At 35.6% G+C, this 66,515-nt stretch overlaps 3 protein-coding genes, 1 long non-coding RNA gene and 1 pseudogene across 7 annotated transcripts; 1 reads left to right on the forward strand and 4 right to left on the reverse strand.

Annotated features, from left to right (window-relative positions):
- Positions 1 to 9,268: 9,268 nt before the first annotated feature.
- LOC120187968 (RNA-binding protein 24-A-like) lies at positions 9,269 to 14,361 on the reverse strand. 2 transcript variants are annotated; one of them, XM_039191546.1, is made up of 8 exons: positions 13,331 to 14,361; positions 12,971 to 13,115; positions 12,227 to 12,356; positions 11,034 to 11,070; positions 10,705 to 10,942; positions 10,215 to 10,319; positions 10,021 to 10,119; positions 9,269 to 9,773 (listed from the first exon to the last, which is right to left on the reverse strand). In XM_039191546.1, the coding sequence occupies exons 1-6, from the start codon at positions 13,559 to 13,561 to the stop codon at positions 10,228 to 10,230; spliced, it is 873 nt and encodes a 290-aa protein (XP_039047477.1). In that variant the 5' UTR covers positions 13,562 to 14,361; the 3' UTR covers positions 9,269 to 9,773; positions 10,021 to 10,119; positions 10,215 to 10,227. The 2 variants fall into 2 exon arrangements, with proteins under 2 accessions (XP_039047477.1, XP_039047478.1); XM_039191547.1 differs by having other exon boundaries at positions 12,992 to 13,115; positions 13,331 to 14,360.
- A 2,042-nt stretch (positions 14,362 to 16,403) lies between these two features.
- On the reverse strand, positions 16,404 to 24,865 carry LOC120187940 (AT-rich interactive domain-containing protein 5-like). Its single transcript, XM_039191524.1, has 11 exons — positions 24,833 to 24,865; positions 22,930 to 22,982; positions 22,693 to 22,738; positions 19,597 to 19,686; positions 19,304 to 19,405; positions 19,158 to 19,227; positions 18,959 to 19,016; positions 18,280 to 18,346; positions 18,090 to 18,140; positions 16,874 to 16,966; positions 16,404 to 16,669 (listed from the first exon to the last, which is right to left on the reverse strand). The coding sequence occupies exons 1-11, from the start codon at positions 24,863 to 24,865 to the stop codon at positions 16,550 to 16,552; spliced, it is 783 nt and encodes a 260-aa protein (XP_039047455.1). The 3' UTR covers positions 16,404 to 16,549.
- Positions 24,839 to 50,111, reverse strand: LOC120187938 (uncharacterized protein At1g76660-like). Of its 3 annotated transcripts, XM_039191522.1 has the most exons (6): positions 50,057 to 50,111; positions 49,973 to 49,981; positions 30,765 to 30,781; positions 28,112 to 28,187; positions 25,774 to 26,953; positions 24,839 to 25,335 (listed from the first exon to the last, which is right to left on the reverse strand). In XM_039191522.1, exons 4-6 carry the CDS (start codon positions 28,148 to 28,150, stop codon positions 25,121 to 25,123), a joined length of 1,434 nt encoding a protein of 477 aa, XP_039047453.1. In that variant the 5' UTR covers positions 28,151 to 28,187; positions 30,765 to 30,781; positions 49,973 to 49,981; positions 50,057 to 50,111; the 3' UTR covers positions 24,839 to 25,120. The 3 variants fall into 3 exon arrangements, with proteins under 3 accessions (XP_039047453.1, XP_039047451.1, XP_039047452.1); XM_039191520.1 differs by lacking the exons at positions 49,973 to 49,981; positions 50,057 to 50,111 and having other exon boundaries at positions 25,774 to 26,956; XM_039191521.1 differs by lacking the exons at positions 30,765 to 30,781; positions 49,973 to 49,981; positions 50,057 to 50,111 and having other exon boundaries at positions 28,112 to 28,366.
- LOC120187952 lies at positions 48,834 to 50,058 on the reverse strand (annotated as a pseudogene).
- Positions 50,112 to 54,272: 4,161 nt separating the features above from the next.
- LOC120187939 lies at positions 54,273 to 55,968 on the forward strand. Its single transcript, XR_005522368.1, has 4 exons — positions 54,273 to 54,427; positions 54,757 to 54,861; positions 55,392 to 55,566; positions 55,631 to 55,968. It is a non-coding gene; the product is annotated as an uncharacterized LOC120187939 (long non-coding RNA).
- Positions 55,969 to 66,515: the final 10,547 nt, after the last annotated feature.

The following is a 66,515-nucleotide window of genomic DNA, read 5'->3' on the forward strand; positions in this document are numbered from 1 at the left end:
TTTAAAGAGTTTTTAAGTAATTATACTGTACATACCAAACAAAAAGGCAAATTAGTCTATGCCTCTTAGAATTACGTTGCAAGATATGAGTTAAATTAATAATGAGCACCAAAAAGACTTGAACTTTAAAGGAAAACAAACAACTATTGAATCATATTTTAATAGAGTGTAATATATTTTTTTCAGTTTCTATGAATTATTAATTTATGATTTTCTTGGGACCAAAAATTATAAAGGGATCTCACGAAAAATTTATTATCTTATTATTTTATCGAGTTTTTCAATTTTTTTACATTGGCCCAAGTCGGGACCGGACAAATTTATTATTTTAGAGAGTTTATTAATTTACCAAATATTTTGATATAATTACATATTTGGTCCCTATTTTTTTATATATTCTATCAATTTAGTTATACTTTTAATAATTTAAAATAAATTTAATCATCCTATCGAATAATGTCACGTGTCACCATTGAGATTATGTACAGATGATTTGTCTACTCTTATTTTCATGTACATATTTTCGTTACAAATTTAATTTCGTAAATTAGTTCTCAGATAAAGGTGATCGAAATTTGTTATGTACTCTTTTACTATTTGGCGTAAAAATTTTAAAAAAAAGTTTCATTATTACTCTAATATAATGTTAATTATATTTTAGAATATGTTCAAAGAATTGTAACCGGTTTAGACCAACAATACGATGAAAGAGTTTACATTTTCTATTATTTTCTAAATTTTTTAAATTTTAAATTTTAAATATTTATATTTATTATTTATCCTTTTATAACTTTTATTTTTATTTATTTTTAATTTGGTTTTTAATATTTTAATTTATACCTTTAATATTTTTAACTTTGTAATAATTTCTTAATTTATTTTTTAAAATATTATATAAAGTGTGAAACTTTAATTAAAATTAGTTGTCTTTAAATATGATAAAATCAATATACTTTCGAAGTAGATTAAAATATCAATTTAACTATTTTGTTACGTCATTATTGTAACACCCTAATTTAGGGGCTAAATTTAAGAAATTATAAAGTGGTGAATTTAATTGGAATTTTGGAAGAAATTAAGAATTAAATTGAATAATTTCAAAGTTGATAGACTGTTTTAATAAGTGAAGGAAGTTTAGTGACAAAACTCATAGTTTACTCATTTTTTATTTTGGGAGAATTATAACTCCATTTTCCCGTATGTTCTGCAGATTAATTTCTCAGTTTCCCTCTCCATTCAACCTACCTTTCAACTCTGATCTACTTGCCGTCCGACCTCCGATCGACGAGCCGAAACTACCATCGTGTTCGTTGTCAACCAAGAAACAAAACCCCTCAAACCTTTCGTCGTGAATCGTCGTCGTTCGTCGTTAATTTTAGTCGGAAGTATCGTCGATAATAACTCGTTTTCAATTGGTTTTTCGTCGATTCACGACGATCCGATGATCCGTTTATGACACCTCCCGCACCATCGTGTTCCTTGCATCGTTCCGAGACTGCCGGTGTCATCCTTGGTCTCCGTCGATGGCGGCGCGTGAGGAGGTGAAGCGGTCAAAGTTTCTGATTCGTTGAAATCGAGCTCTCCGCCGTTCAAAATTGTAAACCAAGCTTTGTAAGTATCTCGAAATCGCTTAAAATAATTTTTAGGAATTTTTCCGAGAATTTTTCGATATCAGGGCACTGTTCACGCACCGCCACTGCGCGTGGGGAAGGAAAAAGTGACTGGTTTGACCGGTCACAACCCGACCCGACCAGTTGACCTTTGACCAGTGTTGACCACTGTTGATCAAAACTTTGACTGGCTTTGACCGGACATTAAACGACCTTTGACTTTGACAGAGTATACATATCCTGACATTTTTCGACGTTCCAAATCATATTCTGCACTCTGTTTTTCGAAATTCGAACCCGAAAGTTTCGAAATTGCCGGTCAAACCCGTTGACATTGATTTTGACCGAAAATTCTAAATTTCCGAAAAGTCATATTTTATGATTTCGACGTTCTGAATCCGAATCCGAAGTCCGTTTCGCCAAATTCAAACCAGGTAAGCTATTTTTCACTGATTTATCACCCGATTTGATCCATTTATCGCAATTAAGCTCCGTTTCTGATATAGTTTATGTTAATATGTATCTGAGGAATTATTGGAAGTTGAATTGAAGATCAAATGTGTTCGAATGGAATTTTTATGGTCGATCAGTATTGCACAAAAATCGATGTAATACTTTACTATCTCTTTATGCTTTATGGAACATGTGAATATTGGTAAATGCATGATTAAGATAATGTTGGTCTCTTTTGTGTAGTTAATTAGTTTCTACACTCAATCTGAATACGGTAAAAGGGTTCAGTAATTGATTATGGTTCAGATGATTTTTATAAGAAATTGAGGGATTGTTAGAATTAAATTACAAGTTTTGTGCTTAGTGATAAAGAAATCAACATGGATTTGTAACTTATAGTTTATTTCATCAAAGGTTAAATGTTAAAGGTACTTGGATGGGAAATTATGATAATACTCTGGTAGGGTAAAATTACGAAAATACCCTTAAGTTGTAAGATGTCAAGAATTGTCCCTGGAAGTTGATTAATAACTCTGAAAGGATATATTGATATGATAAAACTACATATGTGCTTAAGAAATGCTAGATTTTGCTTACGAAATACAGATAACCGATTTTTAACCCCTAGAGGGTTTGTGCAATATATTAGAATTCTATTAAGGAATCATTTCAAGATAAGAGAATGTTCGGGAAAGCAATTGATCATAGGATCTCTAAATTATAATTAATTTCGTTAAGAGCCAATATTGAAATTATCTGGTTAAGAAATTACAGAAATTCCTTTGAGAGGTAAAATAGTCCTAGTTACTGAATGAGAAAATACTTTGAGGATTCGTACTTAACTCGATTAAGTACATATTTGATTGTTAAGATCCTGACTTAGTTCAGGAAAATTCCTTATTTTTCGTTTGTAAAATCTGATAAGACACTTGACCCAAAAATATCTGAGTTATGAGTAAATACCTGAAGAATAATTTATCGGGGTGTTCTGTTGTCATAATTGTTCGAAATAACTTAAATAAATGATAAGATTGAATTTATTAGTAAGATCGGACGGAAGGAAATGATTTAAATACGTTGAATCTATAAAATGACCAAAATACCCCTGTAATGGAAATAATCCAAGAATATCACCAAGCTCAGGAATGATTGGATATCCTTGAGCTCTTAAGTGAATGGAATAAAACTGAATACCAAAAATTACCAAAATAACCTTATGGCCTAAACTAAGTAAATGTTTTGGATTAATTAAGGAATCCAAATAAGCATATGTACTATACTACCTTTAAGAGTAATGGAAAACAACTTAAGTGAGTAGATCAACCCTAAAGCTATGTCAATACCTGAACGGCATAGATATTACTGGAATGCGTGTTTGTCTTTTCAAGTTTGGCTCGATGATAATTTTGGAAGTAATCAGCTCAACTCAACTCTAGATCACATTCAGTACTAAGAATTGGATATTTGTTCGACAAATCAACCACGAATACTAAACTGAACAAAAGTACAATATGTATCCGAAATTCAGAAAATGTCCGCTTTACTCTGGAAAAACTCATAAGTAACCGGGATAGACTTGACTGTTAAATGAAACAAGTAACCTCAATGACTGATGTTTAAATAAGTGATTTGGATGAGTCTGGAATCGTTAACGAACATACATAATGAAATGGTTTTTTATGGGTCATGAACTATAAATCAAGCACGTCAGCATTTCATGATATTGTGGAAGCGTGAAAATGAAATAAAGAGCATTGGAATATCTATGGATAAGAATGTTAGGTATAAAAAAATAAATACCCTGGAAGGACAAAGAATTGACCAGTCGATAAGCATTAGTTATGGGAATTATTCATATCGAGTAACTCATTAATCCGATCAATCGACAAAGATTGTAAAATTTTTGAATCATTGTTCTCCCTTATCAACTCAAATTAGTTAGGTTATATCTGAAAATATAAGTAGCTCAGATGTAAAAGATTCTGAATACCCTTTTGATTATGTAGAGCTTCCGAAAAATGTATGAATAAGATATGATCTTGATAAGTCTCAATCTGAATAACTTATGATTCCGTCAGTTATTGAACTCTTCCAATAGTGATTATAAATCCCAACATTCTATCGGTATACTGAAGATCCGTGTTTCTCTGCCTGATAAGACTATTATGTACTTATGAATAATATCTGTAAACTCTGGTGTGTTCCCTACCCACATGAATATTTTATCTGATTTCCAATTTCAATTATGTTCTGACATTTGATCTGAAATCTATTGTGGTTTCTGACCTGGATTCTGTTCTGATATATGATCTGAATTATGTTTTGTTTTCGGATATCTCCATTTATTGATGATAAATTGTTATTTGGGGGTATTGTTGGAGGTTACTATATATGCAGGTTCCTCGGTTTTATGCTCGGGGCCTTACTTGGTGTGTTGGTGGGTGTGTGGTTTTGGGGAACCTACACATTATGGTGTGTTTGGTTGGAGGGATTACTATGGTTTTTGATAAATGTTTTATGGGAGGGTGTCGTTGGAGGAAGTTATCGTTACCATTACTGCAGGCTCCTCTGCTTTGTGCTCAGGGCCTTACTTGGTGTGTTGGTGGTGTATGGTTCTGGGCAACCTACACATTATGGTGTGTTTGGTTGGATGGATTAATATGGTTTTTGAATAAAAATATGTTTTGAACTGCCACTGTTTTAAAATAAAAGATATGTATCTTTTCACTGGTTTTGTGGGAACACACTAGATAACCTATTCTGATCTCCTGAATTTAGTCATCCGAAATATTTCTCTGAACTGAAAGCTCATTGTTCGTTACTACCTGAAATATCAGTAGGATCTCTGCTCAACATGAAAATCTGTAAATGTTCGGAAACAATAAGGATATATATATATTTATCTATATCTGCATGTTTTTCAGCATCATCTGGTAGTTCTGTATTACTGAGCTTTCCGAAGCTCACTCTATTACTCAACATTGTAGGTTAAAAGAATCGTACCAGTGCATCTATCGACTTCAGTAAGGGAGTTATTCCGGCGTTGTTGCAGAGTATGGTACATGTGATTAGGGGGCATGTAATTGTATTTTGTTTTATATACGAGTCTGGAAATCTGTTTTATTTTTAAATATAGACAAATGATTTTATAAGTTTACATGTTCTGATAAAAAGTTTCAATTTTTTCGCTATTTTTACAGTGGGTCGCTCTGGTGGCCCTAATGTGACACTCCAGATCGGATCGGGTTACCCGTATCGGTCTGGGGGGTTACAATTATTCACACGTAGGGAAGATAATTTAATTTAAAATTTTAAGATTTTAACTCAATCCAACTCGATAGGGTCTATTTTAAAATATATTCAAATTTGAGGGGTCGGATCAAATTTTATATAGTGTGAGGTCGGTCTGATTCTAGTTCGGATGGAGGGTGAAAATCTCTTATCCAACTCGATTAGGGATAGTAGTGTACTTTTTATATAAATTTATACATAATTACTATAATACCCCAATGTAGTTCTTTTAATTAGATCATTTTTTTACGTGAGGTCAAGGGAAAATTTTAGAGCGCACATCGTACAACGAAACACACCATTAATGTGACACACCGATGCACACCATTAATTAAAAATGTTAATTACATGACTAATCACTTATGTTTATATTTTGTTCACTTTTCTTCACTGATTTCAAAACACATAATGTATGGCCATTTTTCGTTTTTATTTAATTAAGATGGGGTCACCAAGATTTAACCGTTGTTAAATATTTTAGTATAATCACACATTTAGTTCATATTTTGGTATAATCACCACGTTTCGTGCCACGTGTCACCGTTCGGTTGGATGACTAAATTTATTTTAACTTAATATATTATTATTAACTTAATTTAAATATATTTATTTTTATTTAATTTAAAATTATATATTTTATGTTAAAATATTTTGAAGCTAGTCCTCCAATCGAATGGTGACACGTGACATCATTCGATAGGATGATTAAATTTATTTTAAAATATTAAGAGTATGACTAAATTGATAGAATATGTAAAAAAGGACCAAATATGTAATTATACCAAAAAAGAGACCAAATATGGGCGAAGTAAATCGATTGCGGAGCAATTGGTTCTCAAGTACAACGGTCGCCCTTTAAAGTAAGTGAATTGAATTGATCAAAATTGTTCACCTAATCTTTGAGTTTACAATTTACTGTCATAGGATGAACTATCGGTTGAAATGTATGTGGAATTTACTTGAATGACATGATGTACTCTAGTATTTTGGATGATCTAGATTAATTGTTACTCAAGTTTGCTATTGCTTGTGCATTTTCTTCGCTGTTTAATGCTACGATGAGAAATGAGTTGCATGGAAAACAGATTGGTTGCGCGAATAGCGTCCACGTCAGGAGGGATGAATAACAAAGAATCAATCACCGACGAAAGATGATACTGACGGCGGCGACGATGGTGACGACAACAGCAACAAAGACGACAGTGACGACGAGAGCTTTAAAGCTTTAAATAAAATTAGGGTTTTTAATTTAGGGGTTAATATTTAATCTAATTATAATTAAAAAATAAGACTATAAAAATAATATAATTAATATTATATTTTAAATAAATTACATTTAGATTTTCAACTAATTTATAATTATACGTTGAATACTTTATAGTTTTAACGTTTTATAAATTAATTTAATTGTTCTCATCGTTAGTGGTACTCATCGGTGCTCGTCGAGCGTGACAGACTCATCCCTATAATTATAAATTTTAAATTTAATATATTTAAGCTCCTTAAATTTTTTAACTCTTAATATTTTTACCCTTGATATAATCATTAAATTTTGAGGAAAAAATCAAGATGATTATGGACTAATATATTAAATATTTAAAATAAGAGCCCTTAACTTTTTTACAGTTATATTGAACCATGCCCTGAATAATCCATACTCTGGCACTACAAGTTGCTGAAAAAAATTACTTTTTCCAGCTATATTTATATACATATAGGAATGAATCCAGCAATGGACATTAAGGGAGAGTCGTAACTGGTGAAGTGTAAAAGATTTGAGTGCTTGTCTGGTGCGTTTTTCTAAGCCTGCTTATTTGGCTCGTTTTCTCTATTATTATGATTTGAGTATGTGTGAAATTATTTGTTTAAATTTTTAGGGCAAAGTATAGTAATGGTCACTGAATATTTCTAAAGCTTGCATTTAGGTCTCCCAACTTTTAAAACTTGCAATACAGTCCCCCAACATTTATTCTGTTTGCAATATGGTCCTCCAACTTAAACCACAGTTAGAAAATTAGGGTAAACTATATAAACGGTCATTGAACTTTTCAGGCACTTGAATTTAGGTCTCCCAACTTTTAAAACAGTACTCAATTTCATTCTAAACCCCAATTTCCAAAGTAATTCAATTTCATTCTAAACCATTGATTCTACTAAATCATAAATGATCATTGTATGAGCAAATTCATGTGAATCATAAATGATCACACTGTAAAGCACTGAAGGGTTAGGTACTCAAATCTGATAAAAAAAATAGCATGCAAGAACATAGTGGTACTTAAATCATAATGCTCCAAATGAGTGTTCCGAATTTCATATAGTCAAAAGTTGAAGAAATGAGCAGAATTTATGGGAAGTTGAAATACCGAATAGAGTGCTTCCATTTTGCTATTCGGGATGTTTAATCAATGTATATTGTTATTCAAAATTGATATAAATAGTTAACAACCCTCAAATTTATATTGAAATAAATATTGTCAAATAGTAAATTCATGTTCAAAATTTCAAAACACCTTAATTTCATTCTAAACCCTAAATTCCAAAATAATTCAATTACATTCTAAACCTTAAATTGAAGTATTTTAGAATTTGGGGTTTAAATTTTAATTGAATTATTTTGGAATTTAGGGTTTAGAATAAAATTGAATTACATTGGAAATTGGGGTTTAGAATGAAATTGAGGACTGTTTTGCAAGTTTTAAAAGTTGGGAGACCTAAATTCAAGTGCCTGAAAAGTTCAATGACCGTTTATATAATTTACCCTAATTTTCTAACGGTGGTTTAAGTTGGGGACCATATTGCAAACGGAATAAATATTGGGGGACTGTATTGCAAGTTTTAAAAGTTGGGGACCTAAATGTAAGCTTCAGAAATGTTCAGTGACCATTACTATACTTTACCCAAAATTTTATTATTTTGTCTAAAATTATTTATTTAATATGTTAAAAAAATTTAATTTGACAAAAAAGATAGAAGGATTTTTTTTCAAGTTAAGTCGTTAGAAAAACATTGAAGTAATTGTGTATAGATTTTATTTGAAGTATTTTACGATTTATTGTTATGTTAATTTTGTAATATTTATAGTTGTATTTTACCTTTACAGATTTATTGTTGTTATTATGATTATAATATTTTTATATTATATAAAATCATTTTACGATTTATGATCATATTATAATTGTTTATGTACCTGTTTTTTTAGCGTATTAAATAAATAATTTCACGTAAAATAACATATTAAATATCATTCTATCTCTTTTGTCGTCTGTAAAAAAATTAACATATTAAATAAATAATTTCAGATAAAATAAGAAAAATTTAAACAAATAATTTTAAACTTACTCAAATCAGAATAACAGAGTAAGTGCATCAAATAAGTAGCAGGGAAAAACGCACCAGATGAACACTCAAATCTTTTACACTTCACCGATTGTTGCTCTCTTCTTAATGTTCATTTCCGGATTCATTACTATATATATATATATATTTGGAAAAATAATTTTTTTCAACTTGTAGTATTGGACATGGTTCGATATCTAATGAGCAGGACATGGTGAGTAGCTACAACTGTGCATGAAAAATGCATTGAAAACCAAATTTGTATTTGAAATGCAAATTCACTCAAATCTTTTTTGTCTCGCATGGTGATCACGCAAAATTTCAATATATTTCATGTGTCGCATGGTGATCCATGCAAAGAGGGTTTCGCATGGAAGCGACATAGGTGGATGTCGCATCATTCGAGCCATATTTCCCCTCTTCTCTGACCATTATCCTAAATATTTTGCCATCAATAGTATGATGCAAAATATAAATTTCAAATATTTTGTAAATATAACCGGAAATATACATTTTAAATATATTTGAAGGTATTACTTATTTAAGTAATCGATAAAGAAATAAATAAATAGAAGAAGAAGAAGAATACTTCTTTGTACACAAATCTTTTTTTTTTCTGGTCATTTCAGTTGAAGGAAAATGCATCAGAGAGCTTCATCCATGTTGTGAAGTGAAGCTCTCGTAACCATTCATAAAATGCAGCATGCCTACTACTACTAATATGCACAACCCCTAGGATAATCCACCAGAGACAAGACTATCTATACATACACCTCAAATGCTGTGGACTATGAAAAAGAATCATATGTTGATTCTAAACATGAATCCTTTTTTTACACCTTTTTTTTTATTCCCCTATGTGGATGGTTGCTAGAATCCCTTTCCAGCATCCATCAATCCCTTCACTCCTGGCCTCCCAACCAGCAGCTGTATACTAACGTTCTTTATAAATACAAAAGGTTAAACGACAACACCGCCACCATCGAGGAAGACTTCCCGGCTTCCTCCATATTGCTTCTCCACCATCTGGAGCGACTCGGACAACATACGACTTCTCTGGTGAGCATGACTACGTACGACCTGCACAAAGATCAAACACCATAAGGCCAATACCCTAACAATATTAAGATACACTGTTCACTGTATGCATTCAGCCTCGAGTGCATGTTTCCTTATCACATATTCGTTAAACAATCATTACGATACTTCTCATTTCTTCAAATTATGAACTGAATACTAAAACCACACCAGAACTGATCCCTACAACACTACTGCAGGAAAGAAAATTACTCTATGTATAACAGTGCAAAGAGAAAAGGTATAGTACCTGTAGAATGCAAAATAAATAATTTGCAAGGCTAGATCCGAAGCCCGCCACTCATGTAGCAGTTCCGCTGCTCTTAGTCCTGCTGCAATCTAAGGATACCTGAATTGATTGAAAAAAGACACCGGCCACAGTTAATCCACAGCAAGAGGCCCAGGCAACCTAAGAACTTCATGTACCAAGACGTGGCTACTTACCTTGATCAACTCCTCACCCGGTTGTTTGGTCAGAACCACTACCTTGCATAAACTGAGGAGTAGTAACAATAAATTGTGGCTGTGCTGGAACAGATGCTGCTATACCTAATAAACAAGCACACTTGGGTGATATGTTGTTCTATGCATTTACAAACTCAAAAAAATTGGGGCCTGCTATAAGGTTCTCAGAGCTACCTTCCAAGATTGATCAAAAAATAAAATGAAGTTCATTCATGTGCACCACAATTCTCTAAGCTTAACCAAAGAGCCCATTCTCTATATAATATCTAGTTCACATATAAACTCAGCAACGGATATTTTCTTAGATCACAGAGCAAAAATAAATTTGATCAATGAAATATAAAAGCTAAGATGTACTGGTCTCTAGATATGAAGAGGAAATAAATGGTTGACAGACAGAATTATGGGGAAACGCAGAGCCAATAGCATAAACAATGGCAAAAGGAAAATTTTAATTATTGATATTAACCTCCAGGATATGGTGTTTGGATTGTGGCCATTGGAGAAGTTGTTATTGCATTAGCAACGGCTCCACCAAACTGCACTATTTGATGACTTGGCATTGCATATCCCTGTAAAGCTGTATAACCACGTCCGCTAGGAACATTTTGACCTACTTGCCCATATGGATAAATAGCTGCGTTAACTGCTCCAGGTACTCCATATATCTGAAGGTACTGCTGAGCCATATAAGGGTTGTAAGCACCCTGTCCAGAGAAACAAGAATAAATCAGCATTGGGGCACAAACATTACTTGCTCCGTTTTTTCACAAAATTGCACTTTGTAACGCCATTAACCTGAGAATAGACATATTCAGGTCCATATGTTGCATACCTGCACAGATAAACATATATCAAAGATGTCAAAAAGTTCGGGCATTAATTAGGAGCAAGGCAATAAATTTTATACCATAAATGAAGTTATAGAAAGGACAGAAACAATATTATTTATCACATCAGAACAACCAAGTCTTCCAAGTGATATACCGGAACACTACTATCAATGAGCCATACCAAGGCCCAACAACTTCATGTGTAACATTATAAAGCCTAACTACTCAGCCCATGAGAACAACCACATCCCCCCTTCTCCCAACATTTCTTTCCTTTAGATCCTTATCAAATCACAATCATGATCTTGCCTGTTCAATAAACATTGAGCTCGGGCACATATCCTCTGCAACTACCAATTTTGCATTCCTGCAATTACCAATCACACCATGTCATATGACTGTACTTTGGACTAATTAATCCTGAATTCTAAGCTAAAGACTAAAAACTCCTCGGCCATTTTGCATACTGTGATCGGTTTGAACTTCCATGAGACAAGGAGAATAATTAAAAGACGAGAAAGTAGCTGCAAAAGGAGATGTACCCAATTGAACTCTGATTAGCGAGCTTTCCATAATGACCCAACCACATTGCAGGTTGACGAGGCATATAGAGCACAAACAACCATATTTATGCCAAGGCTACAACCTATTCCCCGTTAACCATTAAATAAGATAGGTTTCTGCACCTACTGTTGGCTACAACCTATTCCTCGTTAACCATTAAATAAGATAGGTTTCTGCACCTACTGTTTGTGCTTGTGCAGAAACACACGATCAACACATGATAAAATTTCTAATGACAAACAAGCTTTACACAAAGTAGCCTAGAGACCTGCATTACAATTTACCAAGAGGGCAAAGCAAAAAAAAATTTAATGTGCCCATTCTTTCAATCCCAAGGAGAAAATCCCAGGAAATTATCACATAAGAGACACATAAAAAGTGTCTGACATGCACTTGTATCAAATTCAATTGTAGACAAAATCCCCCCAAAGAAACCTAAATAAGATCTCTTTGGCACTTAAAAGAACAAAACCTTCTAAACTACAAGCATAAATCATAAAAACTAGAAAAATGCTCAATCAAGACAAGCTCAATTGAATCACAATTAGAACAACCAATTTAGTTAGAAACCTTGACTCAGAAAGCATAACTCACCCATAAGAAGGGTACATTAATCCTTGTTGGTAGTTGTAAGGAAGTGGGGGCTGATAGCCAAAACTTCCAACATAAGCCCCTCGTGTAGCTTGCACACCTCCAACATATGGAGAAGCTGGTCTCAAACGTCCTATACGAAGATAACAAGGAAAAATTCTAAGCCTGATCGTAAAGGCTGATATAAATGTCCAAATGGAAAACCAACTGAAAGTCTGAACAATTTCAAAATTAGTTCAACTATAAGTATGCTGCCATCAGCTTTAGAGTTTAATGGAAGCCAAATAAAACCACCCTGCAAATTTGGGCAGGATAAACAATGTAACACTTTTGTCATATGATGACAATTTTAAATGGAAGGACAATTTCGACCACTGTTGTAAGAATGTAAATGGAAACTAAATTTAAAACAGAAAGGACAAAACTGGAAAATGAAGGGAAATGAATAATGAATATCGGTGCAATTGAGAGTTATGCATACGGAGTGGTCTCAAAAATGAATACTGATGGGATACACCACTTGGTCTTAGGAATGTTTACACTATGTAAACAAGAGGAAGTACAAGGCATGTAAACCGGGCAGGGAATATAATAGCTGCCCTACATTGTAATGATCTTCCTTTTGAAAATCAAAACCTTGTACTTCAAAAATGCTATTAGTTTGCTGCATTGTTGATAAAGCTTGTCCTTTATCCTCGAGAAGAATTGGAAATAGCATGAAGGAATCAGCTTAAAGATCAGACTAACCGGGCAAATTTGAGATGATACCGTAAGGAACAGGAGGTCGAGGACGGCCAAGAGAAGCCAAATTACAATTAGCGCGCCTGCCATCGATAATTGGGGTCGGATCAGCACAGGCTCTCCTAGCAGCCTCTGGATCCCGGAAAGTCACCTATACCCTCCATGCAAAGCCAAGAAGAAACCAATTCACTTTAAAGTCAATGCTTCACTTAAAACACATTGCTTTATCATGAAAGGGCATGCAGCAACCATTGAATTAATTCCAATTCGTCATTATTTGCATAACAATAACAACGATGACCAAATGCATAAGTAGCATATTATCTTTGAAAAGCAATAAAAGGGGGGAAAACAATTAACACTCACAAAACCGTATCCTTTTGAACGGCCGGTGTTCTTATCAGTGATGACAACGGCCTCCAAAATTTCACCGAACTGCTCGAAATAGCGGCGCATCGTTTCACTTTGGGTTTCCCAAGCAAGACCCCCAACAAAGACCTTGGTGTACGTTGTATCTCCAAATGGGGAATTCATGTATTGAAACCCAGAACTCGAACTCGACACCGAGCCCGGACCCGGAATTTGCTGATACGCCATGACCACAGATGACCCGGTTCAAATCCAAGGATAACAAATCAATTGATAAAGAGGTTAACCCCAAAATTCAGAGAGAATAAAACCACAGTATTTTTTCTTTACAAAGAATTATAAAACCCTAGAAAAACCCTAGATTTGGCAACAAAGATAGATACCCAGAATCGTTTGGGATTTAAGGGAATCAAACGACAGTGATGAAGGATGATGATTGGATTTTGACAGCAAATAAAGGATTACAAAGCGGAGGCGCAGACATAACAATAATCCTAAAGAATCATATGATCATAATAAAACCAGGGATACGAAAAAGGGGTGAATAAAGAAAGGAGGGGGAGGAGGAAAGGAAAACCCTAGACGGGCTAATAAGAGGGATGAAGTGGGTAGTTTTGGGGTAGGGTTTGGGGCTCTATACACAGTTTGGGAAGATTGGTGGGTAGAAAACAGAGTGAAAAGTCAAGCTTTAATAATACCAGAACACGAAGATCAAAGGAAAAACACTAGTAACTATGGTAAAGGGAAATTAATAAGAAATCTAACTCAGTTCATTGTAGATGAGAGATGGAGGATGGAATATGGGGAGAATTAGAAGATGAGTAATCATGATGATGAAGGAAGAAGGAGAAAAAGGGGGGGAAAGAAGAAGAAGAAGAAAAAGGAGGAAAAAAATAAAGGAGGAAAGAGAGGAGGGGAGAGGCTTTTAGTGCCGGAGAGTTCTGAAACAAGTAATGGCAATCAACAAAGACAGCTTGGTAGGGGTGGGGACTTTGGGCTCTTGAGGGGGACCTACAACCCTTACTTCAATGGCTAATCCAATTGGTTTATTTTACTTCTCTTACTCTAATCTCTATCTGTCTGCTAATGCTACCTGCCTGTTTCTGCTATAATTTAAACAACAAACTCCTGAACAAGCAGCACTCATTTTGTCTGCCTTCAATTTCTCTCCTTTTCAATCACAAGAAGGTTTTTTTTTTTGTTGGAAGTGAGATGTCTGATTAAACTCGAATTTCATTTGGATCGAATCTAATTAAAAATAATTTTATATTATTTCTTCATCATAAGGTTTGAATTTAATATCGATTTTTTAGACTTAAATATAAAATAAGTGTATAAAATATACATATTTTCACAAATATGTACCTACAGTATTTTTTCGGCCATCAAAGTGCCTAACGCTATAAACGTTATCTATTTAAGTGTCCGGACCGTTAATGACGCTAAATTCTTTCGTTAAGGGACATGTGCTACAATTAGGTGATTTGAATTTTTTATAAATATATTGAATTTTTTTTTAATATTAAAAGTATTAATTTTTTCTTAAATTATAAAATAGCATTCAAATCTCCAAAATCTTCAAATCATATCCTTAATCTTTCACCGCCGCCTTTTTCGACTACAACCACCGCAGTCGGCATGATCCTTGGCATCCTTCTAGTCATATGCCGCAGTATTTGCTATCGATTGGCAGTAGGAATTACATGGGATCGCGATTTTTAACACAGGGTTCGAGGGGTATAAAACATAGATTCGTTGTCAATCGATCGTCGATCAATCACGATTTCATAGGGGTTTTGATCGTCAGGGGGAGGTGAGGTCGGGTAGAGCTACGTCGACGGGAAAGGGTGGTGGTCGGTGTGGGTTTAGGGGTTGAAATGAAGATTTTCAAAGTTTTGGGTTTATTTTGAAATTTTTGTGTTTTATTTTTTTAAAAAAATATATAATTTTATTTTTCTTAAATTTTATACAAAAAAATTTAAAACTATCAGATTGCGACACGTATCGGTTAAATGGAGAAATTAACTTCGTTGACGGCCCATACACCTAAATGGATAACGTTTGTAACGTTAGGCACCTGGATGAGCCGAAAAATATTGTAGTCTCCTATTCGTGAAAATATGTATAGTTTGGACACTTATTTTACACTTAAGCCCCTTTTTTTCACTCGAATAAATATTGACAATAAAAGCTAATTAAAACTCTTAAACATAAGGTAATAGGCTTAGGTTTTTGGTTGCTAATCCTAAATTAGTGGTGGGATAATTTGGTTTAAAAAAAACGTATCAATTGTAATGCAATGAACGTATTATTAAAGAGTTGGGGAGGATTGGATAAAGCTGAAGGAGCTGTCCAAGTAAAAGTCAGGAAATCGAAAGGGACCCTCAAAAAAACAAAAGGATGATGTTGCTTGCGACAATCATGCATTATTGTTGTTCTTTCATTGAACCGGTTGGTATATTATATTTTTGCAATAAAAAAATGGATCTCAAACATTGTACCCCATCTTCAGCTCCAAGACCTGCAAAAACAGATTGGGTTGAAGCAAGAAGAGTCCAAATAAACCCACAGGTCCAAGTGTTCGATCCTTGAAATTACATGGTCTAATAATCATGCCGAAACAGAAGAGTGAAAACCAACAATGAGCAAAATCATCGGCATGAAAAATAAAAAAAACACGGTACTAATAACAATGATGTGTGGTGGTGGGGACGAAGAGGGCATTAACATGTGCTGCCTTGAACAAAATCATATCTGTCAGTTGCTATTCTTTATTCTTTGACAACTTTCTTGAGCAGGAAAACCTCTCCCTGCTTTCCTTTTTATCTTTTGGGTTTGTTATTGTTGATGGGGGTATCTTGCAATGGAGAATGGCCTACTTGCTTCTCTAAATTCTGCAATTTTTGCATCTTTTAACTGGTACATACACGGCAGAATAGTGTAAGCACTACATGCATGATGAATTGATGATGATGATGATACATGTGCTAGTGCTTTAATTCACAAATTAACGCTTGAAATTATTCTTGTTTTCTGACTTTGCATTCTAAATCTCCACTGCACTTCGCCATTTGATTTTTGATGAGATTTATTTTCAGCCGATTCCAACATTCTTAAATATAGAAAACCACAGGGAAAATTACAACTAATTCAACAGTACCAAGTTTACTTCTAGTTACATTTCTCCTAAAATGAGTCTGGCCAAAGCCACCTAATCTAAACATGATGAGGCTCACATTGATCCCTGCTAGAAGGGACACGCACAAAGAGTCGACCATGCAAGCTAACAACAGCGGATGTCTGAAGCGGATCGATTCTCGCCGGTAAGGTCATTACTTGTACAAACCACACCAAATTAAGATCAGCTGAACGAGTCTTCCTAACGTTTTCGTCTGAAATACGATGATAAAACTATAAAGAAACTAAACACAAGAATTTCAGCGCCATCAAAGATGGGATTAATTCCTCCTATTTTGTGTATTCTCACTATGTTATCAAGCATGTGATTGAGGACTTGAGGACAGTCTATAGATGCTACACCTTCTTAAAGGGGGTGATACCCCAAGGATTGTCAACATGCTCTGGTTCACCCGTTATAACCAAACGTCCAGCAGGATCTGATTGAACTCGTACCTATATCCACAGGAAAGCAAGTCCACTCTTACATCCAGTGAAACTTCATAGAGACTAAAGCAATATGAAAATCATAGGTTTCCACGAATATGAAAAATCATAGTAACAGACTCTAAAAGGACCAAAAACTTTCCACGAATTTGAAAGCAGAAAAGCAGCTAAAAAATTGTTGAGTAGGGAATAAACCCCCTGATACAACTATTTAATTCTTAGGCAAAACTTTCGAGATAATGTTATCGAATAAATTAATTCACGAGATAATGCATTCCCCATATTAATTGCTCAAATAGGGTGAAATCCACAGTGTTGGCCGTAGGTCGCCATGCATCCGGGCGACCTACTAGGTCGCCATTTCTTCCCGGCGAGCTACGAGATATTTTGCATGTGTCATGCACGTCCCAACACGCTGGGCATCCGAGGCCATCCGACCGCATCCGACCAAGGCCATCCGAGGGGTAGGTCGCCATGCACGCTGGGCTAAGTAACAAATATTACCTACATCGGTAATTAGGCTTTCATGCGATTACCTAAATTTCCCTAAGTAACAACGATTACCTACATCGGTAATTAGGCTTTTTAACTATACTGAAATGGAGGTCGCCATGTATGCCGGGCGACCTTATAGGTCGCCATGTATGCCGGGCGACCTTATAGGTCGCCATGTGATCCCGGCGACCAAACTGACGAGATGCCTAATTACCGATATAGATAATGAAGCAGCTCACCACAGCTTGCAGGGACGGCATGACAACCTCTTTGGTCGCCAGGAGCGCCTGGCGACATATGTTCGACATCAAATAATTTCAATTAGACCTTATTTCAACAAATAATTTTTTTCAAAACTCTACAGAGAACATGGAAATCCAAAATGTTTTAAGATATCATTTTACTAACCTAACAAATCTTGTGAACTAATAAGACGAATTACTAGATAATGTATTGCTACCGGCATTGACAAATTACTGAAAATAACAACAGACACGTGAGCTTTTTTGCATACTTATCTATGTAATCATCCACAAATACTAAAGTATAGGTTGCAATGCCAACTGTCGAAGATCATACCAAATGTTTACTAATTTACATCACATCATGTAAAAACGATTTCAGGACAAGTGCATACCTCCTCACGCAGGAGTCCAGGGACCAGAGCATATACCTCAAAGCAATCCTTCTGTCCATTTTAAGGCCAGGGAAACAGCTCTGAACTCAAAACCCCAACACAAGAGAATCCAAAACCGATTGTAACTGAAACCAGTTTTGTAATAGTTTTTTTATGTGTGTACACTGGGTAGGGAACAAGGGAAACTTACAGTTTCACGCACATTGATGTTCACCCAATCAGCAGGAGTTCCAGCATCAACAACCTCAGTGACCAATCTACATCAAGAAAAATCGCATTTGATCAGGAAGTAGAATAAAACAACAATCAGGTTAGTTTGAGCAAGTTTAATATTTGTGGACTTCTTCATGGGTCCGACATCCCTCCACTTTCCCTTTTCTACAGAGGCATCAAAGGATTATCACCATCCCAGACCGGTGATGGAATAGGGCTAATGCTAACTGTGGCCCTCTTAAGTGAAACATCAATAGCAAATTATATGGGCCCACAATAAAAGGGTTCTTAAGCCTTCCACAGATTAGTAAGAAACAGATTGGTGCTTAAATTCTCTTTGTAAATTTAAATTAGGAGCATTCTTTGTAAACAGGCTTTGCACTGGCTCAATTTTTCAAGGTGTTCCTAGCAGCAAAGGGTGCAATAAGACATATCAAGAATATGATTCTTTGAATTAAATCAATTATGCAGCCGTAAATCATTCATCTATATCTTCTTTCGATGGAAAACCCTTTCTTAATTACTAATTAATCGAATGAAAAATTGTCTCCATCTTCAACTTAAACTTTCAATTATGCAGAATGTAAATAGAGACGGGCAAAAGAAAACCCTAAATAAACATAACATATAGCTAAGTGATTAGCAGATATATTAACTGCTTATCTGATTCATGTCCAGATTCCATGTTTATTGGCGTCTTCTGCTTCTGCAAACCTGGAAAAGAACCCAAAAACAATATGAAAATTCATGGCAACAAAGGTACAAGTGTATTTTTGCAACATTACTATTAATGATATTCTTTAATTCTTTTTTCTTTTAAATATAATAGAAAGATCTGAAGATATAGCAGCATACCAATGTTTTTGAGATGTCTTTCACGCTTCGGAGTAGGACTTGAGATCTTACCCTGTATAGAGGAATTCTTGTTACCACTTAGACTTTTGCATTATAACAAATGATCCAAAAACAGGAATACAACAATATAGAAAATTAGAGATGATAACCTCTCCATATCCAACAGAACGTTGAGCATGCCAACCCTGCATGGCACGAGCTGCAGCATCCCTGAGTGCCCTGCCCGACCCAGGAAGGAAGCCACTTGACTGCATGGGAAACTCGGAAAACATTAGAAAAAGTATGCCTTACCAAAAATGGAGAGAGGAAAAATGTACGTCATTAGTTTACTTGTATGAAATTCAGCTTCATGTCAGTATATCGAATGGAAGATGGGAAGCTCAAAAATATATCATCAGACTGTTGTCCAATATGAATAAATAAACTCCTACAGTCCTACCACCTTTTCACCACTTGCATGAGGTAGTGGGGAAGCAGGAAGTTGAATCTCACCATTCTCCCTCTTATACTTTTCATATTCTAATAGTGCCTGCTTATTGGAAAACTAATTTCAATGGTGTATTTACACAGGAAAAGGATGATCTATCATATCAACAAGTACACCAATTTATAAGAGATACAATGCTCATCAGCTTTCCTCTAACTGCCTAACAACTCCAGCTAACCACTTAACAGACTAACTGCTTAATACATGTGCATATTTCTTTAACAGCAATACACGTGCATGTTCTTTAACAGTCTAACATTCTTCCTACTTTCTAAACCTTCTTGATGAAAAGATGAATAATTGAATCGAAAGTGCGGATGCTTCCTTCCGTTCACTTTGAATCGAAAGTGCCGATGCTTCCTTTCGTTCTTCTTGAATCGAAAGTGCGGATGCTTCATTCCATTCACTTTGAATCGAAAGTGCCGATGCTTCCTTTCGTTCTTCTTGAATCGAAAGTGCCGATGCTTCCTTTCGTTCACTTTGAATCGAAAGTGCTGATGCTTCCTTTCGTTCTTCTTATTCACCTTCATTTATTTCTTCTTCATCCTCTTATACAAGGATCCTTGACAGACTAAAACTACTTGATATGAAGAATTTGAACAACTGACGAATACATTTTTTGTCCTCCTGTTTGAGCTAACAAAGCCCACATTTTTCCTTCTTTCATCTGGAATTCCTTCAGGAATCAAAACCTTTTTATTTTAGCGTACTCGTTCATATGAAGTTGCCGCACTTGAATCCGGTGTGGCACCAGTCCACAAACTGAATGGTGGACTGGTGCGCTTGGTCTTGATGGTGGCAATGACAACGTTGATGTCTTTGGGCATGAAATCACCATGGTACATCAAACAACAAGCTATGTACTTGCCATGACGAGGGTTGCACTTGACCATCATAGAAGAGGGTTCAAAAGCACTGTTGGTAATTTCAACAGCTGATAGTTGCTCATGGTAAGCCTTCTCGGCAGAGATGACTGGAGCATAAGACGAAAGCATGAAGTGGATTCTTGGGTAGGGGACCAAGTTGGTCTGGAACTCGATTACATCGACGTTCAATGCACCATTGAACTTTAGTGAAGTAGTCAAAGAGGAGATCACCTGAGAGACAAGACGATTAACATTGGTGTAAGTGGGTTGCTCGACGTCGAGAGAGCACCTGCAAGTGTCGTAGATGGCCTCATTGTAAAGAAGAACAGATACATCGGTGTGCTCCAAAAGAGAGTGAGCCGAGAGAACACTGTTGTAGGGCTCAACAACAGAAGTAAAGACTTGAGGAGTTGGGTAGACAGCGAAACCTAGCTTGGATTTCTTGCTGTAATCAACGGACAGACGCACCCGAAGGAGAGAACCAAGACCAGAACCAGTGCAGTTATCAGCGAGCTTTCTGATACGGTCTAAGCACAAGTTGGCGATCTCCTTGCTAATTGAATAGTGGCCACAAGCAAAGTTTCTGGCAGCATCTTTCTTGCCGCTAATGAGTTGCTCGAGAAGAGCGAGGCCGATTGAATAAGAACACCAACAAAGCGGAAGAGAAATGGTCGCAGTATCATAGTTGAATGATTTCATCCGTTCTACTGAAACAAATCAGACACCAGCAACATCATTGAAACATTTGGTCGAACAGATTGGAAGCATGCACACCGAACAGGAACAGAGATAGAAGATGAATTGAGAAGATTCCCAGTAACTATGATGACGACAACGATAAACCACATGTACCGTAGCAGATAAAGCAATCAAGAACAGCGGTTGAGAAGATCAATCACCGACGAGAAAATGTTACCAGGATCACCGAGGAGAATGGAAGCAACTAGGAGCAGAAGCAACAAAACAGCGAAAACAAAACTGAAGATCGGAAAAAAAAATCTACAAACTATGCCGTAGTAACGGCAGGAGAGTAAAGGAATTCAATCGGCGCAACGGCGGAAGCGACAATGACGCCAGGATCTTTTAGCGAATGATACCATATTGGAAAACTAATTTCAATGGTGTATTTACACAGGAAAAGGATGATCTATCATATCAACAAGTACACCAATTTATAAGAGATACAATGCTCATCAGCTTTCCTCTAACTGCCTAACAACTCCAGCTAACCACTTAACAGACTAACTGCTTAATACATGTGCATATTTCTTTAACAGCAATACACGTGCATGTTCTTTAACAGTCTAACACTGCTCAATCATAAAATAATCAGACAATAGGAAATACAGCCTCAAATACAACGATTGTTACAAAAAATGTGTAAATCAATGAACTTTCCTCTTTACCCAATCAAGCAGTCAAATAGATTATGAGAAATATTGGCAGTGCTATAAGTTTACCACGTTTATTACTTAGTTTGGTTTGGATAAGCATGTCTTTGAAAATTTGCACTATGATTCTGATTATACCAAGAAAAAACTACACTAGTTTCATTTAGCGGTTCAAAGATATGACAGATCACAAGAAATATTGGTACTGCAATCAGTTTGCCACATTTTTATTATTTAGTTTGGTTTGGATAAGCATGTCTTCGAAAACTTTTACTATGATTCTGATTATACCAAGAAAAAAACTGCTAGTTTCATTTAATGGTTCGAAGATATGCTGGGGAGGGGCAGGCAAAACATATACTCCACAACTTAGATACAAGTAGAGTCTTTCTCATATACACATTAGTCTAAAATGCATGCCGTATAACTTTCACAAAGAACATGCTCAAAATAATCCCCAAATTCATTTCCAGCACAGGAAGAATGTTATCCATGATACCTATCATTTATGTTTAATGCAACCCAAAAAATGAAACCAAAAGAAAGGGCATATGCATTGCTATTTCTTTTCTTTTCTTTCTTCCTTTTCACTTGAATGTTTAAATTTAATTAAATGTGTCAATTGATGAGTGTCTTGGCAGAACAACAAGACTGGTCCATTATGATCTAGAGGTCACATTTCCAAGGCATGGAAACAACCTCATCTCACAGCAAGGGTAAAGTTACATGTATTGTACCCACAGTCCTTACAATAAGGCAGCTTGTTAACTGTCCCAGCCAAAAAAACATTCCTTCTCGTAGAAAATGCGGAATGTCCAAGAGACAGTTGTGCAGGTCCTGGGAGAAGGAAAGAGTTAGTTACCAAAGTCAATCAAGAGAATAATGTAAACTTCCACAAAGAGCGTGTCATATAAAGTACTTTGTGTTAACATCAAATGCAACCCCGAAACCATTGGGATTGAAAAATAACTATGCATAAAAATGTGCATAGTAAAAAAAAAGAATAAAAAAACCATCTTTCTTCTTACTTTGGGGGGTCGAAAGACTCTCCCACTTGCCGCCATAACTTTGATGCAGTCACCTATCAATATTGATCGTGAAAAAATCAATTTATATATATTGATGATGTAAAAGAAGAGAAAAAATAAATTTATAAATAAGTGTTGTATGCAACAATAAGACACGTTATATTCTTAAAAAATATTCAAATATAAATATTAAAGAAAATATTGTTGAAAAGAATCTCAAACTTCGAACATAGATCATAAAATAAACATAAATTTTATATAATAATGTATATATATTTTAAATATGCAAGAAATAAAAATACAAAAGTTTTATTTTTTAAATTTTCTCTTTATTCTTTCTATTCCTTTCTCTTTTCCATGTCTTTTTTTTTCTCTCCAATTTTTCTCACTTTGTACGCACTCACGCCCCCTCCCCCTCCCAAAAAAGAGAGAATACATTCACAGTGACCAATATTTCTTACTTTAAGGCATTATAGATTGACTAAATCTTTAGTCAGCATATTTACAGCTTAATATATTACACCTACTGTGTTAAACTGGGTCTTCGACCAGGTAAGACACAATTGAATACGATATTTGATAAAGAGAATTAAATAAAGGGTAAAGTACACAATGATTCTCTGATTATAGGATGTTGTTTTGTTGAGTCATCTGACTATTAAATGTTACAAAATGGTCCCTTGATTATAGGATGTTGCTTTGTTGAGTCTCTCAACTATTAAAAGTTGCAAAATAATCACCCGACTATTCATTATGTTTCAAACTTGTCATTTTCCGTTAAAAAATTAACAGTCGTATGAGTTGGACGTTAATATGCTAACTGAGGTATGATAGTCATTTGAGATTCTGAGATTATTATTTTATCATAACCCAGTTAGTCGATTAACGTCCAACTCAGGCTACCGTCAAATTTTTAACGAAAAATGACGAGTTTTGAATATAATGAATAGTTAGGTGACCATTTCGTAATTTTTAATAGTCGAGGGACTCAATAAAGCAACATACTATAGTCGGAGGATCATTATGCACTTCACCCTTAAATAAAAATTCAAATTTAAAATGTTTATGACAATTTATATAAAACCAAAATGTCTTAAACAATACACAAGGGATAGAATTAAGATAATACAGATAAGGTTGATACATACTACATGATTCAATCATGTTTTAAATTAAATATGAATAATTTTAAATATGATTAGATACTATGAATAAGATTATTTTGTGACAATATAAAGAAATGTCTTAAGATAATATGTCTTGATCGAAAATTTTGTTAAATATAATGTATTACATATTATTAAAAACTAAATAATTTCTTTGCGTACTTTGAATGTTATAGTGCTTTTTTGTATTCTTTTAAGGCTGTTTTGTTGGGACAACTTTGGTCCATTAGAAACGAGGTCGTGATTCATAGCAAGCTTTTTCCAGCTCACATGGTGCGAAAAGTTTGCATGGTGAATTTAGAATGCGTAATTTGAGGCATGTTGATGCATCGATACGTACACGGATAGATCGAGGAGTTGACGAGAGCAATTATCTCTCTTAAAAATTTCAAATTCTTATATATTTTAGATATTTTATTGATAATTTATTTTATCTTTCGTAAAATTTTATAAGTTAGCGCACCTAACATAAAATCTATCCGTCTTGCATGTCAAGATCTTGACACAACAGGGCATTGGTGATGTGCTAAATTGTGATGGAATGGTTGTGCACATCGACTAGAGGACCAATTGAACCCCAAGTATGGTGGAAACCCAAGCAATCATTTGTTGTGTGCTTCCACTTGCTATGAGCGTCCTTAATCATCAAATACAATAATCGAACCGATAATTTTTATGGTCATAATCGACTTAACCGAACCGACTTAATACAAGCACCACACACAAAATACATGTACCACAGAGAATGTAAACTGAGCTGTAAATTGCATTTTACAAAAGTATAATATAGATATAATTACATGCATTACAAAACATGTAAATCATAGTGAAGCAGTAAGCTAGGGTTAATGTAACAGAATTACACTCGTAATCAGAGACATCAGGTCGCACACCTGATCCGGAGATGGACAACGAAAGAAATGAAAGAACGAACCATTAACACAAGCTATAACTAAAGAAAACTGTAGTTTTACTACTTCTGGAAGCAGCTGATAACTTGCTTGTTTCTCGAAGTTGGTTGGTTCTTAGTCATGGAATTCAAAATCTCCTTTACGTTCCCTTAAGCTTCTTCCTCTCCTATAGTCGATCTCTGCATCAGAGCATGACAAGCCCAGTTGATATTTCCTGCTCCTCGATGAACTCTTCTTCAAAAGTACAACACCCTCTTCATCGGTCAAGGGATGGTTGATAGGCATACTCGATCCAGAGACATCAACCACCTGCCTCCTTGATTTATGATCTGCACCACATTAGGAGAGAACGTTATTGATTTTCAACAGGGCACAATATCTTTAAGGTCTGAGGCTCCTATTACAGAGCAGAAAGCAGTCCAGGTGCTAGGGAACTTAAACATTCTCGAGTAGTAATTTGTTTGATTCATCACTTTTTTTATTCATCACGACCTCCAATTCTAACACAATGCTGTGCATGTCTATTGTCTTTTGCATATGATAAAGTAGGAACACCAATGCCACAAACTATCACTCAGAATTTGAAAATATACAATTATGCCTTATTTACTATTAGAAATTATGAAATAGATTATATCTAAAATGCTTAGAAGGTTAAATGTGAAGATGCCAAGGATGTTCAGTAAAATTGTGGTCCCATTATTTCTTGACAAGCAATAACAGCCAGAGTAATAAATGAACTTTAGATCAACTAAAGGACACTTTACCTTCATATTCATTGCATGACACTTGCACATCATGGTGTCCAGCCCAATTGACAAGATCAGGTTTTGGTTTTCGTTTCATATCACCCAGAGAGTTTTCCTGTAACCTCTCTGCCTTCGATCCTCTGGCAACAGATGCAAGTTCCGTACTTTCTTCAAAAGCAGGTTTATCTATGGGAAAGGGTGTCATTGTAAACGAATCATCCGTAACATCAGTAATCTCCACATATTGAGTAGTAGTGATTATTTCATCTGCACTAAATCCAAAGGAAGCTCTATAAGCTTCCAGTTCTTCTACATCTTGCTTAGGACTTTTACTATGCTTATTTTGATGTGCACTGCTACTGGTAGGGTAAACATCTGAATCCTTCGAAACACTTAATCTACCAACAGCATGAGGAAGTGGGTTCTGATCCAGATAGAATCGTGCAAATGTATCAGGACAAAAGAAATTAGTATCTTGAGACCCTATGGAGGAACCGGTTACATCATGCACAAATAGTCTGCCAGAACCACTCCTAGAATGTTTGCCATTCTGAGCAGAAGTTGAAGGATCCCATTGTGGAGGAAACTCCCTGTCAGGGAAGGATGACGACAAACAGTCAGCTGAAGTACTAGAGATTGGTGATCTGAGGCTACTGGCAGGACTGCCTGGATAAAGTGAATATGTAGATTGAAGATCATTTGCACCAATATAATGATTCTTATTGGCATTTTCAAGATCCGCAGAAGAGGTCAAGAACCGAGCAAAAGGGACATCAGGTGAAGAGGGGGTTGTCAGGTGGGCCAACTCAGGCGGAGGAGTGAGAGGAGCAGTGGAAGGCTCAGTTGTGAAGGTTGAGAAAACAGGAGGAGAAACTAGTTGTGTCTCATGGGCATATGGTCCAGTGGCAAACATATTGGAAGATGGCCCTCCAGGTGAGTTAGCTGATAATGACAAGAAGCAACTAGGTGATTGAGCAGTTGAAGGGAGGGCAGAATTAGAAAACGACGCTGGTGAAGAAGGCGGTGCTAGAAGTGATGGAACTAATGTAGTAGCTTGATTGGTCAACCCAGCAACAGCTTGAGAACCATTTGGCTGGGCAGCTGATGCATTGCCCTCGGGCATACGAGGTACAATACGCTTTCCACCTTTCTGTGAACTGAAACAGGAAAATGCCCCCCAACATCCTCCCCATCTCTTCTGCTAGCAACAAGATTAAACATAGAAAGATTATATCAGATAATAGAAAATAAAATATCGAAATTAAACAATTTACAACCATTAGCGCTCATAATTTTCTCAAAAGCCAGAAAAATTCAGCAACGGATAAACAAGCACTACAAATATTTCTACATCTACGCAACATTGAAAGACAATTCATATAACAAAATACCCAGATTTTTCAAGAATTCATGTATAAGAAATCGAGAAGTGAAAATATGCTTGGGAAATAATATTTTTCTAAAAATGAACAAGAGAGCACTATCCAATCATAGTAATTCATGTTATACTTAAATACAAACAGAAAACATATGGATTTTTTTTTCTAAAAATGCACAAGAGAGAACTATTCAATATAATAATCCAAACCCAGGTGTTTCTAACTAATAACCCAGAACAGAAAACTTACGTTCCGTGAAGGAGAACAAGAACCTTAAGTAAAAGAAAAAGAGAACATGGCTAAAAGAATGCAGCCTTAAAGCCTAACCTTAAGCATGGTTAAGTAAATTTCCAACGTCGTATTTGCAACTTTGAGCTTTCGTTAGAGTTAGATTTCCAATCAGAGATGAAGTGCAGTTAAATGTTTGGGATTTTAGGTTTTCGTTTGCCAGGAAACGAAAAAGGCAGCTAAGGTAAATTACTTGTAGACTCAAGAGAAGGGATCCATGTACCTTAAACAGTTCACTATCATTAACAACAAAAAAAAAAACTATTCAGTACACAGATTTTGAACTGAAGAAGTGGTGAAGTAGTTGGATCAATAGACGAACAAAGAGTGCAAAAGGCCAAGTACATGAATATGTACGGTTCAAGAAAAAAACAATAAAAATTCTGATGACTAATGGCAAATCAATAAAAACAAAGCACAAAGCCAAAATTAATCACACCAAGGAATCCAGCATTTCATCTATGTAGGTATCAACCAAATGGGCACATCTCAAATAAATTTTTCTCCTTCTTCAATTGATCTTCACTATTAAAAAAAAGAACAAAAATAAACAAGAACACCATGTTACAACTAGCAAGCAAATCTGAGCACAACAGAGTAACAATAAGCAACATGGAATCAGATCTGAGAAAAAATTGGAAACAAAATGTACGGATCTAAACAAGGCACGGGAAAAAAATAAAAGGTACCCGTTCTTGCTGGGGGAATCTGTTCTGCTCGGAACCCATTGTGGGTGGGGTTTCTTTCTTTTTGTTCTCTTTTGCTCTGAATTGACAACTTTTTTGTTTGTTTATATAGTAGTTGCAGTACTAGCAGAAGAATACATGTGAAATGATTGCGAGAAAGTTAAATTAACAGGAGGAAGTTGATGAACCCAGAAATTTTTTTATCTTTTCCTTCTTTATTTGTTTCATAACATTTGGAAAAGATTGAGCAGGCAGATGAGGGAAGACAAACACTCCCTTCCTCCTTTGCTCCTTTACACTGCTCTAGGCCTGGCCTGCCCAGCTACTTGCTTACCTTTTTTCCCCTTTTTTTTCTTTTTCTAATTTATTATTATTAAATTGCCATTGGATAAAAAGAAGAGAAAATCGTCTCAGTGACTAAAAATGCCTTATAATATACGATTTTAACCAATTTTTTTTGGATTTGCCAAAATGACCAACAAAATCGCAACGCGAAATAAAAATCGCAACGCGATCCCCAGAATCGCAAACCAGTTTCCAAAATCGCAACGCGATTCTTGACAATCGCAATGCGATAGTACAAATTCGCATTGCGATTTTCAAGAATCGCAACGCGAATATGAAAATCGCAACGCGAACACATAAATCGCAACGCGTATCCGTAAATCGCAACGTGTATCCGTAAATCGCAACGCGTATCCGTAAATCGCAATGCGTATCCGTATATCGCAACGCGTATCCGTAAATCGCAACGATAATCAGTAAATCGCAACGAGTATCCGTAAATCGCAACGCGATTTTTAAAGCGCCATTATAATCGCTACGCGTATTTTATTTTCAAATTACAAAAACGAATATTAAGACAAAATCCCGTAATCGCAACTCATAACCTAAAACCTAAAACCTAAAATCACAACTCAGTCCCATCTCCATCTCTCACTCTCTACGGCGAAATCCGTCCCCATCTCCGAAGATTTCCGTCCCCATCTCCGGCGAAATCCCTCACAACCATTCACGGTCAGAAATCCTTCACAATATTCAGAAATGGAAAATCAACCTCCGAGGGTTAGTTTTTTTAATTATTTTTATTTTGAAATTTTTGCATTATTGTAGGTTTTTTATATTGAAACTGATGATATGTTTACTGGTCATTTCAATAATAGATTAACCATTTCACTTAGATTTCATTTCGCATTACGATTCTCTCGTTGCGATTTTCATTTCGCGTTGCTATTCTCTCGTTGCGATTTTCAAGTTAGTATTTGTCTTTGTCTTTGTTCTGTCTTTTGGTTGAAGTAATGCAATCCATTCAAGTTTCAATTTGCAGAAGAGTCGCAACGAGATAAATGAAAATCGCAACGTGAAAATGACTATCGCAACGAGAAAAATGAAAATCGCAACGAGAGAATCGCAACGCGAAATGAAAATCGCAACGAGAGAATCGCAACGCGAAACCAAAATCGCATTGCGATTTTCATTTCGCGTTGCGATTCTCTCGTTGCGATTTTCATTTCTCTCGTTGCGACAGTCATTCTCTCGTTGCGATTTTCATTTCAACCAAAAGACAAAACAGTGTTGCAAATTTTAGTTTCAAGAATAAACTACTACTTTTTATGTTTATTGTTTTTGGTATATCTTCACAGTGTAGTTTTTGGTATATCTAACTTGGTATGTTTATTGTTTTTGTAGAAATTTTTTTCGGCTTCATTGACATTAAGGAATAAAGTTAGCCTAGCCACTACAATTGCTTCGAAGCTTTCACCTGCACAAAGACAATTGTTTGAGGAAACCTGCTTCGGGCCATGGCTGAGAGTACAGCATCCGGGTGGAGATGCTAATTTGAACCATTTGTGGCTTCAGACCATGACATCAAATCTACCCGACAGTATACAACGTGGTGAGGAAGAGATATGGTTTCATTTTCCACTAGCGTATACTTGTTTTGGGCGGAAGGAGTTCTGTTTAATCACTGGTCTACGATTCGGACACGATGATGTAGGCCGGTACACTCGTCATATCGCCCGCCCATCATGGTTATCCCGGGTGTTTCCGGATGAGTCAATGGAGAAGCCGAACCTACACGTCGACGACCTGAAGAAATTGTTTAATAAGAAAGCTGGTTTCACTCGGATGGATGACGTCGATGTTGTCCGAGTATGCCTTCTACTACTTGTGTATGCCGGCTTTTTAGGCAGAGAGGCCAGACAACCTATTCCTCGGGAGCTAATAATATTGGTAGAGGACCTGAATGCATGGAATCTGTTTCCGTGGGGTTCGTATATATGGAAAGCTACCTGGACTAAGTTGTCTACTGCCTTTGATGACCGCAAAAGTTTGCGTGGCGATGGGTCGAAATACACTTTGTCAGGCTTTGTTTGGGCCTTTAAGGTAAGAATTTCTATATAATGTTTATAAAATTATAATTAATTATTTAACAAATACACATTTCGCAATCTTTTATTCTCTTTGCAATCATACGCCACGTACAGTTTTTGTCAATCATACACCTTGTTTCGAAACGATCTTTGCTTGATTTGTTAACTTTTAGTTGATAGCCATCTTCCACACATTTCGTATACAAAGCTATCTTCAAGTCTTCCTTTGTATCAAAACAATCATCTTTCTTGATACGAATAACTTTTGTGTAACAATCAACTGCTTTCTTTACCAACTCTTCTTCCGGTATCTGAAGTAATTCTGGCATATTCCAGTTATACGCCCGTGGCATTTTCTTTTCTTCGGGGACTTTTTCTTCTTCTTTTTCTTCTTCAGGATTATATGAATTACAGAATGGATGTTCAACATGTTCATTCACAGTCGTAACTTCCTCCTCATTATCATCAACAATACATTCTTCGACAACGGCTGTTTCATCATCAAAATTCGGGTATTGACCAATATCAAAATCATTACATGCAGGGTCTGTTTCTTCTTCTGAAACATCATCAAAATCCGTGTATTGACCAATATCAAAGTCCGGATATTGACCGAGACCAAATTTCGAATACTGACTAGTACTCACAATTTTTTCTGTTGGCTCATCATCGTCTAACTGGTCAATACGAAAACTGGAATTTGGTGCTGAAAGTTGATTGGGATTTGGATTAGAGAAAGGTTGTGGGTTTTGAGAAAAACTTAGTTGATTACTACCCGCTACTGACCCAACAATACTACTTCTAGGTTCAACAACATACAATGTAACATCATCTTGTGAAACACTAATGTAAGAAATGAATCGTTCAACATCTTCATTGTCGGTTAACAAATAAACTTTACCATTTCTCTGATAAGATAGCCTAAATCCACTTAGGGGCTCTAAATTCAATTTATTTGAAACACGTAGCATTAGAGTTTCATAAGTTAACTTTTGTAAAGACAATTTTAGTTGAAGATTCATGGGTAAAGACATATTGTAAAACACCATGAACATTATCCCATGACCCTCCAAAACACAAATCTATCCAAACATGATCAACATTAGATGATTTCATGGTTGTAAATTAATTTACTAAACAGACGAGCTGCGAAACTAAAACCTGTTGCCGGATTGGGAAGGATGTCGTTGGATATAGGAATGGATGTCGCCGGAGAGAGTGATAGATGGAGATGGAATGAGTTGCGATTTAGGGATTTAGTTTATGATTTGCTGCTGTTGCGTAGTTATATACCCAAAATTTCAGTGTTGTGATTTACATATTCTCGTTGCGATTTACGGATTATCGTTGCGATTTACAGATTCTCGTTGTGATTTACTGATTATCGTTGCGATTTACGGATACGCGTTGCGATATACGGATACGCATTGCGATTTACGGATACGCGTTGCGATTTACGGATACACGTTGCGATTTACGGATACGCGTTGCGATTTATGTGTTCGCGTTGCGATTTTCATATTCGCGTTGCGATTCTGTAAAATCGCAATGCGAATTTGTACTATCGCATTGCGATTGTCAAGAATCGCGTTGCGATTTTGGAAACTGGTTTGCGATTCTGGGGATCGCGTTGCGATTTTTATTTCGCGTTGCGATTTTGTTGGTCATTTTGGCAAATCCAAAAAAAGTTGGTTAAAATTGTATATTATAAGGCATTTTTGGTCACTGAGGCGATTTTCTCTAAAAAGAATAAGGAAATATACATTTTTTTTTGAAGGAAAATATACATTAGATTATATGATATTGTTACCTTTAAAATGTGGATAAATAAAAATATACGTTTATAGAAAATAATGAATGGTAAGAAATCTATTTGTGAACTTATAAATTTCATGTTTGAATCTCATAGTTTAACAATTTCATTTAAAAATAATATGCAAAGAATGAAAAAGTAAAGGGTAAATTACACGGTTCCTCGCTAAACTTTACTCTCTCCTATTTTCCTCACCTAACTTTCAATTTGATCAATTTGCTAACTGAACTTTACAGATTGAATAATTTTGCTCACTATGTCATTAACTATTTAATGACGTTATGACGTGGCACAGACATCAAAACGACGTCGTTTCAAAAAACTCAAATATACTCCAACATGACGTCGTTTCGATGAGTAAAATAGGAAAGAGAGTAAAATCCAGTGACTCGTGGTGTAATTTACCCTTTTTTCTTCTCTTCTTCATTTTCACTTCGTCGGCCACCATGTCATTTTCATTCATGGCTTGGTTCGTCTCGACCCTCTAAGTTTGAATTTGGTGATTGTTTCACCGGAAAATATCTAAAAACCCGTGAATTTGTGTAACCCCCTCAGACTGATGTGGATAGCTCGATCCGATCTGGAGTGTCACATTAGGGCCACTGGAGCGACTCACTGTAAAAATAGCGAAAAAATTAAAACTTTTCTTAAAACATGTAAACTCATAAAATCATTTATAAATACAAAATAAAATTTATCAGTATTCGAAATAAAACAGATTTTCAGAATCTTATATAAAACAAAATACAATTACATGCCCCCTAATCACATGTACCATACTCTGCAAGCAATGCTGGAAGAACTCCCTTATTGATATCGATAGCTGCATTGGTACAATTCTTTTAACCAGCAATGGTGAGTAATAGAGTAAACTTCGGAAAGCTCAATAATACAGAACTACCAGATGATGCTGAAAAATGTGCAGATACAGATAAACATATATTTCCTTATTGAATCAGACATATACAAATTTTTGGGATAATCTGGGGTGCCACTGGTAGTTCATCGAGTAGAAGCCATGAATCTCAGTTCATAAGAACATTTCATACTATCACTTTTTCATGAGGTCGAATAGGATGTCTAGTGTGTTCCAATCAAAACCAGTGAAAATATATAAATCTTTTAAAACCATAGCGGAACCCTTCAACCAAACTCCATTATGCAGTTCCCCAGAATTGCTTCCGTAGGGCTTACCCTAAGCACACAGCAAAGGGGCCAACCTAAGATATGCCTTGGGACCTATGGGTCTACCCAATGGTATTATTAGGTCTATAAGGTCTTACCAGCTAGATCAGGCCTCCATACTCCAGAATCATATCTATATAAAAATCCTATATAAATCAGTTTTAGCCATAAATCGTAATACCTGGACCATTATCCAGTAATATGTCATAATCGTAATAATGAAATAAACCATATAACTGATTTCCACCTATACTCCATAAATAGTCTCATGATTAACCTAAGAGAATGCCTTGGGGCCTATAGCCTACCCAAGGATCATCTTAGGTCCGTAAGGATTTACCAGCTTGATCAGAGTTGTACCTCCATACTCCAGTCTACCCATATAATATCCCAATAAAATGATTTCAGTAGTAATCAGTATATTTCATGATCCATAAATCAATAACAATCATATTTTCCAATGAAAACAGGGAAACCCGAAAACACATTTCAGGTAACCATAATTCATTAACCAATAAATTCCATGGTTCCATAATTCAGAAAAAATCATATTTTTCGATGAAAACCAAAAATCAGATATCACATACCATGTTGTCATGGTTCATAAATCAGTAAATCAATACTTTCTTTAAAACTCATTTCAAAACATATAAAACCGGCATATAGTACATATGGAACACACTAGAGGATCCAATTATTTATCAAAAACACAGGGTAATTATCAGAATGGATAACATGAATCTGATGTAATTTGATCGGATTCCAGGAACGAGGTCCTAATGAAAATGATCGATTACTAAAGGATCTAATCGTACATTTAGAGTTGATACTTTAGAATCTCAATATGTTTTCATGTGCATCAGGAAAACGTTTAGGAATGTCCGGAATGATTTGAGCTAATAAAGGAGAAACGAAGATTCAAGACAATTACAATCCATGTTGATCGATCGGTTTATCAAACAATTCGAACTGAACAACTCTCAGAACTAATGCATGTCAACCCGTCGATTTGTTGCCTTTCCAGGGTATTCACTCTTTAATACTAACAATTCTTCTCCATAGATCATCTTTAGAATTATCACTGAATATACCTTAAGGAATCGAACATGTATCCCCATAATCTTTACTTCCTTTCTACATTACAACAATATCAAGAATTGATGACGTATTTGACTCTTGGTTCATAATCCATAGGTACCGTACATCATAAAAATTCATTGTTATTCCCAGACTCATTCAATAACTTACTAAATTCTCCATCATTAAGTTTACTTAATTCATTTAATAGTCAAGTCTATTTCAGTTACTCTAGAGTTTTCCAGAGTAATTAGTACATTTCTGAATTTCGGATACATGCTATACTTTTGTTCAGTTCAATTTGGTATTCGTAGTTGATTTGTCTAACGAATAGCCACTTCTTAGTACCGAATGCGATCTAGAGTTGAGCTGAGCTGAGTACTTCCAGAATTATCATCGATCCAAACTTGAGAAGACGAAACAAGATTCGAGTGGTAAATATGCTATTCAGGTACTGACATAAAATTAGCGTTGGTCAACTCACTTAAGTTGAGTTCCATAACTTTTAAGGGTAGTACAACTCCCATGTTTGTTTGGATTCCTTAATTAATCCAAAACATTTACTTAGTCTATACTATAAGGGCATTTTAGTCATTTTAGTGCTCAATGTTTTTCCATCCATTTCAAAGCTTGAAGATATTAATTCATTCCTGGGCTTGGCGATACTCTTGAGTCATTTTCATTATATGGGTATTGGTCATTTTACTAATCCAGCGTATTTCAACCCTTTTCTCCCATCTGATCTTATTATTTAATTCAAACGTATTATCTTTTCCAGACCTTTCGAAATATTCTAACAAAAGAGCACCCTCGATAATTTATTCTTAACTCGGAGATTTTTAGGTCAATTGTCTTCTCAGAAGTTATCAACAGGTTACAAAGAATTTTTTGTACAAAGACAGGATCTTAACAATTAAATCCTTAATTTATCGATTTAATTACGAATCCTCAAAGTACTTTCTCATTCAGGGTCAAATCGGTCTATTTTTACCTTTCAAGGGCATTTTCATAATTTTGTAATTTCACCTAACCGAAATATTCTCATAATTTATTATCCAAGTACCTTTGGCATTTAATCTTTAATGATATAATTTATAATTTACAAAATTAGACTGATTAATTTATCACTTAATCACAAAACTTGTAGTTAAATTCCAACTGTCCTCCAATTTCTTATATTAATCATCTGAACCATATTCAGTTACTGAATTTTTACCGTATTCGAATCGAGTGTAGAAATTGTAGAAATTAATTAACTACACAAATGAGACCAAATATTATCTTATTCATGCATTTACCAATATCAGCATGTTCCATAAAGCATAAAGAGGTAGTAAAGTATTACCTCGATTTTTCGTGCCCTACTGATCGACCATTTAAATTTCATTCGAACGCCCTCGATCTTTCATTCAACTTCCAATATTTTCCTCTCGATCCAGACCATCAAAATTACTAACTCGCATCCAAATAATTTTCCTCTCCATAAAGATAGCTTATTAGAATTGAAATAATAATTTGGAAACCCAATTAGTATAATAAAATACTTGTGGGATTACTATAATAATTAATCACTAAAATTAGGGACTGAACCAAATTAATTTGCATTATTTAGCCATAAACTAAAACTAAAGGAAACTATAAGACAAGACCAAATTCTTACCAAGCCTTGAGGACTCATGATGATTTTCCACTTATTTTATTAACCACCCACGTGATTTTCCTTTTGGGAATCATAACCCCATTTTCCCTTTCCTTGCTAAAAGTTCCTACTATTGCTCCCATTTTTAGTGAAAAAAAATTCATGTGAAGCAAAGTTTATGCCTCCACCGACCGTATCTCTTGTTGAATATGTTGGACCAAAAGTACCTCCCTTTGTTTGCCCACGATAGAGCCTACCATCATCCCCATGATACCCGTAATTGTTTACTTCCCACCCCGATTGCCTGCGCATCTTGAAGCCTTCAATGGTGAATCAAATAGAAATTTGACCATTGACTCCAGCGTTCTTCATATAAATCTCGAAGTAATAAACTAGACGCTTTACAAGAACCAATTATTGGCTTGAACCACTCTGATATCATGGCCATTGAGGGTTACGGCAGTATACTTCACCGACAACTTATCAGGCGCCACCACCAAGAACCCTGCCGAGCTATTAATTGTCAGTACCACCTTCTCATCATTTTCCATCTCTACCGGAGCCTTAGAAGAGCCGATCCGAGCCAGCTCCAAGAAGTATAAATCGGGATCTTGGCTTAAGCTATCAAAACTGTTGTTGTTTCACTGACTGGAGTTCATCATTTTTTTTAAGTTTCAGTCTTTCCTGGAAAAATGATTTTCCCTACAATTATTGAAATAGATAATACAAAATATGGCGTGGCACAAACATCAAAACGACGTCGTTTCAAAAAACTCAAATATATTCCAACACGACGTCGTTTCGATGAGTAAAATAGGAAAGAGAGTAAAATCCAATGACTCATGGTGTAATTTACCCTTTTTTCTTCTCTTCTTCATTTTCACTTCGTCGGCCACCATGTCATTTTCATTCATGGCTTGGTTCGTCTCGATCCTCTAAGTCTGAATTTGGTGATTGCTTCACCGGAAAATATCTAAAAACTTGTGAATTTATGTAACCCCCTCAGAGCGATGCGGATAGTCCGATCCGATCTGGAGTGTCACATTAGGGCCACTGGAGCGACCCACTGTAAAAATAGCGAAAAAATTAAAACTTTTCTTAAAACATGTAAACTCATAAAATCATTTATGAATACAAAATAAAATTTATCAGTATTCGAAATAAAACAGATTTTCAGACTCTTATATAAAACAAAATACAATTACATGCCCCCTAATCACATGTACCATACTCTGCAAGCAATGCTGGAAGAACTCCCTTATTGATATTGATAGCTGCACTGGTACAATTCTTTTAACCAGCAATGGTGAGTAATAAAGTAAGCTTCGGAAAGCTCAATAATACAGAACTACCAGATGATGCTGAAAAATGTGCAGATACAGATAAACATATATTTCCTTATTGAATCATACATATACAAATTTTCGGGATAATCTGGGGTGCCACTGGTAGTTCATCGAGTAGAAGTCATGAATCTCAGTTCATAAGAACATTTCATACTATCACTTTTTCATGAGGTCGAATAGGATGTCTAGTGTGTTCCAATCAAAACCAATGAAAAGATATAAATCTTTTAAAACCATAGCGGAACCCTCCAACCAAACTCCATTATGCAATTCCCCAGAACTGCTTCCGTAGGGCTTACCCTAAGCACACAGCAAAGGGGGCCAACCTAAGATATGCCTTGGGACCTATGGGTCTATCCAAGGGTATTATTAGGTCTATAAGGTCTTACCAGCTAGATCAGGGTTGTGCCTCTATACTCCAGAATCATATCTATATAAAAATCCTATATAAATTAGTTTTAGCCATAAATCGTAATACCTGGACCGTTATCCAGTAATATGTCATAATCGTAATAATGAAATAAACCATATAACTGATTTCCACCTATACTCCATAAATAGTCTCATGATTAACCTAAGAGAATGCCTTTGGGCCTATGGCCTACCCAAGGATCGTCTTAGGTCCGTAAGGATTTACCAGCTTGATCAGAGTTGTACCTCCATACTCCAGTCTACCCATATAATATCCCAATAAAATGATTTCAGTAGTAATCAGTATATTTCATGATCCATAAATCAATAACAATCATATTTTCCAATGAAAACAGGGAAACCCGAAAACACATTTCAGGTAACCATAATTCATTAACCAATAAATTCCATGGTTCCATAATTCAGAAAAAATCATATTTTTCGATGAAAACCAAAAACCAAAAACCAGATATCACATACCTTGTTGTCATAGTTCATAAATCAGTAAATCAATACTTTCTTTAAAACTCATTTCAAAACATATAAAATCGTCATATAGTACATATGGAACACACTAGAGGATCCAATTATTTATCAGAAACACAGGGTAGTTATCAGAATGGATAACATGAATCTGATGTAATTTGATCGGATTCCAGGAAAGAGGTCCTAATGAAAATGATCGATTACTAAAGGATCTAATCGGATATTTAGAGTTGATACTTTAGAATCTCAATATGTTTTCATGTGCATCAGGAAAACGTTCAGGAATGTCCGGAATAATTTGAGCTAATAAAGGAGAAACGAAGATTCAAGACAATTACAATCCATGTTGATCGATCGGTTTATCAAACAATTCGAACTGAACAACTCTCAGAACTAATGCATGTCAACCCGTCGATTTTTTGCCTTTCCAGGGTATTAACTCTTTAATACTAACAATTCTTGTCCATATATCATCTTTAGAATTATCATTGAATATACCTTAAGGAATCGAACGTGTATCCCCATAATCTTTACTTCCTTTCTACATTACAACAATATAAAGAATTGATGACGTATTTGATTCTTGGTTCATAATCCATAGGGACCGTACATCATACAAATTCATTGTTATTCCCAGACTCATCCAATAACTTACTAAATTCTCCATCATTAAGTTTACTTAATTCATTTAATAGTTAAGTCTATTCCGGTTACTCTAGAGTTTTCCATAGTAATTAGTACGTTTCTGAATTTTGGATACATGCTATACTTTTGTTCAGTTCAATTTGGTATTCGTAGTTGATTTGTCTAACGAATAGCCACTTCTTAGTACCGAATGCGATCTAGAGTTGAGCTGAGCTGAGTACTTCCAAAATTAACATCGATCCAAACTTGAGAAGACGAACCAGGATTCGAGTAGTAAATATGCTATTCAGGTACTGACATAACATTAGCGTTAGTCAACTCACTTAAGTTGAGTTCCATAACTTTTAAGGGTAGTACAACACCCATTTTTGTTTGGATTCCTTAAGTAATCCAAAACATTTACTTAGTCTATACTATAAGGGCATTTTAGTCATTTTAGTGCTCAATGTTTTTCCATCCATTTCAAAGCTTGAAGATATTCATTCATTCCTGGGCTTGGCGATACTCTTGAGTCATTTTCATTATAGGGGTATTGGTCATTTTACTAATCCAGCGTATTTCAACCCTTTTCTCCCATCTAATCTTATTATTTAATTCAAACGTATCATCTTTTCTAGACCTTTCGAAATATTCTAACAAAAGAGCACCCTCGATAATTTATTCTTAACTCGGAGATTTTCAGGTCAATTGTCTTCTCAAAAGTTATCAACTGGTTACCAAGAATTTTTTGTACAAAGACAGGATCTTAACAATTAAATCCGTAATTTATCGATTTAATTACGAATCCTCAAAGTACTTTCTCATTCAGGGTCAAATCAGTCTATTTTTACCTTTCAAGGGCATTTTCATAATTTTGTAATTTCACCTAACCGAAATATTCTCATAATTTATTATCCAAGTACCTTTGGCATTTAATCTTTAATGATATAATTTATAATTTACAAAATCAGATTGATTAATATATCACTTAATTACAAAACTTGTAGTTAAATTCCAACTGTCCTCCAATTTCTTATATTAATTGTCTGAACCATATTCAGTTACTGAATTTTTACCGTATTCGAATCGAGTGTAGAAATTAATTAACTACGCAAATGAGACCAAATATTATCTTATTCATGCATTTACCAATATCAGCATGTTCCATAAAGCATAAAGAGGTAGTAAAGTATTACCTCGATTTTCCGTGCCCTACTGATCGACCATTTAAATTTCATTCGAACGCCCTCGATCTTTCATTCAACTTCCAATATTTTCCTCTCGATCAAGACCATCAAAATTACTAACTCGCATCCAAATAATTTTCCTCACCATAAAGATAGCTTATTAGAATTGAAATAATAATTTGGAAACTCAATTAGTATAATAAAATACTTGTGGGGTTACTATAATAATTAATCACTAAAATTAGGGACTGAACTAAATTAATTTACACTATTTAGCCATAAACTAAAACTAAAGGAAACTGTAAGACAAGATCAAGTTCTTACCAAGCCTTGAGGACTCATGATGATTTTCCACTTATTTTATTAACCACCCACGTGATTTTCCTTTTGGGAATCATAACCCCATTTTCCTTTTCTGCTAAAAGTTCCTACTATTGCTCCCATTTTTAGTGAAAAAAAAATTCATGTGAAGAAAAGTTTATGCCTCCACCAACCGTATCTCTTGTTGAATATGTTGGACCAAAAGTATCTCCCTTTGTTTGCCCACGATAGAGCCTACCATCATCCCCATGATACCCGTAATTATTTACTTCCCACCCCGATTGCCTGCGTATCTTGAAGCCTTCAATGGTGAATCAAATAGAAATTTGACCCTTGACTCTAGCTTCATATAAATCTCGAAGTAATAAACTAGACGCTTTACAGGAACCGATTATTGGCTTGAACCACTCTGATATCATGGCCATGGAGGGTTACGGCAGTATACTTCACCGACAACTTATCAGGCGCCACCACCAAGAACCCTGCCGAGCTATTAACCGTGTTGAGCTCAGTCGATACCACCTTCTCATCCTTTTCCATCTCTACCGAAGCCTTAAAAGAGCCGATCCGAGCCAGCTCCAAGAAGTATAAACCGGGATCTTGGCTTAAGCTATCAAAACTGTTGTTGTTTTCATTGTTTCACTGACTGGAGTTCATCATTTTTTTTAAGTTTCAGTCTTTCCTGGAAAAATGATTTTCCCTACAATTATTGAAATAGATAATACAAAATATGGTTGGTGGAGGTTGAGCTGCAGACTGGGGTGGGGTGGTCTCGTGTACACTTTTGATTGGTGGGTAAACAAAAGATCCAACATATTTTAGTTTAAATTTCTCTATCCTGATTTCAGGTGTTTTTTCTGAAAAATCACCGGTGATCGGTATATTTACTGATCTAACACCGATCAGATTATATTTCCTGATCTAACACCCGTAGCAGTAAAGCGCGCCCCATGAACCGCGCTATATGCTGATTTGACGTCACGTGGGTATAGCGCGCTCCTTGCCCCGCGATATACGATGATTTGGCGCCACGTTGGTATAGTGCACCCCCTGATTTGCGTTATACCTAGGTATCTGACACGTGGGGTATAGCGTGATGCGGGGGAGCGCTATACCCCTAAATACCCGTTCCACACCTCAATCCTCCCTATAAATACCCTCATCCTCAATCACTTTTATCACACAAAATTCTCTCAAATTCTCTAAATTTCTCTCAAATACTCTCCCTTTTTAAGGTATATTTTATAATATTTTTACTATTATGTATATAATTTATTTAAGTATTTTACTTTATTTAATATTTTCCTAATATAATTCTTTTACAGATATATAATGGAAGGCAATCTACTTCGCTCGGATGGAAATCATATATCTCTACACTTTGCTGATACGGTAACATTTTAACGTTTTAATTTAATTTAAATTATTAGTAATATTTAGTTGATTTATTTAATGCATGATTATTAGATTAAGAATTAAATATCTCGACACTTTGTTGATACGGTAACATTTTAACGTTTTAATTTAATTTAAATTATTAGTAATAATTAGTTGATTTATTTAATACATGATTATTAGATTAAGAATTAATTTTTGTAATTATTTATTTTTAGGAGAAGGACCGTGTATTAGATCATTTTATTAGGAATCTTAAGTTAGTGATACCCAGCCATGTCTTGCCGTATTTAGTAGAGGCTGGATTCGGTTATATAGGTAGATATCAGGGTCACTGTAAGATAAAGCCAGACCTGATTTCTGCCTTAGTAGAGCGGTGGAGGCCGGAGACCCACACATTCCATCTTCCGTGCGGAGAGTGCACGATCACGCTTGAGGATGTTTCTATGCACCTGGGGCTTCCGGTGGATGGAGATGTGATATCGGGGATAGCTTCCGATTCTTGGACTACTTTGTGTCGGGATAGTCTAGGACGTGTCCCGGAAAATTTTATCGGAGGTAGGATACCGTTAAATTGGTTAGATGCCAATTTTTGGGAGTTGAGCACAGACGCCTCTAAGGATGAGGTTAAGATGTATGCACGAGCATGCATACTCCAGCTGATAGGAGGGTTGCTGATGCCGGACAAATCACGCAACCTAGTTCACTGCATGTGGTTGCGACATCTTAGCGACTTTCGTCTCGCCGGATCATTCAGTTGGGGCTCGGCAGTTTTGGCTTTGCTGTACAGGGAGATGTGTGGAGCCACTAACTACAGGCGTAATGCTATCGGCGGATGTCTCCTGCTGCTGCAGTCTTGGACATGGTATCGATTGCCCTTTTTATGTCTCGTTGTGAAGAACCCATTCGTATTTCCACTACTTCTGAGGTAATTATAAAACTGATTTTGTATATTAATAATTTTATATAGTGTATAACAAATTTTTTTTCTTGAATAGGTGGTCTACTGATAGGAAAAATCATCAGGAGCTACCTGATGATTTAGAAAAAATTAAGGTGCTAATCGATCAGAAGGCTGGCACACAGGTATGCATTTTAATGTTTAAAAATCGATTTTAGATTATAGTTATATAATTAGATTATTATTTTGATAAAAAATATATATTATTTGTTTTAGTTTGAATGGGTGCCATATTCTACTGATGATGTGAGGGCGTTGATCCCACCTGAGTTGAGGGGTCCATCAGATGTTTGGATGGCGATGGTCCCTCTGATCTGTTATGCGACCGTCGAGTGGTACTCCACTGATCGCGTGCTCCGGTAGTTTGGTTGTTTTCAACCAATTCCGGAAGCACATCGCAATATGGACGAGTTGCATAGCTTAAATTGACGCGGCAAGACAGATACAGATTGGTTGGTGAGGCATCATGGGTGGGTCGTGTTGTGGGAGGATCGACATCGGCGCCTTCCCCGTAGAGAGCCCATTTTTTATGACCTCTTGATGTATGCTGAGGATTATTATGAGTTGGTTCAACAGTACGGGGAAACCGTTTCTACTTCCCGAGGATGCACGAGGGCAGACCTTTCCACGACGTCGACAGAGACGTTCACCGACACAGCACCATCGTCCCCTGACTCGTGGACGGAGAACAGGTGCTTCCGGTTCATCCTCAGCTGCACCAACAGGATCTTCCCAGCAGCCACCGCAACCATATATTATGTCGCAACCATATATGATGCCGCCATCGCCTTTCCATTACCAGATGTCACCGCCGCCGCCTTCACCTGGTTTTATGACCCCGCCACCGCCACCATCACAGATGACCTCTCCTGGAGGCTATTATGGGTCTATGTTTGCAGATCCGACTTAGGGTTCATATGCTGGATATTTGGCGGGTTTAGCCTCATCACCCATGGCTGCAGCACAGACACCTCCTGTACAGTTTTCACACTCAGCGATGTCTGGGTTTTCCCAGTTCTCGCAGGCCGATGGGATAGTCAGTCATACACCTCCAGGGTCCTTATTCTATGGAGGTGTTTCATCGTCATCAGCTCCTCATCAACCTAATGTACTTGCTCAGGACAACGATGACGACGACGACGACAACGAGGAGTCAGAACCAGTGATACGAAGAAATCCTCCTCGATACCGATAGCCACCGCCCTGCGGAACACATTCGCGACGCATACATTGATAGATTTTTTTATTATATTTGTATTTACTTTATTTTGTTTAATTGTAATTTTTTATTATTTCTCATTTAATACTTACTTTAATTTGTTAAATTTGTTGGATTTTTTTAATATATTTCAGTTAATTTTGTTTATTACCATTTAATTTTGTTAAATTGTTATTAATTTGATAAAATTTAATGATTGTGTTCGTTTTTTTAATCTTTATCAGCGATTATCGAATGACATTAACTTGAAGTAAATGCAAATTAAAATACAAGAATTATTATTTGATAAACAAATACAATATTTCCTCATCAATTGTTACTTGATGATAATAGAAGTGGACATGTTTTTCTAGTGTATCCTGGGTTTCTACAATGGCCACATCTTGTCTTGTCTAGATCTTTCTCGAATATCCATATCGCAATGAATTCAATTGGATTTTGGACGACCACGCTCCCTCAATAAACTCAGATTTGGTACAATCGGAAGCCAATCTTGAACCTCATCAGGGTCTTTGTCATTACCTATGGGGGGAAACTCAAATTCGTATACCTTAAAAACTTCAGATAGTAGGTATACGGGATCCACAAAATGGTTATAGTCTTGACGTGTATACGAGCAAGCTGCTATCACATGAGAGCATGGATACTTCAGAGCTTGAAAAAACTCGCAGTCGCACGTTCTGTCCCTTAGATTTACTCTTAACGACACAGCTTCAATCCCTTGAAGAGGTCGCGGCAAATCTGTGACACGAAACATTTCATCCCTTCTAGAGAAGCTTGTTACATACATTCCATTCGATGCAACAATTTTTTTTTGTATATCTGCCACTAATCTAGGGTGATAGACATGACCGCCTTGCATCCAGGTTTAAGCTTGTCCCCCGAGCTTCGCAAAAAGTGCCCCCAAACAAAAATATATAGTTTTTACTAAAGCCGCTACAGGTAAGTGACGTGCACCCTTTAAGGTGGAATTGATTGCCTCAGCCAAGTTGGTCGTCATGTGTCCATATCGATATCCACCATCATATACGTTCGTCCACATTTCTTTATCGATGAGGCTGATGTAATCGTATCCTTCCTCGTTCTTCGCTCGCAAATCTTGAAACATTGATTCCAACGTTCGAGGAAGTAGTTCACAACCTGATCAAAAAATGTATAACTTACAAACTTGTTTTCTTTGCAAAATTAAAATGATCAAAAAATGTATAACTTACTAAATTGCTCTCACTTACCCATGCGCACAATTAATTGACGCTCATCATTCTTCTTATACCTTCCATGATAGTTCGCAACAATGTGTCGGAGACAATACCTATGTTGGACAAAGGGTGGTTGCCACATTGGACCCAAAGACTCCATTTCTGTTTTGATCCCAGCTCCGCGATATGAAATGACACAAAATTTTCCCTCGTGATAGTATGTGCACGTAAATTTCGGAGGAAAAAAGCCCAAGAATTTGTATCTTCTCCTTCGACAATAGCAAAAGCAACTGGAAGAATGTTGCGATTGCCATCTTGGACAACTGCCAATAATAAAACTTGCTTGTATTTTCCATACAAGAAAGTCACGTCGATCTGGATCACATGCTTGCAGTATTTGGCAGCATTAACGCGCTGTGGGTAACTCCAAAAAACTCGGTAGAATTGGCATCGATCGCGAAGAACTCGATCATTATGGTATGCATAGGAGGTTTCGAAGTCCACAATTGTCCCATGATTTAACGTCCGCACCAGCCTAAACCAACCTGGAAGTTCGTTGTAAGATGCATCTCATTCGCCATGAAGTTTGACAATGGCATTTTATTTTGCCAACCAAGCTTTTTTATAGGAGACAGTGTACCCATACTGCGATTGTATAGCTGAAATCAACACTGCAACAACTATATGAGAGCTTGCTTTTACCATGGGCATGATGGCTTGGCATATCACTTCAGAGTCCAAGTTGGGATGATCTTGGTTGACCCCTCCAACACAACATGTGTGAGGACCGTTATATACTGCTAGTTTCTATATGTTGTTTTTCCTCTTCATTTTCGATACGCGAACCATCTAATTGCATCCATTTTCGCGTCGGGCACAATAGCATACATATTTTTCGGTCGTCGATCGGTTGAATCTAGACTGAACATAATTACGGATATTATAATTTTTGATAGCCATCATCGCTTCTTCTTTGCTTGAAAACTCCATACCTAAAGATAACTCACCATTATTTATTGATGAGTAATATTCATAGTCACCGAGATGAGGCATATCCGCAAATTCTGGCCCGTACATTGCACCATAATCAGCTTCATACATGTGTGCAGGAGGGTCAGTTTGTGCCACATTTCCTGGAACTTCATCATCATCGGAGTTGAATTGCGGTGATTCTGGGTGAATGAATAGTCCAGTCTCAGCACCATCTGCACCAGGCTCACGAAGCGGTTCTTCTAGTGGAGATGATGGTTCCTCCATGCTCTCCACATTTAGGTCGAAGAACCTACTGCTTGCACACCTTCCCATTGAACTGTAAGGCATATCGACATTCAGATCGAAAAAGCTCGCAGTTGAATGCCTCCCCCTGGAGCTTGAAGCCATTATGTCAAATGGAAACTGCACAGATGGTTGGGTCGATGGAATCTCCATATGGTCAAAGAAATTTGCAGATGAATGCCTTCCCCTTCAACTGGACGTGGTGTTGCCATACGGATTGTTCGTGGACCCACCTCGGTACATATCGTAAGGAGTTGCGGATGAATGTCTCCCCATTATGGCATTAAAATCATTACATATTACTGTAGTCGGGCTGTCAACTTGATCAACTTGTTCAGCTAGCCCATAGTGTGAGCTTAAAGATTGACCTCGAACAGCACACACTTGAACAAAATGTGCATACATCTCAATAACGGCGTCTGAATAATTACTTTGAGCTTCAACCATCATTTGAACATCATCATTGTTCGAAAATTCGAACGTTGTATAAGTTAATGGCAATAATGATGTTGGAAATCTGTACTGCAACGACGACATTCTTCTACTACTTCCAACATGAATCTTCCTCGAAATCTTCGTTATCAGTTCCTCAAGAGTTATGTTTCTCTTGAATGATATTTTAACACGCTCATTTGATACGAAAACAACGTCGGTTTCATCTTCTCGAATTTCACCATCATAATAAACAATAGCTGAAAGTCGCGCCATTCTTTGGATTTAAAAGTGCGACAATATTATATCTGCAAAAAAGATAACTGAAACAAACCTGATTAAATAAATTATATATAAACGAAAATATAACACAAAATTTTTTTTACACATCAACGTAAATAATTTAAATAATATAATTTTATATTATTACATGCACCGTAAAACTATTTCGACGTATGCTCCCGCTTTTTAATTTTACAAACATAAAAATTAATTGAAAATAATTAGTATAATATTTTTTTTCAAATAATGATAATAAATAATAAGTATAATTAAAAAATTATAACGAAATTATCTTATAACGAAAAATCGCACGAACTTCTAAATCAAATATGAGAAGATTGCCAGAATTATTACTCGTTGACGGAATTGTTGTATTAATTTATAAGAGAGGAGAGATGCGAGGAGATGTGAGAACCGGAGGAGTGTTTTTATAAACATATAAGGTGCGGTACCTGCAACGTGTTATATGTAATTATTATATAGCGCGGACCAGAGACCGCGTTAAATATAATTTTGGTTCGGCGTATAGCGCCCCCTGATCCGCACTATACCCCTACATGGCGTATAGCGCGGTGCAGGGGGCGCGCTATACCCCACGTGTAACCTAGTCAGCGTATAGCGCGGTACAGGAGGCGCGCTATACTCCACGTGACGCCAAATCAACATATAGCACGGTTCAGGGGGTGCGCTTACTGCTACAGGTGTTAGATCGAAAAATATAATCTGACCGATATTAGATCGATAAATATACCGATCACCGATGATTTTTCGGGAAAAATACCCTGATTTCAGCCTTGATCAATTATTGAGACACATGTCTGGTTTAAAGCCTGTACATTAATCCCAAGGGTTATTATTATTTCTTCCTTAAAAATATTACGTCTCACCCTTAACTACTTGGTAACAGCTACAGATGCGTTGAATGTTATCACAAGTGGTAATTTTGATTACAAAAATACATGTTGAAGAAAGGTCCTTCAACTACACGAGCTTGTTTAAACAAACTCTTACATTGTTTTTTATATTTAATTAAGCTTTTTAGCCTTTTATTTTTATACAAGAAAACCTTTCATTTTAATCCAAAGAGGGGTAAATTTACACATAAAGTCCCTTAATTCCACTCAACATTTCTAGTTAATCCAACTTTACGATTTTACAATTTAATCCTCAATTTCTTCCAAAATGTCACTTTAAATTTAATATTTTAAAATTCCTAAAATTTAGCCCCTAAATTAGGGTGTTACAATTTGGACTGAAACGTTTCAGTTTTCTCACTTTCAATCTCAAATTTGTGGACTTTGGATCAAGTTTCGAGAAAATGGAGGTCGGATTCAAACTCAAAGTATCAAGGTAAAGCGACCCATCCCATTTTAGAATCAAATGACCACCATCTATGGCAGTCGACGGTGGCTGGTGGTGGCATAGCCACCTTATGTTTTTATTTTATTATTTTAATTATCCTATATTAAATAATAATAAAATGTCATTTCATTAGTTGTTAGTGAGAAAACGGTCGAGTGAACAAAATGATTCGATTGTAAAGTTCAGTGACCTGCATTCGATTGAACGACCCGAACTCCCTCTTGACCTGCATTCGTATGACATAAACACAAAACCATGTGAATTATTTTACCGACCAGTGATCAATGTAAATGGTATGGCCATGGCCCATGGCATTACCTCAAGAATACGGTTCGAGTTGTCGACGACACCTCGAACTCTGCCTTTGTCGATGCGGTAGTGAGTGCTGGTTGTGGTCATTTGTTTTCCAGTGAATTTGGCTACGGTCTCTGCATCAAACCCTGAGAATGCGTCCCTGTTGGACGTAAAAGAAAAAACATAAAATTATGTTAGCCTAAAAAACTATGGTCACACCTATGAGGACGATGACAAAAAGAATAATGACCTAAAATCTTGACGTTTCTTTAAGATCGAAGTCCAATCCGATCCGACCTGAGCACCACTTGGAACCAACAGCTCAAACAGCATGTTGTCATCATGAATTGGAACTCCCCATTCTTCGTCATGGTACGCCACATAGATAGGATCTAAAGCATCGAATAACAAATCATTTAAATTTCCAGAAATTGTCAAAATTTGAAAGTGAAAAATGACAATAACAAGTACCTGAGTTGGGGGTGATAAAGCTACACCTCTTCTTTTCCTCGGCGGACTTGGTGTTATCGAGAGGAGACTTGAGATACAAATTTGGCTGATTTCGATCTCCTGTAGTGTGCGATTCTCATCTTTCTTTGTGCTTGTTGAAGAGCCACCTATTCCCTCCCGGCCGCAACGATACTTCCGGGAGCCTCAACGAGCAAAGCCGACGAGTAGCTCAATGACGACGGATCTACACAAGAAGAATATAATCTGTTCCCCATACCCTCTTTGAAACTTTTCGATTTCTTCCTCTCCAAGGTTCTGATATTGCTTATGGGAATGACAACCTTTTCAAAACTAATGTTCAATCCATTCGGATCACTCCCTCGCTTAACCGGGTTCGGGAACTTCGAGCTCGGGGACAAAGGCGATGTCAACAACGCCTTAGCCCTGCAACCATTGGCAACACTAGTGGAAGGCAGCATCGATATTAACGGTTGAGGCAGTAGAGGAGAGATGGGTGGTATCTTCTTCAACGAATTACGACTATCGAGGAACCTTGACACCTTAAGAGTTGTTGTAGTATTAGTATTATCTGACACCTTAGCCTTAGAGGAACACATTTTTCTTTCTTTTTGTTCTTTTCTGTAGGGGTGAAATGCAACAACAAGTAGTAATGATGGGAGAGAAATGAGTGATGAAACAAGGAATGAAGGGGAAGGAAGAATGGTGGGGGTTATATAAAAGGGAGGAAAGTGGCGACGAAGGAGGGGGAAGAGAACATAGGGAGGTTGGGGTCTGCCATACAACCTCTTGTGAAGGGCATTACTTTTTGGTAACTATACCACGGGGGTGACCTTGACACCCTTTATTTTATTTATATTTTTGTTCTTAGCCACTTGGCATTGGTTTAACACATAATTATTAACAATTAATGCCATTGATAAAAGTTCGAATAAATGAGGAGAGAATCATGGAAAGATACATAGACTATGTGATACAGTAGCCAAGGTAGGAGATATGTTGGGTGGTGGTCACCTCTTGTGCCCTGTTATTGTCAATTAGTTTTGGCTGGCTGGGTTTAGTTAACCTTGGGAAACTTCCCTTCTCTTATAACTTGTATATCTGAAAAATATAATTTTATAATATTATAATTGTAATAAAAGTTTGATTTGATAATTAAAGTCTAGAGTTTACCCTATTTTTTTTTCTTTTCTTTCATCTTCGTTAATCTCTTTTCTTCTTTTTTTGTGATCGACGATAATACCAGTTTTAACATTGATCGTCGATCTTGATATTTATTTTTTTATTATATTGTATCTTTAATTTTTCTTGTTTTTTATTTTTTAATAATTATATATTTATGACACATCATCTTCTGTTTTTATGACATGTTTTTCTATGTCTTTATGACATGTTTTCGGTCGTTTGACCATTAATTTTGTTTATCATTTTTTAAGGTAGATTTGACATCGGCACGATTGATCAATATGATACTTTATTTGTCATCATGTTAATCTTCACTGTTTTGGACCCTCATATTGGATTTGATACACGATTTACGTTTGTGGATAATATTTTCACATCACTCAATTCTCATTTGCGATTTGTCAGTGGTCTTTCAATAGTTTTATTCCTTTTTGTGGTTCGTTTACCAATGCAATCAGATATGTTTGTATCTACCTTTTATCCAAATTTATTTGGTTAAATTTTTTAATTTTTCCTTGTTTGATCCTTGTGATCTTAAAGTAGCTAATTTTCTCATGTTTAAAAAAATATTTTTATTATACGTTTAGTTTACAATTATGTTTGTGAACCTGCATTGTAATTTGAATATTCTCTATTTTTTAATAAAATTAGCAGTTTCTATAAAAAAAATCGAGTTTTATCATATATATATATATATATATATATAAATAGGGATGGAGTATATAATTTGAGTATTTTTTTTATATTTATACTTATAATTTATTTTGTCTTTTAAAATTTTATAAATTCATTCTTAAAATTTCATAAATTTATTACCTTAAATACATCCTAATTATAGGGTTGTTCATTCGGTTAAAACCGAACCGAACCGAACCGAATTAACCATAACCGAATTAACCAAACTTTTTTTTTCTTTAACCGTTAACCGAACCGAACTTTTTTTCAAACATATTAACCGAACCGAATAAATTTCGGTTAATTCGATTAATTTTCGAATTAACCGATTTTTTTTAAAATTTTCTAATTTATATAAAAATTAAATGTTTTTTTAATTAAAAAAAGTTTATAATTAATTTAAATAATATATAATTATAAAATAAAAATTTCAGATAAATTTTTTAATTAATTAATATTGATTTATGTTTAAAAGTTATTGGATCTTAAATTATTAATTGGGTTTTAAATGGTTTGGGCTTAGCCCATATGTTATATATAATATATATAATATTTTTTAATAAAAAAACAGTTTTCAATTAATTTAAATAATATATAATTATAAAATAAAAATTTTATATAATTTTTTAATTAATTAATATTGATTTAGGTTTAAAAGTTATTAGATCTTAAATTATTAATTGGATTTTAAATGGTTTGGGCTGAGCCCATATGTTATATATAATATATTTAAAATTTAAAATTTAATTTCGGTTAATTCGGTTAATTAACCGAATTCGAACCGAATTAACCGAATTCGAACCGAATTAACCGTTAACCGAATTCTAAAAATTTTCTTAACCGTTAACCGACCGAACTAATTCGATAACCGAACCGAATTAATCGAACTAATTCGGTTCGATCGGTTAACCGAATTAATTCGATTATTTGAACACCCCTACCTAATTATATGTGAGATGAGATGAATGGATAAAATGGTAATTATGTTTTGGGTGCGAACGGAATTGAGTTGGAGTGGTGGATAAGGAAGGATACCATGGGAGGAAAAGACTAATAATCGGAGGTATTCTTTATAGCTAGAGCTGAAGTTGCAGATCAATAGAATCTCCCCCTCCCCTCACGGAGAGAGCCTTTTCAGAGGAATAATATGGCTGGTATTCTTTATTTATTAATAAACCATCAAAGAATAAAGTACTAACATTTATACATATTTTATTTTTCCTTTTATAAAATGATACAAATTAAAATTTTATTTTTTCTAAATACATACAAGTATCATGTCGAAGAAAAAAAAATATATTTCTCAGTTGTGGAGAAGTCTCTCGGTTATTTGGTCTGATGTGCGATAGAATCTGATTTGAACTTTGCGTAATGGCAATTCGATTGATTCCTGGTATGATGCATGACTAGGTGATTGAGGTCCGTTATTTCAGTATCTTCATCCACTTGCACCGTTACCTAATATTGGTATAATTGTTTCATCGTTAGTGAACTCCGATGGAGAATAAAAATGGGAGTGTTTCGAGATCGATTGTTGGAGATGGTTCGTCTCAATCTAGCTGCCACTCGGCCACCGTTAGTTGATGGTGGTGACCGTGTCGTGGGACGGGGCAAGGGTAGGAAACGGCTTTTCACAGTGACTAGTACACGCGTGTTGATGGAAAATTCTGTTGCTGCACAACCATGGGATGTGTTGCAGAGTTATCGTGGTCTCCCGCGTATTCAGATGCTGATGTGGACTATTTGTAAGGGTCTTCTTCTCTCGAATGAGGAACGTGTTCGTTGACATCTAACGATGGATGCTAGTTGTTCGTTGAGTGGAGCAGCTACCGAAAGCAGCTCTCACATTTTGCGAGAATGTCCTACGGTTGTGGCTACGTGGAAGGAGGTAATTAAGCCACACCTTGTTCATGAATTCTTTAATGTGGATTTGGTGTCTTGGATTAATAAGAATCTACGGCATCTGCACTATTTCCCAAATGACGAGGAGGACTAGGATATCTTGTTTGACTTACTCGTGTGGTGCTCGTGGACGTGTCGAAACAAACTGATATTCGATGCAGATTTCATTACAAGTCAAAGTGTTTTGCAACAAGGTATTCGAATAAGAGGGGAGGTGACTCGTGCATTATCTCAAATGTATATTAGATCGAGCGGCAAGGCATTAAGAAAGAACTAGACGGGTAAAAATGCGAAGACAGATTATAGGGTTCCCCTAAATTCGAAATAAACTCCCCATTTCTTTTCGCAGGCGGAATTAGTGAAATATATTTAACGGCTATTATTTAGCCTAATAAGTTAAATATATTTTTATTTGGGATCTATGGTAAAATTTACAATGTAACTGGTCGTCATGTCGAATTAAAGAGTTCCGTGAGATATAATTTTTTAATGAGTTATGGGAAGTAGGTCTATGAAACTGAATATATTTAATATATTTTCAGGTACTCGTCACGTTCCATTAATTCTTTTTGTTGTTGAAATTTTAAAAAATATCGTAAAAATTATATTATTTTAATAGATATTGCAAACAGAAAGTCGGAGCTCAATGAGAAGGATAAAAAGTTGAATGATATATTGCAGTTTGAGGTACAACAGTCCTCTTTTCTGTATTTTAAGCCATCAGATTTTGGGCTTCATTTTTTAGGTGTAAAAAGTAATTCATTGTATTATGTCTTGTGTAGGCTAATCTAAAGTCAGATATGGAGAAACAGAAGAAGCTTGTCCTTCAATTTAAGCTGGTTATAAAGTGGAAAGCATTACTTATATTCATCTTCTTGCTGATTCCGACTACAATGCTTTAAGAACTAGAGTTTTGTATATCGCATTTTGGGTTCTGGTTAGTATTTTTGCGTGACATTTTCATTAATTCTCCCAGAGGAGAGCTGAATACAGGTGCTTAAGCTGATTTTTCTTCTGTTTCCTGTTCTTGTTCTCCTTGTTTGTCTATAATATTTTTCTTCCACGGTACTTGCACAGATTCTGGAGAAAACTGTTGAGAGACAGAGAGAAGAGTTGAAGAAAGAAAAGGATGAACATCAGAATGAGAAAACAAAACGTATCAAGTGTGAACGGACTATTATGGAGGCAGTCAGGAAAACTGAAAAGGTTTGTATATTTGTTCTTAGAGCATATTTGCCTCATGTTATGCAAGGGTTCTCAGTGGTTAGTATACTTGTTAGATATTTGAACTCAATTTGGTCATTGTCACGCAAAGCTCGAGTTACGGAGCATAATTGAATGAGATCAGAAAACATGGTTCCTTTTTCGAGATGAACACAAGCTAGAAAATATGTTAGTTTGAGTTGTGTACCCCTAAGCAGAACACAATATTGTGCTGTGAATTTCCCCGTTTCAAGAATAGTAACATACTTTTGCCTTTAATTTCGCTCTTGTTTATGTTGTTTTCTGTGTGGTGGCCTCTTAATGTTTTACAGGGAAAAGCAACCGTTTTAAGTGAGCTTGAGAAATACCAACTGGCTTTGAAGCGTATCTCAGAAGAACTAGAAAAGCTCAAACATGCAGAGGGCAATCTTCCTCAGGTAATAGAGGTTGCAGGGTTTATGAATTATTAGTTTTCTCAATTTGTTTCCGTGAGTAAAAGGGTCTGGTTCCTTCTGTTGGGCATTTTGGCTTGTCAATTTTACTCCATGTACTTTATTTCCTAACACTGCAAAATAAAAGGGAAGGAGTGAAAAAAGTACCTTCTTTTGACAAGAGGAAAGATAACTCACATACAAAAGTAAGAGATTATCAGTACTTTTCTCTTTCTTCCCCATTTCCACCTTAATTTATTAATGGCGGATTAGAGATTCATCAGTTGTTTGTTTCTCTTTGCTCTCGTGTCAATTTGTTAATTGCTTTTTAAAAAGAGGTAAAGGCAAAAAACTTATCTTTCCTTGCTCCCATGATTTTAGCACTTTTGTATAACTGGTATTTTCTTGTCTGGAAGTTGGTTTAGAAAAAGAATGAGGACAAATACCACCTTTTCATGCCTACTTGTATTAAATACTTTCCAGCGTTGATATTGTGAATTATAATTCATGTTTCTTGCTGGATTTAACTTTTACAGGGTACCTCAGTGGTTCAGCTTCTTTCTGGCACCATCTCTGATGATCATGCTTCCCCGCATCTTTCTGCTACAGAGGATTTTTAGAGAGCAGCACGTTCAATTCTAAGTGAGCTTGGAAGTGGCCCCAGTTCTGGAGATGTTCCTTAAGTAGACAGTTCTGCTGCCGTCTTAACAGGTGTCTCTTCTGAAATCATGGCTTCTTTTCTTCTCTTGGATGGATAAGCTCGTTTCTTTTTCAGGCACAGCAGTTCCGGATCGGGGTCCTGTTACTACATCCTCAACAGTACATGAAACAAGTCAGCATCAACCAGCTAAAGCATCTGAAGAGAGGAGATCTATTGTACCTAAAACCAATACTGAAACTCGTAAAACGGGGAGGAAGCTTGTCCGCCCACGTATTGTCAAAGCTGAAGAGCGGCAAGGTGATGTGGAGATGACAGAAGCTACGTCACATGATGTTGATGCTCAAGGGACTCAACAATCAGCTTGCGAACGTCAGGCTTCTGCCACAACTGAGTTGAGTGAGGATTTACCAGTTCCTGGGGAGACCAGCACGGATGTGGTTGCATCTGCTCTTAAAAAAACGAAGGGTCCAGATTCAGGACAGGAGGCTGCTGCAGGTCAAGCTGCTGCACGCACGGAAAATCTCAGTGCTCCACAGTAACTGAAGAAGCTGATGAGACTGTTGGTGATGTGACTCTAGGTTCAAACGAGGAGGTTGTTGATGTGGAGAAGGAAGAGGCTAACACAATGAAAGAAAACTTAGAACAGTCGAAAGAACCCCAGGTAGATGGGACGAATGAGGTTGGACTGCAGGAAAATAAAAACTTGTCAGAAGAGGTCCTTGATAAGCCAAGTGGAAACGAGATGGTAACTGATGAAGAACCAAAGAATCTAGCTGTGCAAGAAAGCCAACAGCTCCCGCCAGACACTGAGGTGTTGTTTGAATCATGGAATTCAAGATTCCTAGTGATTTCAGATTTTAATTTTCACGTTTAGATGGAAAAGATTTCTAATAGAAGAGGACAAAATCGGTGGAATAATGTAATGGAAAAAAAATTCATAGAATAATGTAGTCCATGAATAATTTTTTTATTTGGGGGTGATTGTTATACTGATCTACAAGGTTGTCAGTTGCTCCGAACGACCAACATAAATCGCTATGTGCTCCGAACGACCTCTATAGGTCGTACAGTTCGTCTTTGGCTAAATGTCTAACTACCGATATAGATAATCGTTGTTACTTAGGGAAATTTAGATAATCGTAGTTCGAAACACATGACGACCAATGTAAGTCGTTTAAAAGACATAGCGATCTATGAAAAATTGTAGCATTCGCCTCATATGGACAAATAATCCTTCGACTATATTATCTAAGTAAAAAAAAAAAAAAAATTAACACATTATTCCACAGATTTTGCCAATAGAAGAGTAATAAAATATTTTCAACAATAAATTTTTTCATTCTTTTACCGAATTGTTAATCCTATGCTTTGTTTAGGTATTTTTTTTTTGTTTTCCTTCAACTTGAACTAAAATACTCTTAAAAGATTTATTTCAAAAATATCTTTACTTTTATTTCAAAATTTATAGTCTTTTGTTTTTATAAATTTATTTTAAAAATTTATGTTCACAAATTATCATAATTTTTTAAATATTAATTAAGATTAAAAGAATATATGGTATATTTACTATTTTAATCTACCAATTTATTTTTTAAATTTTGTAAAAATTTTATATAAATTTTATGAATTTAAATTTAATAAAAATATATAAATTGAAAATAATATAATAATATATTTTCTATGAATTTTTATATAAATATTTTCATTGAATATTGAAATTCAACTTGTTAAAAGAATATTATAAATATAATTTAGTAAAATATACATTCTAATAATCTTTTATTTTTTTAATCAAATAATGTAATTATACATTCCTGTCAAACAAACCAAACACAATAATATGTTTAAGCTAATGTAGGGAGAAGGAAGATGGCGAACTGGACCTGAGATAGCAGTAGATACTGAAGGAGGTACCGATATGCATAATGTAGTGGATTCCGCTGAAGTTGGCGGGACAGATCTAGTTTCATCTCCTCTTGCTTCACCTTCAAGGGTTGAAGATGAAGCTCTAGTTACTGCAGCAGAAGGCAATAACTCTCCCAACACTGTAACTGATGATAAGAATGATGAAGGTGACATCGGCGAAGAGACTATTGGTGAAGGATTTGAAAAGTCCAATGATGGTAACGAGCAGAGTGCAATAGACATAGATCCAACGCCTGAGGCTGTCACTGCTGTTGTTGTTACCTCTGGCACTAATGAAAGTGGTGCAACAAGCGGTCCACCAGAGGGTGAGGTCTCAAAAAACATGGGTAGTTCAAGCGGTACAGCTACAACCGAAGCAGAGGGATGTGAAACAGATGTCTCCCATAAGTGGGAGCGGAAGTGAAAGTAGTGCAACCTCAACATTGGTAAATCTTCAAGAGAGAGCCAGAGAAAGAGCCATGCTAAGACAGACAGGAGTAGTAGGTTCTTCTACTACTTTAAGTAGAGGTCGTGGAAGGGTTACGATTCGTGGTCGAGGTACTAGGGGACGAGGTGTGCGTGGTGGACGGGCAGGTGAAGCAGGGACACAAAATCCTGGTCAGCAGTGAACTATTTTTATTATGATGAAGACCGAAGAGGTGAGAAAAATGATGAGATTAGAGGATGCACTCTGCTTTCTTTTTCTTTTTGAATCTTTTTAAATTTGTTTTTGGGAGGGGGAAGACGTTGATGTTGAAAATCAATGCACCGAAAGTGCATGGTTTGAAGAAAAAAAATATTGAATTTTGTCAACAATTGTAGACACCGAAAATTAGGTGTAGAAATTGTTGATTTTTTATATGGACAAATTATAAACTCTAGTCACTAAAATTTAGGGTATTTACAAATTAGTCCTTAAAGCTTCAACTATAAATACCCTAGCTCATTTAGCTTCAAAACCATCCCAAAGCATTATAGCTTTCTTCCAATACTAGAGAGAATTTAGAGAGTTTCTTGAGAGTTGTTTTCTCCTTTTTATCAAGAGAGAATTATCATTGTTTTCTCCTTGGTAGATCGAGAGAGGTTGTAATTCCTATTTTCTCATAGTGAAATTATTCTACCGTTGCCCGTGGTTTTTACCCTAAATTTTTAGGGGTTTTCCACGTAAATTGTGTGTCTCTTTTATCTTCATATTTATTTTCTCAAATTATCAGTTGCGATTTTGCTCTATCCGATAGCCGTCTTCCGCAACAATTGGTATCCGAGCTAGATTAGAGTGTGTAATATCTGCTTATTATCTTTGTGGTTGCCACCAAAAGGTGGATCCTCCAACATAAGAAAATAAGAAGTTATTACCCATTCTTTGAAGGTTCCAGAGAACTATTTACGATAGTGAAATAGTGGGAGCTATCCGTAAAAGAAGTTATGGCAACGAAATTTGATATTGAAAAATTCAATGGGAGAAATTTCTCATTGTGAAAATTGAAGATGAAGGCCATCCTAAGGAAAGACGGGTGTCTAGCGGCTATCAATGAAAGGCCGGTGGATTTCGCAGATGACATTAAATGGAACGAGATGGACGGGAATGCTATGGCAAACTTTCATCTAACATTAGCATATGAAGTATTGTCAAGCATCGAGGAGAAGAAGACAACTAAGGAGATATGGGATCATCTCATCAAATTGTACGATGCCACATCGCTGCACAATAAAATTTTCCTTAAGAGGAAATTGTACACTCTCTGTATGCCAGAATCTACTTCAGTGACGGATCACTTAAATACACTGAACACCTTATTTTCTCAGCTTACATCCTTAAGCTGTAAAATAGGAGAACAAGAACGTGTTGAACTTCTACTTCAAAGTCTAACTGATTCGTATGATTAACTCATCATCAACTTGACAAACAGTAATGTCACCAGTCTAGTCTTCGATGACGTTGCAGCTGCTGTTCTCCAAGAAGAAAATCGGCGCAAGAACAAGGAAGACATACAAGTAAATCTGCAACAAGCAGAGGCATTGATAACGATTAGAGGGAGATCAACAGAACGTGGCCAAAGCAGCAGTCACAAACATGGTAGATCGAAGTCGAGGAGCAAGAAGAATTTAAAGTGCTACAACTGTGGAAAGAAGGGTCACTTGAAGAAGGATTGTTGGAGTCTAAATAAAAACTCCAATCCACAAGGCAATACCGCAAACACTTCAGATGATGGAGATGCTCTATGCTGTGAAGCGTCAACCACCGTGGAAGACAGAAAAAGATTTGCAGATATATGGCTTATTGATTCGGGAGCGACATATCACATGACCTCAAGAAGAGAATGGTTCCATCATTATGAACCTGTCTCAGGAGGATCTGTGTATAGTTGCAATGATCATGCCTTAGAGATCGTTTGAGTGGAAACCATCAAATTAAAGATATATGATGGAACAATTAAAGTTGTTCGAGATGTGCGACACGTGAAAGGCCTAAAGAAAAATTTATTATCCTACGGATTGTTGGATAATAATACAAGAAGATTGAAACACGGAAATGAATCATGAAGGTGTTCGTGGAGCGCTTGTGGTGCTGAAAGGCGAAAAGATAGCATCAAACTTGTACATGTTGAAGGGAGAGACTTTGCTAGAATCAGAAGCCTCTGTTGCCTCATGTAGTTCAGATTCTACAATGCTATGGCATCAGAAACTTGGACACATGTCAGAACAAGGAATGAAAGTCATTGTGGAGCAAAAGTTACTTCCCAGCTTAACAAAGGTATCACTTCTTTTGTGTGAGCATTGTATAACAAGTAAGCAGCACTGGTTGAAATTTAACAAGTCAAATTCTAGAGGAAAAAATGTTCTAGAATTGGTTCACTCTGACGTATGGCAAGCACCAGTTACATCCCTAGGCGGAGCAAAATACTTTGTCTCATTTATTGATGACTACTCCAGGAGATGTGGGGTGCACCCTATTAAGAAGTCAGACGTGTTTTTAACTTTCAAAAACTTCAAAGCGCGGTGGAACTTGATTCTGGAATAAGATCAAGTGTTTCAGAACAGATAATGGAGGAGAATACACAAGCGAAGAATTTGATGACTTTTGCAAGAAAGAAGGCATCAAAAGACAATTCACAGTGGCGAACATCCTCAACAAAATGGAGTGGCAGAGCAGATGAACAGAACCTTGTTAGAAAGAACAAGAGCAATGTTGAGGGACGCAGGCCTAGAAAAATCATTCTGGGCAGAAGCAGTCAATACCGCCTGTTATTTGGTGAATCGAACTCCATCAACTACAATAGAGCTGAAGACACCAATGGAGATGTGGACTGGTAAACCAGTTGATTATTCAAACCTCCATGTATTTGGAAGTATTGTGTACATGATGTACAACGCCCAAGAAATTTCAAAGCTGGATCCAAAATCCAAGAAATGCAAATTCTTGGGATATGCTGATGGAGTAAAGGGGTATTGCTTGTGGGATCCCACTGCCCGCAAAGTGATCATTAGCAGGGATGTTATCTTTGTAGAAGATAAACTACAAAGAAAAGAAGACGATGATAGCGCTGAAAAGTCAGAGACTACTCAGATACATGTGGAAAAAGAGTTTGAAGAAGGAGATTCTTCTGAAGCATAACCAGCACATGATGAACAAGAACCAGAGAGTTCTGAAGCTCCAACAACTCGTCAATCAGATCGTGTGAGAAGACGTTCCAATTGGCACTCAGATTATGTTATAGAAGGTAATATTGCATACTGCCTTTTAACAGAGGACGGTGAGCCATCAACATACCAAGAGGCAATAAACAGCTCATATGCTTCAGTAACATCCGCAATACCGAGTTAGTGACCAAATTGTAAAGTTTCAGAATTTGGTGACTAAAGTATAAGAATGAAATAGTTCAATGATTATTGAATATATATGATGAAGGTTATTTTGTAATTATTAAAAGAAGTTAAGGGTTAAATGGTCATTTGATCATAAAGATTTTTATCTTTCTTTTAAAGATAATATAAACGTGGGAAATGAGAAACATCCAGAGTTCTCTTCTCCTTTCTTCTTCTTCATACGTAGGAGAGCCAAGCTAAAGGTGAGTTTTCTTGTGGATCAAATTCTTGATGAATTTAAGGTTGCTTATTGATCCTTAGATAATAACTAAGCTTAAGGAAAGCTTAGATTATCTTAAAACCATAAGATGAGGAGTAGAAGAAGAATTAAAGAAAGGAAGTAGAAAAGTGAAATCTTGAAGTAGAGTTCATTTCTTAAATTGGAAGTTAAATTTAACTTGTCAATGGTTAAATTAAGAGATTTGGAGTGATAGAATTGGATTTAGAACATATAGAAATTTTGGTATGATTCTTGAATCTCATAAAGAAGATATGATTTTGAGGTTAAAGATGATTTACATGGATATAAGTTGGTTCAAGTAATGGTAATTGAGTTTAATGTCAAAATAGGGCTTAAAATAGAAGAATTAAGGGAAGAGTTGATGATTTACGTGCTAAAATATCAGTTCTAGGCAATGTGCATCGATGCACATTCATTGTGCACCGATGCATCGATGATAAATACCAGAAATTGTTTAAGGTGCATCGATGCACATGTAGTGCATCGATGCATGAATTTAAAAAGAAAACATCGAATAGGATTTATGCATCGATACATAAGGAGTGCATCGATGCATCCCCATTAAATACAAACATCGAATAGGATTTATGTATTGATGCATGGTGTAGTGCATTGATGCATACCTTCATTAAAAGATGAAATTGGCTTTTCTTTGAGACTAAGGAGTGATAGTTTCGTATATATCAATCAGTATACTGATAAGTATTAATGTATTATTATGTAGATATAGAATGAAAGCTTGTTCCGGAACAAACTAAGGATTAGGATTGATTCAAACAACGAGGCCCAGGTGAGTTCATTTTATTGTATAGGATTATATGGAAATTGGACTTGTGATAAGTCTATTCCTATAGTAATAGCTCATTAAGTCTTGATTATAAGTATGTTAACGATATGAAGTGTATGTATGTTGGATTATATGAATTGATAGGTTTTGTTTTGTATGTGCAATGTGGTTTATGTAAAAATATGGTTAAGTGTTAATGAGAGAATATAAAATAAGTTATGAAATTATAGGAATATAGAAGATAAGTTGAGAGATGTAGGGAAATAGAAATAGATGTTTATTAAGGGTCATAGGAGAACAAATATATGTAATATGATAATGAAATATAAGACTATGTGGATACATGGTTATGAGATAAAATATGTAATAATAGGAAAATATGATGAAAGTGAGTTTATAAGAAGTGATATGAACTAGGTAAACATGGGTAACAGTATATGCATAATGGAAACATGAGTTGGACAAGTACCTAGTGGTATGATTTATTATAAGAATTAGTATAATGAAACTATATGAAAAGATTATAATGAATATATGAAATTGAATTAAGTAAAGAGATTAAATTAGTACCTAAATAAAAATACTATTAAATGATATATGTTTAGAAATACGACATAATTTATAATCTAAGGGAATACAAAGAATAGAGCATAAGGTAGATGATATGATATCCGTTATTATATATCTATATGATATATGTCATCAGGTAATATGAAAGTACTCTGAAAATTAATATAAGCTATGAGAAAGTGTTCTAGGTGTTTCTATGTGTTATATGAAGCATATATGATCATAGGTGAACAAGATATGATATGTATGTTTATATGAATATCTGAGAAATGATCTAATCTATATGATATGATATGTGCACTTTGTGATATATGTTATATGATATGGATCTATGTAACTACGTGAGAAATTATATAAGCTATGTGACATGTAAATGTGACTCATATGAAAATGTTCTATGAGTAATTGAACTATGTGTTATGTGAAATGAAAAGTATAAAAGAAAATGCCCATGTTATGTGTCTTGAGAGCTAGGGGTATAGTTGGCATGCCAAGAGTCGAGGGTCTACGCGGTCCTTCGGGACATATGTATATTCTTTGGAACATGTGTGAAGTCTTGAAAGACACATACTTGATCCCTAGTATATGTATATGATTCTTAAGGAATAATATGTGGTCCTTATGGACATTATTATATGGCACTACGGTGCAATTCTATGCGGTCCTTCGGGATATATATATATTCTGTGGAACATGTGTGAAGTCTTAAAACACACATACTTGATCCCTAGTATATGTATATGATTCTTAAGGAATAATATGTGGTCCTTATGGACATTATTATATGGCACTACGGTGCAATTCTACGCGGCACTTCGGTGCAATTATACGAGCTGTGGTGACAGCATTAGTGCACAACCTCTATAGACTCATATATCGATAGTTCTTACATATGTACATGGGCTAATCTAGAGATATGAACAAATATATGTTAGTGGTATGATAAATGTTATAGAAATGATATGATGTTGTGTGTGTATAGTGTTTGATTGAAAAGGTTAACCATAAAAGTATGTGATTACATGATAAACTGTTAATGATGAATTATGTGTATGTATGTATTTACTGTAATTAATCTGATATGAGTTTATAGGATACGAAGAATGCATGGTATTGGTATAACATGATAGAACAGAACATGCATGTATTGATATATGTTATCAAGTGCATTATAAGTTGTTATGCCTCACTAAGTCTTCGACTTAGCGTGTGATTGTTTCACACGTAGGTTTCGAGAAGAGTAAAGAGTAATGCGGAGCAAGACATGTCAGTTCTCCTTACCAAATGTCAGATCAGAAAATATATGTACTGGTTATAGAGTCTAGTTGGCATGTAGTCTAAAGATATAAATTGTATGAACTCTGATATATTTTGTAAACGTTTTGAATAAGTTAAATGTATCAAAGTTTTTAAATTACTCACTATTTTATATGAATAAATGTTTAAAAAGTCAATGTGACACTTCGAACTCGTATCCGGGTCGGATACGGGTTAGGGGTGTTACATTTAATGGTATCAGAGCTAAGGTTTAGCCGATTCTAGGCTTAAACCGAAGTCAAATGAGGGTTAAAAATGTGTACATGCCAACTAAAAGTGAAAATTTCTGATCTGATAGTGTAAGGAGTATACTGTCTTGCTAATAGAATAAAATTTGTATGAGATAGTAGGAATTGATTATAAAAAATTGTCGAAGTGAATCGATAGCTGACAAATCTGATGGTGATAGCAATTCACTTGCCCTGGCCAGGCAGGATAAAGAGCAGAAACCTCAGAAAGTGTCTTATAAGATTAAAGGTTGATTTCAGAAAGTTGAAATCATATTAGAATAGTGATAGAAGATCTTTATTATTTTGAATCGGAAAAGTTATATAAATTAGTTTTGTTAGTATGTGGATAAGATAGAATATGGTGAACAAATGTCACCATAAGAGCGTTAAAAAGATCAAATGATGTAGTAAGATTTGGTAGAAGAGTTCAAGAATAAGTATGTTAGTGACAAGCGTATAAGATGTATAAGTCAGAGCTTATGAGTTCGAAATGAAGGGATAACATTATGTATAAGCCAGAGCGTTTATATGATAAGGGTTTGTAGTTAAGACGGAAAAGTTAGCGTTGGCTAACAAGAATATGCGATGGGAATGTACGGGAAGTATAAGAATGTAAGATATTGTCGGGATATGATAATCAAATTTGGAATGGATCTGGATACAATTGTATATTTGAGTAAAGCTGAGAATTGATAAGAAGAGTTTAAGAATGGGTATATCGATGATCAATTTATAAGATAAAGGAAGTCAGAACATTTAGTTTGAATAACGAAAAGTACAGGATGTATGAGAATGGAGGTGGAATTGACAAGTTAAATAAACGAATTTTAAGATAATTTCGATTTGAAAGGATGTATGTGTTTGGTTGATTAGGGTTTGTACCCTAGATTGAACATATGTTATTGACTAGCTGTCAGAGTAAAGGTGATAGAGTTATAAGATTGAAGGAAAAGATAAAGTTGAGTTAATTGATTATGATGTGAATTTGAATATAGTTGTATATTCTGAGCAGATAGTTATGATGTAGAAACAGAGATAAGTATTTGCATGGAACCTTCAGGAAGGAAAATACAAGTATAAGAAATGATAAAGAATGAAGTTATGCATAAGAAATGGGTTATCAGAGTAATGAGGATGCAATGAAGATTGGTACATAAATATGAGTATAAGTGATAAGACAAGAGTATGTGAACATGAAAGGAAATATATGATTGATTTAAAGGATCATATACGATAAATATGGAAGTACAGATGACAATTTGATATAGAAATAAGACAAGTGTGCAAGGTGTGAAAAAGATTCTTTAAAGTGTAGGTTGAATTGTATTTAAGAAGATTTAAGGTCGTATTCTTGGTTAAATGATGATGGAAAATGAATTTGGTTATTATAAAGTATTTAGAGATGAATTTATGATGTTAAGTGATGAAAATTGATGTTACCGTCTATGTGATTAGTGACATTATATGAAATTTCAGAAATAGTCAAAGGAAAATGCATAAAGGAAGGAGGGAGAAGACATAAATGGATTAAAGTTACTAGTTACTGTTTATATGATAAGTGTCAGTACATGAATGTATAAAGGAAAAAGGCAACTGAAGAAATAAAGGAATGAGAGATTAAGTGAAAGAGGTAGTATGAGAACATTAGAAGATATATTCTTATTGATATGTTCAGTGAAAATTCGAGGACGAATTTTCTTAAAAAGGAGGGGAGATTTGTAACATCCGCAATACCGGGTTAGTGACCAAATTGTAAAGTTTTAGAATTTGGTGACTAAAGTATAAGAATGAAATAGTTCAATGATTATTGAATATATATGATGAAGGTTATTTTGTAATTATTAAAAGAAGTTAAGGGTTAAATGGTCATTTGATCATAAAGATTTTTATCTTTCTTTTATAGGTAATATAAACGTGGGAAATGAGAAACATCCAGAGTTCTCTTCTCCTTTCTTCTTCTTCATACGTGGGAGAGCCAAGCTAAAGGTGAGTTTTCTTGTGGATCAAATTCTTGATGAATTTAAGGTTGCTTATTGATCCTTAGATAATAACTAAGCTTAAGGAAAGCTTAGATTATCTTAA

Source organism: Hibiscus syriacus, unplaced genomic scaffold (genome assembly GCF_006381635.1).
Source record: "Hibiscus syriacus cultivar Baekdansim isolate YM2019G1 unplaced genomic scaffold, ASM638163v2 tig00116925_pilon, whole genome shotgun sequence".
Classification (NCBI taxonomy): domain Eukaryota; kingdom Viridiplantae; phylum Streptophyta; class Magnoliopsida; order Malvales; family Malvaceae; genus Hibiscus; species Hibiscus syriacus.

Bases quoted from the DNA above. Each gene is read 5' to 3' on its own strand.
- LOC120187940 (XM_039191524.1), bottom strand. From the start codon at position 24,865: ATGCAATTTACAGCTCAGTTTACATTCTCTGTG. The intron at 22,983-24,832 runs GTACATGTATTT...CAATATTGATAG, and splicing joins CTCAGTTTACATTCTCTGTG to GTGACTGCATCAAAGTTATG. The intron at 19,017-19,157 runs GTATGCTGCTAT...GTTCTTTTCCAG, and splicing joins AAGACATCTCAAAAACATTG to GTTTGCAGAAGCAGAAGACG.
- LOC120187938 (XM_039191520.1), bottom strand. From the start codon at position 28,150: ATGGGTTCCGAGCAGAACAGATTCCCCCAGCAAGAACGG. The intron at 26,957-28,111 runs GTACCTTTTATT...TCTTGTTGCTAG, and splicing joins GATTCCCCCAGCAAGAACGG to CAGAAGAGATGGGGAGGATG. The intron at 25,336-25,773 runs GTAAAGTGTCCT...AATGTGGTGCAG, and splicing joins GTCATGCAATGAATATGAAG to ATCATAAATCAAGGAGGCAG.
- LOC120187968 (XM_039191546.1), bottom strand. From the start codon at position 13,561: ATGGCGTATCAGCAAATTCCGGGTCCGGGCTCGGTGTCGAGTTCGAGT. The intron at 11,071-12,226 runs GTGAGTTATGCT...TTATCTGTGCAG, and splicing joins TTAATGTACCCTTCTTATGG to GTATGCAACATATGGACCTG. The intron at 10,320-10,704 runs GTTAATATCAAT...CTTGTTTATTAG, and splicing joins CCAAACACCATATCCTGGAG to GTATAGCAGCATCTGTTCCA.